At 45.2% G+C, this 72,089-nt stretch overlaps 2 protein-coding genes and 1 long non-coding RNA gene across 4 annotated transcripts; 1 reads left to right on the top strand and 2 right to left on the bottom strand.

Annotated features, from left to right (window-relative positions):
• Window positions 1-53,321: 53,321 nt before the first annotated feature.
• Window positions 53,322-61,665, bottom strand: LOC109735249 (uncharacterized). Its single transcript, XM_020294455.4, has 15 exons — window positions 61,428-61,665; window positions 60,607-60,948; window positions 59,990-60,168; window positions 59,141-59,219; window positions 56,176-59,039; window positions 55,942-56,036; window positions 55,799-55,856; window positions 55,493-55,687; window positions 54,898-54,977; window positions 54,729-54,811; window positions 54,524-54,575; window positions 54,357-54,425; window positions 53,948-54,034; window positions 53,803-53,867; window positions 53,322-53,711 (listed from the first exon to the last, which is right to left on the bottom strand). Exons 5-15 carry the CDS (start codon window positions 56,291-56,293, stop codon window positions 53,567-53,569), a joined length of 1,047 nt encoding a protein of 348 aa, XP_020150044.1. The 5' UTR covers window positions 56,294-59,039; window positions 59,141-59,219; window positions 59,990-60,168; window positions 60,607-60,948; window positions 61,428-61,665; the 3' UTR covers window positions 53,322-53,566.
• Window positions 61,666-62,787: 1,122 nt separating this feature from the next.
• Window positions 62,788-67,368, top strand: LOC109735250 (uncharacterized). 2 transcript variants are annotated; one of them, XR_002226083.4, is made up of 4 exons: window positions 62,788-63,506; window positions 64,361-64,428; window positions 65,875-65,924; window positions 66,038-67,368. It is a non-coding gene; the product is annotated as an uncharacterized lncRNA (long non-coding RNA). The 2 variants fall into 2 exon arrangements; XR_005754999.3 differs by lacking the exon at window positions 65,875-65,924 and having other exon boundaries at window positions 62,792-63,506.
• A 104-nt stretch (window positions 67,369-67,472) lies between these two features.
• On the bottom strand, window positions 67,473-70,358 carry LOC109743068 (uncharacterized). Its single transcript, XM_020302182.4, has 11 exons — window positions 70,061-70,358; window positions 69,847-69,941; window positions 69,701-69,758; window positions 69,395-69,589; window positions 68,939-69,018; window positions 68,768-68,850; window positions 68,523-68,574; window positions 68,338-68,406; window positions 68,061-68,147; window positions 67,918-67,982; window positions 67,473-67,842 (listed from the first exon to the last, which is right to left on the bottom strand). The coding sequence occupies exons 1-11, from the start codon at window positions 70,350-70,352 to the stop codon at window positions 67,695-67,697; spliced, it is 1,224 nt and encodes a 407-aa protein (XP_020157771.1). The 5' UTR covers window positions 70,353-70,358; the 3' UTR covers window positions 67,473-67,694.
• Window positions 70,359-72,089: the final 1,731 nt, after the last annotated feature.

Raw genomic sequence — 72,089 nt, 5'->3', positions numbered from 1 at the left:
AAACCACTTCTCTTTAGGGATATCAACATGAGTAGCAAAAGATTCACAAAAGGAGGCCACTATCTCAGAGTCAAGTCCATATTTAGTGCTAAACTTTTGAAAGGCATCGGTATTCATATAATATTTAACACAATCATACTTAAGCTTAATACCTGACTCTTTACTTTCGTCGAGTGCCCAATCTTTAGAGTTGTGTTTAATTCTTTCTAAGAGGTCCCACCGGAATTCAATAGTCTTCTTCATAAAAGAACCAGCACAAGAAGTATCAAGCATGGATCGATCATTATGAGAAAGCCGAGCATAAAAATTCTGGATAATAATTTCTCTTGAGAGCTCATGATTGGGGCATGAATACAACATTGACTTAAGCCTCCCCCAAGCTAGAGCGATACTTTCTCCTTCACGAGGCCAAAAATTATATATATATATATATATAATTTCGATCACGCTGAACTAGATGCATAGGATAATTTTTTTGGTGAAACTCCAATTTCAATCAATTCCAGTTCCAAGATCCAATATCATCGCATAGCCTATACCATGCCAATGCTTTTCCCTTCAAAGATAAAGGGAAAACCTTCTTATTAACTACATCTCCGGGTAAACCTGCAAGCTTAAACAATCCACAAATTTCTTCCACATATATCAAGTGCATATCAGGATGGTCTGTTCCATCTCCTGCATAAGGATTAGCTAGCAGTTGTTCTATCATACCCGAAGGAATTTCATATTCAATATTTTCAGTAGGTGCAGTAGGTTGAGGGGTGACTAATTGTGGTTTGGTCGAGGTGAAGATACCCCGAACAAACCCCTCAAAGGATTGTTTTCCATAGTACAAGTGACAATAAATTTCAGCACATAGTAATAATTTTTCCTTGCCAATTTCCACTTACCAAGAGCGCTTCACTCCCCGACAACGGCGTCAGAAAATAGCCTTGATGATCCACAAGTATATGGGATCAATTGTAGCCTTTTCAATAAGTAAGAGTGCGAACACAACGAGGAGCAGAAGGAGATGACAAGTGGTTTTCAGCAAGGTAATGTCTGCAAGTGCTGAAATTGTAAGTAACAGAGTAGTTTGATAGCAAGATAATTTGTAACGAGCAAGTAACGATAGTAGTAACAAAAGCGCAGGAAGGTAGCCCAATCCTTTTGAGGCAAAGGACAGGCCAAAGCGGTCTCTTATAATAAGCAAAGCATTCTTGAGGGTACACGGGAATTTCATCTAGTCACTCTCATCATGTTGGTCCGATTCGTGTTCGCTACTTTGATAATTTGATATGTGGGTGGATCGGTGCTTAGGTGTTGTTCTTACTTGAACAAACCCCCTACTTATGATTAACCCCCTCACAAGCATCTGCAGCTACGAGAAAAGTATTAAGAACAAATTCTAACCATAGCATTAAAATTTTGGATCCAATCGGTCCCTTACGAAATAGCGCATAAACTGGGGTTTAAGCTTCTGTCACTCTCGCAACCCATCATCTAATTACTACTCCACAATGCATTCCCTTAGGCCCAAATATGGTGAAGTGTCATGTAGTCGACATTCACATGACACCACTAAGGGAATCACAACATACATACTATCAAAATATCGAACACATTCAAGTTCACATGATTACTTGCAACAAGATTTCTCCCGTGACCTCAAGAACAAAAGTAACTACTCACAAGTGATCAACACACTCAAGATCAGAGGGGCATTAAATAGCATATTGGATCCGAACATATAATCTTCCACCAAATAAACCATATAGTAATCAACTACAAGATGTAATCAACACTAATAGTCACCCACAAGCACCAATCTATAGTTCCGGTACAAAGATTGAACAAAAGAGATGAACTAGGGTTCGAGAGGAGATGGTGTTGTTGAAGATGTTGATGGATATTTCCCTCCCTAAGATGGGAGAGTTGTTGGTGATGATGATGACGATGATTTCCCCCTCCGGAGGGAAGTTCCCCCGGCGGAATCGCTCCGCCGGAGGGCAAAAGTGCTCCTGCCCAAGTTCCGCCTTGAGACGGCGGCGCTCCATCCCGAAAGTCCTCCCCTTATTTTTTCTAGGTCAAAATGACTTATATACCAGAAGAGGGGCACCGGAGGTGGGCTAGGCTGAGCGCAACCCACCAGGGCGCGCCTGGGTGGCCAGGCGCACCCTGGTGTCTTGTGCTCACCAGGTGGCCCCCCTCCGATAGTTATTTGCTCCAGTATTTCTTATTTACTCCATAAAAATTCCTCGTGAAGTTTCAGCTCATTTGGAGTGGTGCAGAATAGGTGGCCTGGCGTAGCTTTTCCAGGTCCAGATTTCCAGCTCCCGGAATTCTCCCTCTTTGTGTGTACCTTGCATATTATCAGAAAAAAGGCATTAAAATTACTCCAAAGAGCATTATTATGCATAAAAACATCATAAATAAAAGTAGGTAAACATGATGCAAAATGGATGTATCAGTCACTTTAAAGGTTATTAGGTGGACCATATTGATCGGCGGAAAAACAAGGGGCTGATGCATTATCACGGCTTGGGTCTCAATGTAAGCCGGTGCCCCCCAATGTGTTCCTTGATGTCTTGCACAATCCTTCGGTTAAATTATCATCTGAGGAAGATCTTGCTATACCTGACCCAGAAGGACAGTTGGGGGCAGCTCTTCATGCTATTCCTGACTGGACGGTGCCATATCTAGGTTATCTTACTCGTGGCGAGTTACCCGAGGACGAAAATTTGGCGCAGCAAATCACACGGCGTTCTAAGTCTATGACTATTGTTATTGGCGAGTTACGTCGATGCAGTGTGACTGGTGTGTTTTAAACCTCTGTCTCTCCTGAAGAGGGTCGTGAGATTTTGCAAGAGATACATGCGGGTGACTGTGGTCATCACGCCGGCTCACGATTGTTGGTGGCTAAGGCGTTTTGTCATGGATTTTTTTGGTTAGCGGCTTATGCTGACAGAGGATATTGTTAGCAAGTGCGATGGGTGTCAGAAATTCGCAAGGCAAGCTCATGTGCCGGCTCAGGAATTGCGGATGATCCCAATCACTTGGCCGTTTGCGGTCTGGGGGCTTGATATGGTTGGACCTTTCAAGAGGTCTAAGGATAAGAAGACCCACCTTTTGGTGACGGTTGACAAATTCACTAAGTGGGTTGAGGCAGAGCCGGTTAGCAATTGTGAGGCGGTTACTGTAGTTCAGTTTGTCAAAAAGCTGATTTTCCGCTTTGGTTATCCTCATAGTATCATCACTGATAATGGGACGAATTTGTCTAAAGGTGTTATGAAAGAATTTTGTCAACGAGAGCACACCAGGCTTGATGTTTCATCAGTTGCACATCCTCATTCCAATGGTTAGGTAGGATGTGCTAACCAGGAGATTTGGAGAGGGATCAAACCTCGGATCATGGTTCCTTTAAAAAGGACTCCGGGTTGTTGGGTGGAAGAGCTTCCTTCGGTTCTTTGGAGCATCAGGACAACCCCCAACAGATCAACGGGTTATACACCCTTTTTCATGGTTTATGGTGCTGAAGCAGTTCTCCCAAGTGATATTCGTCATGACTCGCCCCGCGTGGCGGCTTATATGGAGACTGACAATGAGACAGCACGTCAGAACGCTTTGGATGCTCTTGAGGAAGAGCGTGATCTTGCGGCGGCTCGTTCAGCAATCTATCAGCAAGACCTACATTGCTATCACAGTCGTAGGGTTCGAAGCCGGACCTTTCAGGAGGACAACTTAGTGCTCTATTTGATTCAAGATCAGACAGGGATGCATAAGCTTTCGCCTCCTTGGGAAGGGCCTTTTGTGGTCAGCAAAAACCTCAACAACGGGTCATACTACCTCATCGACATACGTGAGAACAAAGATTCACGCACATCTGAGGAGGAGACCAACAAGCCTTGGAACATTTCTCATCTTTGGCCTTACTACACTTGAGTCATTGGCTCTCATCATTGTATATACCTTCATCGATGTACATCTCTTTTTATGATCAACATAATAAAGCCGGCATCCCCAAATTTTGGGGCCTCTATCATTTCATCTCATATGTTCTGTGCATGAGTCTTTATTGATTGGTCATAAAATCACTTGGGGGCTTCCTACTAAATGAGTATAGCTATCTTACCCTCTTGACCGGCTTCCATGCCATATTATGGGTCACTTGGGGGCTTCCTACTCAATGAGTGTAGCTATCTTACCCTCTTGATCGGCTTCCATGCCATATTGTGGCTCATTTGGGGGCTTCCTACTCAATGAGTATAGCTATCTCACCCTCTTGATCAGCTTCCATGCCAAATTATGGGTTAAACCTGCCTGTTTGCAACTTGCTACTCCGCCAGGTGACCCGCCGTACTCTTGACAGTCAATCTTCCATGACCCTGAACTTGTCAAGGTTAAAACAGTGGTTTTTGTCACGTGAGAGCCGGCTTACAGAGACCTAGGATAAATTAACCTGTCTGTTGTAGTCTCTCCGCTATGTGGCCCGTTCGTACTCTTAACAGTCAATATTTTCAATAAGACCCTGAACTCATTAAGGTTAAAACGACGGATTTATGTCACGTGAGAGCCGGCTTACGGGATGAAAGACTTTCATGCCAAGCTTCTTTGAAGCAAAAGCTTGAGTTTAAAAAAAAACAAGAGTTGGTCTCTTTCGTGCCTTCAAAGTCGCCTTACAAATATGTGAGATATACATGTATATGTTCTTTTTTCTTGTTTTTATAGGAATTTTTTGTCATATGAAGGCTATAAGCCCTTGCATCACAGAAGGTCCGGGTTAGGATTACTCATAACTTGAGTTTATAACAACCATGACCCGCCAAAGGGGATTGTTTACTATTTTAAGACCATGAGGCATTGGGTTATTTTACTCGCCCTGGGTCTTGACTATGAGTCGCCAGTACAGGGATTGATGGATCATTGACAAATTATATATCAAGACCCCAGACATCTTTTGGCAAGGTTGCAAGACCAGTTATGCATATATATGACAAGATCACAGAATTTCAAGCTGCTGAAGCACAGATTGATAAAAACATGCACGGAGGCATCACATGGCAGTAAAATTGTTTTTAACTAAACTATTACAAGGTTACAGCTGAGCCCGCAAGTTTTTTCAGGAGTTGCATCACTCCTTTGAGCCGGCCTCAGTGCCGTCCGGGTTCACTACAAAAAAATGCACTTCCGTGATGATACGTGTTTGTCACAGTAGGTCGCGTTTTTTGTCATGCATGTACATCCATGACGATTTTATGACAGAATCAAGATAGTCATACCTGTGCTTTCGTAGAACTGTTCCATGACATTACCAAAATTATCATCACGGAAGTGTCCACTTCCATGACGATAAATCGCGCGTCACAGAAGTGCTTTCGTCAAGGGTGACCGACACGTGGCATCCACCGTAACGGAACGCCGTTAAGCTATCGGGTCGGGTTTTTGATCCGGTAACCCGTTAACAGCCCCGACCAATGGGAAGTTTCCACGTGTAAAATTCTTATTGGCCGGACAAAACACGTGTCAGCTCGTCAGTGGGTCAGATAGGCGCCTATGATATGTCGACACGTGCCACGGCCCACCACTGGCCAATTTAGCTTACAAAGCCGGCCCGTTTGACTTGGTCAAAAGTTAACCGGCTGGCCCATGAAAAGCCTGTTAACGGTCTCTTCGCAAATAGCCCATTTTACGGCCCGTTAACTCACGGCCCGTTAGGCCCTAAGGGAAATCGGCCCAACAACGTCATGTGGACCGTCGAATATAACACTAGCCCATTTCACTTTCGGCCCATGTATGGCCCACGACGTCTTTCGGCCCATATGAGGCCTTCGTATCTTTGGGCCCTTTATAGGCCCACGGTGACTCTAGCCCATAATGAACAGTAATTTTCTTTATACCCGTTAACTGCCCGTGATTTACATGGGCCGTTTCCAGCCCGTGTTAGCTTTCGGACTATTGACGGCCCATACGTTCTTGGGCTCCTTTTCGGCCCTCGATTACTTCCGGCCCGTTACTGGCCTGTTCCCCCAATGGGCCAAATTCGGCCCATGGCAAGAGTCGGCCCGTTACTGGCCTGTTCCCCTAATGGGCCAAATTCGGCCCATGGCAAGAGTCGGCCCGTTACTGGCCTGTTACCCTAATGGGCCAAATTCGGCCCATGGCAAGAGTCGGCCCGTTTCTGGCCTGTTAACCCGTTGCGCCGTTTCGAGCCCGTCCTATATTCTGGCGCATTAACGACCCGTTATGCCTGTGACAGAATTAAGCCTTTGCTGTCCTACGGCCTGTTAACGGCCTGTTACCGTGCTGGGCCGATACCAATTACGCCCGATTACGGCCCATGAAGACCTATTTATCCGACGGCCCGAGGCCCACCGATACAGGCCCATTTATCGACGGCCCGTAGGAGACCCATGGATCCTGCGGCCCGTATATGGCCCATGGTAGTTGCGGCCACTAGCAAACCAGGGAAAAAGAAGACTAGGAAATAAATAAGGACGAAACTAACGCTAGGCTATTAAGGCGATTGCACAGATTACATCCACTCGGCATCAAAGATCGCCACCAGTGCAAATATAGGGAACACCCTACACTATACAAAAATGGCTTGCTGTTTTCTTTAGCCGGGGGCTGCACGTTAAGAATAAATTTTGTATCGCACCAAAACAAATTACAACTATATAACAAAAGGAAGGTTGGCATAAAACTTAACAGTCTAGCAGATAAATGCACCACCAGAAGTTCAGAAGCTCAATTCATTTGACCTGACTGTTACGTTTTCATGTTGTATTCTCCGATGGAGCACCATAACCCTTGCCTTCATTTCCCCTAGGCTCCTGAACAACATAGCCAATGTCTGATAGTCTGGTTTCAAAACCATGCATATCTTGACGACATTGAGCAATGTTTCTCCTTGTTTCACAAAGGGTCCCTGTTAGGGAATGGACTTGTGTCTGGAGCGCAGATACAACATTGCTTTGAGCTTGCATATCTTGATCGTGAGGCAGTTTGGACGATATTGCCCTAACAACCAACCCAGTATTACGCAGGAACGTGCTTTTGGCACTGTTAGTGGATAGGTACTGACCCACTGCAGCAAGAGCTGACATTGCGGTTATAGTTGCCTCGCCACCTTCAGAAGGTGGCGGTTCCACCATTTTCTCCATAGCTCGCTGAAAAGTTGAGGTTTTACATTAGTAGTACCAGAACAGAAGATATTAAGGAGGCAGCAAAACCAAACAAAATAGCTTTGGTCTATATACAGAACTTATTCTGGTGAACCCATGTAAAATATTAGTTGTATTTTATTGCAAAGTACATAATAAAACCAGGTTCCAAACATATGACCATGTACCATCGCTAATGTATTGTCTATTTCTTCACATTGTATTGAGGGCTAAGGATAAAGAGACGAAGTTTATAATACGGTAAGCATAGTATGACATCATTCATATCACAAAACAACTGAGAACAGACAAACAGGCAATTGTAACGTTGTGTGGGCAAGTCCAGCACAGAACTAGATTACGGGTCAAGATCAAAGGAACATCACTCCTCTCTTTTAAACCTTGTAAGGTGCAATGATACGCTAAGACAATTGTGTATAAAATTGAAAAGAGTAATAGACATTGGCTGCAAACCATGCAGTTCAAGGCACCAGTCAGAGTAAGTAGTAGTTAAAAGGCATGAGGATTAAGGACTTACAACAGCGGCTTTGACTGGTGTAGTCATGCCCTTCTTCTTGCTGGTGTGATAGTCCTTGAAGATTTCCACAGCATTTGGTTCAGGTACTTTTTGGTCCTTGTGGGCTTTCCTCTGCATTTCGAACAAGTCAATATAGATCTGATAATATGGTACAACGAAAAGAGTGAAACAGCAGCTAATTACAAGAGCCTCGCAGTGTGCAATATAGCTACGAGATCCTGTCGTCTGTTGGAATTTCACTTTCGTACGGTTGGCCTTGTTCTTTGAACAGTTCACCTACAAGAAGATAGATTTGTGTGGCACATGCATAAATAGGACTTCAACATGTGATCTGATCACATATATATAATGTACCTGATACTTCGGATCAGACCAGTGTTTAACAAGGCCCCTCCAGTCTTCATCCGATATATTTTCCACTGGAGATGTTTGGGAAAGTTCACTGTTAGCCTTGCCTTCAAAGTGAGTTTTCCTCAAGTTATACCGATACTGTCACAGAGCAGACTTAAAAACATGGGTGCAAGCTTGTCTGGTTGCATCATCTTGGCTATCCAACTTGGACCTCATCTGTTGAAAATTATGGGAGTCTCATTATCAGGAACCTAGAAAGTATGGGATAGAGCAAGACGATATTACTAGTTTCCATACATAACCATACTTACAGATAAATGGTCAAGGAAGGTGTTGAACTGGGTTTCGTCTTTGTCATTCCTGTAATGAATCCATGTTGGGAGGATACGTACATGACACCTAACGGCAACCGCTGCCTCTGATACTAACTTGGCTGACTCTGTAGCATCACGTGGCCTTTTTAAACCTGCCTCAAAACGGATCTCTATTCTTCCTCCTCTAGATTTAGTTAACCTATCGAGCATTATCCCTGATGTTTGTTTCCTCTTGCGCCTAGGTGCTAGTCCAACAACGAACATAGGAAGTGTTAGTGTACATCAAACTGTGAGACTACATATAAAGAAGCATGCAACTGTAACTTGACTCCAACAACTACCTTCTTGCTGTTGAAGCTCACATGGTTCATCTGATATTGCCAACTCGTCTTGTGTCAAGAATGCTTGGGAAGTAGTGTCAGGTGGCAAGGGAGCTTGGGAACATGCTGCTAGCTCAGTTGACGCACGAGTAAGTCGTGCAGATGGTAGTACTGTGGTAGGTGTTGCAAGAAGTAGGGCTGTCTCTGCTTGTTTGGTGGCAGCTATTTGTTTCTGTTTGGCTTTTTTTGCAGCTCGTGTAGCATGGGATACCCTGTTTGTAGATTTTTCCGCTGGACTTTGACCTTCTATTGCACCATCAGTACCAGCAGAATCTGCAGGATTCATCCGCTTCTCATTCTCTGCCATTCTGTGTTTCTTCCTCTTTCTCTGTGCCATGTTAAGTCAAGCCGACAAGAAAAACGAATAACAATTTAGTTCTTCAGAACAAATTGATGCGTGATGCAGACGAACTGCTTTGATGTTAGACAACCACATGATAGGAGGATGTAATATGTATGAAAAATAGGACGGAAGAGATAACCAGAACTATGATGTGTAAACTAAGAAGAAGACATTTCACCAAATTAGAAGCAATGCAATGGAAGGTAGACACCATATGAAAGATGCTACAAATATCACTCTGCCAAGTTAACAGTGTCTCATCATAAATGGCGTTTAAACAAATGTGAAGCGGTACAAGAAATAAATCATATGCAAGATGCAAACAACATCACACTACCATGTTAGAGGTCTCTCGTCATTAGTGCCATTGCATATTCACAGCATTGCATATTCACATCTTATGATGTGTAAACTAAGGAGAAGGCATTTCAACAAATTAGAAGCAATGAAAGCTAGACACCATATGAAAGATGCAACGAATATCACTCTACCAAGTTAAAACTGTCTCGTCATAAGTGCCATTTCAACAAATTAGTAGTACAAGCTAGAAAAGAATGTGAGATGTAACCTATATCACACTCCGAAGTCAAACGTGTCTTATGATAAGTGATTGTTGCAGGTTACACAACAGTAGTAATTTGATGTAAGAACATGGTGTGATAGACAGATATTGTATGTTCTAGAAACAGGAACACGTGTCTTATCCAAGTATAATGTGTAAAGTAAGCAGATGGAATTCAACAAAATTAGAAGCAATACAAGCTAGACATCACACATAACATGCAACCACATATAACAGTGCCAAGTTAGAGGGAGCACCGGTGATGCTGCACTAGGGGAGACGTGCTCATCATAAACAAAACTTTGTTGAGTGTCTATGCATGTGTTGTCTTGGAAATCATCTTGGGGGTGTGGAGGAGTAGAAACTGTAGAGGCCCTCTGTTCGGAAGGAGCACCTTTATCCGCTGCCTTGCTAACTTCCTTCTGCTTTATTGATTTTGAATTGTCAAGTAAAATCTACAAGAAAAAGCAATAAAATTCTCTCTTCAGAACTCATTCATGCATGATACTAACAATCACTACTTTGATGTAAGGCAAACACATGATACTAGGATGGAATATGTACGAAAAACAGGACGGCATGGCATGTTCATGTAGGGGAACGCAGCAGAAAACAAAAATTTTCCGACCTACGCACCAGCCCAGGACCACTATGGAGACTGCATACATGGTTTGATCTTTTTCGTTACCGACTCGTAGCGCAGCGGGAAGTAGAGTCGATGACGATCGGCGGTGCAGATCCCCGCAGCTAGGATTTACAACCTCCCAACCGCGAGGATGTATACCCTCATCTGCTCCTCAGACAGCCCTCCGGGAGGCGGTCGAACAGCCCCCCGGACGGTGTCGCGGACAGCCCTTCGGGAGGACCTTCGAAACTCGAACGGTCACTCGGACAGCCCTTCGGGAGGACCTTCGAAACTCGGACGGTCACACGGACAGCCCTTCGGGAGGCACTCACGAACTAAGACCGAAACTACGATCTCTCTACAGAGTTGCACACATACGGTGTCAGCTATCCGGCAGGGCTTCGCCGTCCAGAACTAGTTCCTGCCGGAACCCAGACAGCCTTTCGGCTCTACGAAACTATTTCGCTGGGAGGGAGAGAAGAAGCCAGATCATTGCAATGGCATGTATGTGAGAAGGGATGATCCTTTAGGCAGCCCCCTCCACCCCTATTTATAGGCCAAGCCCAAGGGTGGCTTCTCCAAGAAGCCAAGGGGGGAAATACCAAAAAGGCCCTCAAGGTGGCTTCTCCAAGAAGCCAAGCAAAAAGCACTTTCACTATTCATGACGACATTTTTCAGCGTCCATTCGAATTGAAAATATTTATGTGGGCTCAGAACATTTCCAGTACCCACTAAAATAATTTTCAACGCGTTCCGAAACAATTTCGGTTTAGTGATTTTCATCTGCGAAAAGCAAACAAGAATGCGTTTTCACTATTCATGAAGACAATTTTTCGCGTCCACTAAATCCGAAAATATTTCTGTGGGTCTTAGAATAATTCCAGTACCCACTAAAATGATTTTGGATTCGTTCTGAAACAATTTCAGATTAGTGAATTTCATCTGCGAAAAACATCTGAAGTGGCTCCGGCAGCTCCGGAACATTTCCGGTTTTTATCTCAGAAAATTCCAAAAAGCTTCCAGAATGATTCTGGCATCCTCCAAGAATTATCAGGCATGTGCCGAAACCAATTTGACTTAATGGTGTATCCCGAAACAACTTTTCGGTATCATCGAAACTTATCCGATGACCTCTCTCTGCGGTACGATTCCGCTGTCCGAAACTTTTCGGTGTCCGAAACTTTTTCGGTGATTTTCTCTCAGACTCCCTGTCTAGTATTCAGCAGATAGATGACCCTTAAGCGTGTGACCCTATAGGTTCGGTGAAGTATAGACATGACCCGGAACCCCTTCCGATCAATGATCAACATCGGAGCCGTGGACACCCATATTGACCCCTATACCCACACGAATAAATATTCGAGTGAACCTCCAGTTGCCGTGTGCTATTCCTGTTGCTTCGCGATATGTTACAAATACCCGAGGTGAGACATGTTGGCATTCCCGTGGATCAACAACTTGTCCACTATGCTAGTTACCTCGTTACCGGTATTGTTCTCTTTTCTCGTTATCGTGTTCCGGCATCCCCGTGATCAAATCACAAAGTGTCTGGCCAGACGATGATGGATACCGTAACACCGAGAGGGCCCAGAGATATCTCTCCATCGTCGGAGGAGCAAATCCCAATCTTGAGCTATCAAGTTACTTGACACACTTTTCCATGAACCCGTAAGCCGCCGTAATAGCCACCCATTTACGGATGACGTTTAACAAACCCCAAAGTTCATGAAGCAAGCATGAAGAAACTCGATACTCTCATGGTCTAAGGAATCATGCAAACGTTAACCATCTCTTTGTTATGTACCAATAAACTTGTGACGAATGAATCTCATAGCATAACATCATGCCGGGTCGATTCAACACAAATGTTCTCTTAACATTATGCCCTCAAGGTTGCTGACATAGACATGCCCATGATCAGGAAAACATAACCATCATGCAACACTTGAGCTAGTCTTAGAGGCTAGACTAGGAATACATTTTACCGTTTATTATTCCACACGTGCATATGAGTCTTCCTCCGAGCCTCGTGGTTATTGCAGACTCGAGAACCATAGCAGTTATAGCATGGAACATAAACATAATTATGAACTCGGAGATAAATAATATCATTTATTATTGCCTCTAGGGCATATCTCCTACAGACTCCCACTTGCACTAGAGTCAATAATCTAGCTTATGCTAATGCACTTCACACCTGTGGAACACCGGTGTAAATATGCTTCGCTTGTGGTATAGCCTGATGTCCAACGGATCTGACGACTTCAGTTCCGTGTGTATCTTTGCATGTCCTCGCGTTTTCACATTTTCACAAAATTCATATTTTGTGTGGACTTGGCTTTGTATGTATGTGAATCACAGGTCGAACCTGGATTCCTCAGACTGAGTTATGGAGCAACTACCTGCAGTAGTGTCCCATTGTCAAAAGCCATCTTGGAACTATACTAAGTTCATGAATGAACTATATGATTCAACATCTTCTTTGTCGCTTCTAAAGCGTCAACATACTTAGCCCTTGTTATAGAATTCGCCACAATAACTAGTTTGAACAAATTCCAACTAACTGTGCCACCACATTGTGTGTTACACAAAACCCTTAACTTAAATCGAAAATCGCACGGTGAAAAGATGAAGACTATCGATGTAACATTTTACAACGAACTCTTCATGATCTCCGCTTGCAAGAAAACATATCATCAGTACTTACTCTAGTACTCAATGACATCTTTCACTGTTGTCCCACGATCAGTACTTTGATCACTTTAGTATCCATACTCGCAACACCTTGGGAGTATCGGACATATCTGGTTGTTTTACATACCATGGAATACATGATTAATCCAAACACAAAAGTGTGTGGAATCTGCATCATGTATTTTACTCATCAGTGTTTTGGGACACCGAGTCTTGCAAAAACTCCTTCCATGTGACTTTGGCAAGAATCACTCCTTGGCGTTTTAAATGCTAAAAGGTTTTAGCATCTTGTCAATATGTATTCATTGCTTAGCCCCATTAGGTAAATCTATCTCCATAGATCATCATGCCTAATATTGAGGCTATTTAGCCTAAGCACTTCATCGAAAAACTATTTTCAAATGAAGTCCTAATTCGTGTCAAGAAATTTATTTCCAATTACCAATGTGCCAAGCACATAAGGTTTTTAGAAATATTATTACGCTCCCACTTACTTTCTTGAATTACAAGCATCTTCGTTACCCATTGATGAAGTCAAAACCCCTTTGACCATTTCATCAAAACACGAAGATTCCAACTCCATTTTGCTCTCTTCTGTCCATTGTTGGAACTCTGAAGTTTGCATACCTACTAGCATCCTCTGGATCGACAAATTACTTTGGACTGTATCATATACAAGTCCTAGCTTTCATTTCCATCAGATGGAAATCCTTTTATCATCCATGTTTCATATCTCATGATTGAAATATGTATTAATTGCTAGTTCAACCCGAACCGACTTTAAGCATCGCTACGATGAAAACAACCTCATCGTAGTCAACTCTTGAACTTGTTATTTCAACAAGTCGAGCTTTATGGATAAAACATTTTTATCCGTATCAGTTTTAAGTTCCATAAATGTTCGTTAGACTCTAAGTCTTCCGAAAGGTGTATCAAGGTTTTAATCTTGAATCACTTATATGGAAACTAACTCGGGTTGTATTGGCATTTAGCCAATTCTGGAGTCAGGGCCCATCAACGCTTCCTTGTGTATCGTAGGTATAATGTTGTCTAACAACAATATCTCGTTTGCGCACCTGAGAGGTTTGCACGAGCCTTGCCTACGTGGTTCAGCTGCAAGTTCGACCGAAGTTCATACATTTTATTGTAGAGACTTCCGTATCAGTCGCAGTAGGAAACTCTGGAATTACTTCCAAGGTCTCTTTCCTTTGATCTGATGAAGATACTGTTTATCTCGTCGAGTTGCACTATTCTCCCACTCACCGTTTAGAAAGAACCATTCTCTTTAAAAGCATACCGTTCTTTGTGGCAAACCTATTTGCCTCGGTATAGTGAGAGAGGAATACCCAATGACTTGGGATAACCTACAAAGTAGCACTTGTCTGATTTGGAATAGGTTTGTAACCTTTTACACAAGCCCCATATTCCAAATGTTAAGAAAAGATATAACATGGTTGGGCGTACCATACCATGGCTTCATTTCAACAGACCCGATGTAGCTCTTTTCAGTGTAAAAGCCGCAGTCTCTAAAGCATCACTTTAAAAAGGATAATGGCAAATTTATTTATGTCATCTTTGACCTTACCATGTCATAAATGGTTAGATTACATCTCCACGGACTTTTCACTTGCAGTGGTGTTCCAGGAGGTGCAAGTTATGAAACCCCTTTCACAACTCATCAGACATTCGCTAAACATGTAACTCAAATATTCCTTTGTGCAATCAAATTGCAGAAACATAATTTTCTTGTTACAATAACTTCTACTTCATTTTTGAAAACCTTTCGAATGATTTCAAAAGATCCAGACTTCCGTCTCATCAAGTAAATATCCATATATCTACTTGAGTCATTTCTGAAGATAAATAAATCCACCACTAACAACACTTATCGGACTACACACATCAAATGTATGATCACTAATAAGTTTGTTGTTCGTTCCTTATTGCCTATGAACGGTATTTTAGTCACTTCACATTTCGGAGGAAAGTTGCAAGTGTCAGATGATTCAAAATCAAAAAGACTTCAAAATCCATCATAATGGAATTTTCCATGCGGGTTTCTCCAATGTGACCAAATGTAGTGCCACACTTGTGTGGTATTCTTTTAGTCTTGCGACATTTAGCATCAGTGTTATGGATGTATCATATTGCCCTCAATATTCATAACATACGTCCCATCTTGGATGGAAGCATGGCCCTTCATGTTATTCATAATACTTAACAACAATTGTTGTTTTTACGAACAACTCTTTTGCAACAAACATTGTGCAATGGGCTAGAGTGTATGAAACTCTAAAATGAATTATGAAAGTAAACCCAGAGGTATTGTATTATTATCAATATTCATAACATACATCTCATTCATAATGAAAGTATGGCCCTTGTGTTATTCATAACATCGAACATAAAAGGTTCTCTTATGAACAACCTTCTTGCAAGATACCTTATGCAATGGGCTAGAGTTTTTAGAACTCTAAATGAATTATGAAAATAAATACAGACGGCAATACACCGATGGAAGGTATAGTAACATTTACTATGTTCCCTGTGTATACCTTAACCTCATTTCTGGCTAGTCTTTTTAGGCCATAGTAGCTCTTACAGTGATTCGCAATTGAATGCAATCGAGCGGGTATCTTTGTGATTAACTCACAATACCCAAGAATTAGTGATTAACATGTTTAACCATAATTCCCAAGAACTATATCTTTGACCAGCCTACTATACATCAAAAACTTGTATGACATTCATACATGAGCTGGATATTCCAGTCATCTTTCTTTCTGCCTTTATACTTCTAACAGTTTAACTTTTAGTATTTCTCCTACTCACAAAAGAAGCACCCAACTTAAGAGTGGCGTTAGCCCCGGACTTCCTAGGCGTGTAAGTCATACTAACACCCTTTGGACACTTCCTTTCTCTTTAAGTTGTTGTTTTATTCACCTTTCATTATATGACAGGCGTTCTTCTGGATCCCTTTCCCAACAGTCAAATGCATAGTAAACACTTTTACTAATACTTGCAAACAAACATTGGTTTGTTTGTATCTGAAAATAATTTTCAGTTCCATGAATATCATATAACTATCCCAACTTTCGAAGTTTGGGTTTCATGGAAGCAAACATATTGCACTTGACTGAAATGGAATTATAGCTTTTGGATCGAAGGACGAGAGTCACATGATCCATAGCATTAGCGGGAGGATACGGAAAGCATGCGATAGGACAAAGTCCTTCTCGGCACTTTTGAGGACAATCCTCATATTACGTTACCAATCGTAAAGTTTTAACCAGATATTTAACAGTTATTCAATTTTAATAGGGAAGGTGGAAACGCGAGCCATTATTCTACAACTATTTTGCAAGAAACACTTAGACAGTGTTCATAATTAATTGCACTGAGAATTAAACATGTTAATTCAACAGTACGCTCCCACTCAAATCAATATCTCTCACAATTAATTTTGAGTGATACAAGATCCAGACTTCAATTCATCGCCATAGAATCATCATCTCATAACGGGAATTTTAATCGGTAGGCCAACTTGCCGATCACATCTCTATGTGACTCTTGCTCATCTTTCGATGCGTGTGTTCCGAGCTCAGGACGATCCTGCCATGAACGTCAAGACAACCAAGTGATCTTGCTGCGAGGTCTGACCTCACCCGCCTCACACTTCTCTAATCGTTCGTACCCATGCATCCATGGCGCACCCCGAAAAGATAGGTGCCGTGACGGTGCTACACTTGGGAGAACACTAGCTACTTGATATTTTAAGTGAGAGATCACCCTAATAAAAGCGACTACCGCGCAATCAAGAAGGGTGCATCATAAGGGATAAACATCTCAGGCAATTCATAATAGCATGATATGGTATAGCCCTTTCTGACGGAGAAGTATTTCATTTCTTCGTCTTTGGCATTCGCGTCGGTGTTCACCTTCGCGTCTTTAGATTCTACTCCGTATGATTTTGTAATATATGAGCACAGGAAATGCTGGTACTCCTCCAGCACACCACCACATGTGGTCATATCAAGATAACAGTCGACTGAAGATAAATAGGCCAGTCGATTTTTTTAATGAACCGTCCGATCTATAAGGAACGGGAAGATGGCCTTCGTCTACCTCCCGCCAGTCACTGTTGACGATCTTTCTCGAACCGCCAGCGACCACCGGCCCAGACCCCTGCCTCCGCCGCCCCGCTCTCCCATCGACCTCACACCACCGCCGTGCTTGGCAGCGCCCCCAGGCCATCCCTTTAATCCCGGCCGACCTCCAGATCGGGCGCCAGTAGCTCTAGGCCGCACACGCCCCTAAGATAAACACCAAGGCGCTGCTTCCCCGGCGTAATAGGCGTACTAGCGCCTGTTACGCCGGGGAATGCTTCCATTAATTGGGAATCAACTGGCCAGAAATTGAAATTCAGGGGGGCGACGGACCTCTAGCTAAGGTGAAATAGTATATGAGGAGAAACCTTGTGCATCGCGAGTTACTAGGAACATCTAGTATCAAGAAGAAGCGGTCAACTAGTGTCTTCTGTGGGATGAATACCGTGCAAGCAGAGACGTAAGATTTGCACGAATAAGGGAAGAGGAGTACCTTTTTCGGTTGCTGGTGTGGTCACCTCCACATGTCACGCCGATCTTCTTCTTTTTATCGGGGAAACCGATGTTCTGGAGGGTGCAGGCTTGGACGAACCCATGGCCAAATTGTTGAGTGTGTTACCGTGGCCGTATGTTGGCGGAGGGGAAGCAGATCCGAGGCGGTGAAGGATGGCGTAGCAGGAACAACTTCGGTGCGGTGGAGGGTGGCGAAGTTGGAGCGGCAGCGGTGAGGCGCATGACGGCGTGGTTGAACTGGCTCGGGTACGGACGGCTCGGCCTCGGCTTCAACTACTAGCCGTGGAGGGCGTTGCGGTTGAGGTTATGGTGGACGACGACGTCGGGGTATCGGCTCCAGCGTGATGGAGGAGGGCGGCGGTTGATGGGTGGGATGGGGTGGCGGACGGAGGACGCCGGGGTTTCGCGGCTGGTGGAGAGGTAGTTTTGGCGCCCACGGAGTACGAATGGGGAATCAGACGGGTGGGGGGAACCATGGTTCGGTCTGGGACGCGCTTGTTTTTGGCTTTTTTGAACACAAGATGGGACGCGCTTGTTTGAAATTTGGGGAAAGTACAAACTTTGCCCCCCTCTTAAATTTCGGACCTACTGCGGGTCGGGGGTAGGATGGTAATCCCAGGTGTCCCAAATAGTGGGCGGGAGTGATTTCGGCCGCGCGCATGTGTGCTTAGGCGGCCATTGTGTATGAATGTTTTTCGGATGCGGTTGCGTGGCGTCTAGATGAAGCTACAAACCTACCCCGGTTTAGACCTTTGGACGTCGGGCCGGTAGGTTTTACGGGTCGGAGTTATTAGAAAAGTAATTTCCTTGTACTACCAAACATTGGTCTCACGCGGTTTCGGGTGAGTAGAGGCTCTTTTGGCGCTTCGTTCGAAATTTTGAAACACAAGCATTCATGTTTAGAGTACTCTTGAACTATGAGGATTGACCTAAATAGACAACGTTATATTTGACCTTGTATGTTTGAAAACCTCATTAAATTATCCGCTTCTTTTTGAAATTTTGACATTTGAAAATCCTATAACTACGATTATTTTGGAATGGAGGAGCTAAATTTGAATCTATTTTGTACACGACTACATATGCTATTATGTACAAAATCAGAGCAAAGATTGGTGCCCCCATAATTTAGGTATGGTTTACAAATGCCATGATATCAAATTCAAATAATTGAATGGACTTCATGTTGAATTCGATTTTTTTAAACCACCTTAAGTTGAATTCAAATGTATGCTAGTTCATAGGTAGCTATTTATAATGTCCATTGTGTAACTTTCGTATGTATAATGTGCTTTACACACACAACATGAACTATACTCACGTTTATATTCGATTGCTAAAGCGATGCATTGTCTGGAGTTCAAAATACTAACTATGTGGATCAATTGTGTCGAATAATAACATAGACATGCTCAAATTCGATAGAATCTAGATGTCTGATGGATCAATGACCGCTCCTTACGCGAATTGAATATCATGATCCCATCCTAATATTTGGATACAATTTATCTCTTTAATCAATATGTAGAGCAGTCTTTTACGTGTAGTTTCACTCTCCATCGGTGGTCTCTCACACATGCTCACACACTCTCTCCCGAGGTGTCTGTCTCGCACACATGCTCTAGATATAACCCTCCCTCCCTCTCGTAACCATTTGCAACTATTTTCACTAACCTTTATCACAAGCACTCTTCCTCTCGCAAACATACACACGCACAATCCTCATCGACCCTTTCTATATACATGGACCTGCCTACGTGTCTCATGTACGCACATTATCTTTACGCCTGTCTCTCACGCATTGTCTCACACCTCACTTCCTAATCGACGATTATGATTCTAGGAGAGCATTCTGTAGGATGCCCCTTAAAGTTAGGTTGGATGAATAGTAATATCAGAGATAAAGGGGTTACCTTAGTCCGAGAACCTAGGGTTACAAATCCTAGCCGGCTTTGTCAGTGGACAAAGAGTCCTTCACAATTCTGCTATCTTTGTCTTGTACGACTAGTCATCCATGGGTCTTCCTACATGTGTCACGGGCTGACCAATGTGGCGCAGGACGGAACCGAACGAAGGGCCTCACCTCGACCCACCGGACCTCACGCGGTGACACACCCTCTGCCCCCACGTCTCATTATCTTCTCACACCCACACATACCAACACAAACACCACACACACATAAAATTTCTCCTGGTGCCTCTATTCCCTTCCCCCTTGCATATACACACTCAAGGGAACGGAATCTCTTGTCGTGACGTCATATTCGTCTCTCTCTCTAGACCACTCTCATTTCTCGTGCTATCTCTCCCACGCCCCCCCCCCCCCGGTCGGCCCCTCTATCCATGCCTCTCTCGAATACGTAATACACACACATACCTCTCTAGGCCCCGCCAAATGCATCAACTACACATTCACACATGTTACATCACATACCCCATTGATCTAAAAAGCCCTCTCTTCACGTTTATTTCGCATACAACATTCCTTTTGAATAAAGTGTGGCCAAAAAATTATTTTAGAGTTTCTACATATATACAACATTACAAAGTTATATGGAGGAGTACGAATGCTAATTTGCATTGCATGGTGCCCACAATGATATTTATTCCGCACTGTGAATTTGTATATTTTTATACTATATACAAAGTTAGTCATAATAAAGAGAAACGAAGAGCATCTCTCTCTCCATCGCATACCCCCCTTGTACGCCCCTTTCACGTATGCACACAAAACTATCTCCAGGTCCTCTAAAAGTAAGCCCCTAGAAAATTCACGCATGTTTCATCTTTCTCTCGCGATATATGCAATGACGATCATTGTATTTGAAGCGAAAGCACGATACGTACATTGGACTTCAGAATCCACTCATTACGGTCACCATTTATGTTTAGTGGTTATTATACAGTCACGGGCTCACCGTACAACTCTGTATTTGCTCATGACATGACTAGTTGACCAATTAAACGCTCCACGTGGCACCTCTAGTGTTGCATCACATTATCTCACTACCATCGTGCCCACCTGTCGACTTGTATATACTCTACATCTACACTCTTATAAAATACATAAAATACACTCTTATAAAAAACAGAGTTGGTGATGATGGTGTGCCTGCCATCCTGCAATATAGGCCGTCCAATTTATATCTGACAGATAGGAAAAAACTATGGCAATTTTGCAAAAAGGTACCCACACACCTCTCCACATTTGCAAATAAGGCCTTCCCTCATTCATCCTTTTCTCTCACAACATAAACAAGTCATACAAATGCATCTTGATGTTACGTGCAACGCACGGGCATCTTGCTAGTAAGATTGAAAACAAATGACAAAAAAATATTTGGACGGTGGTTCGAAGTCATGACCGTGGGCACAGCGGGCAAGGTGGCCTTGTATTGGTATGCTGAGCCGTTTGTTTTAACACACATGAGCTGATGTGGTGATTATACACACACACGCATGCACACGAACTGCATCCACGCAACACTCACACGAACACATGCACCCACGCACGCACGCAACACTCACACATACACACGCAGCCACGCACGCACGCAACACTCACACGCACACACGCACGCATGCATGCACACACCAGTACACCACACGACCAACACACACTCTCACGCTCAAGTGCTCAACCTACACGTGCATGCGCACACATCAGGCCCTGACAGACACATACACAACCAGGTGATTCCCGCGCACGGGTTGGAGCCTTGTCGCGCCTGCGTAAATTTGTGTTTATCTGACCTTTTGCCTATGCGAACTGACAGGTGGGACCCACAAGGAACGTGGTCCATTTAACTAGTCAACATGGCGCCACGCAGACTATTTGGCCGGTCAACAGAGTGCAATCCGATGCTGAACTGTGAGCAAGTGACCGTATAATCACCGCAAAACGTATATAGTGACCGTAATCAGCTTATTCTGAAGTTCGGTGGCCGTATTACACCTTTCTCTCTGTAGGCCCTCCAAAACTACATCTCTACACGTTCTCGCATGTTACATCTAACAACTATGCAATACCGCACTACTACTACACTCTAACACAATAAATCATATGTGTTTTTAGTTTTACTAGATATCATGCTGTTACATATAATTATTCAGTTTGCATACATTAAAATTGCCTTTGAAATGTATGGACAGTATCATCTACCGCGCGGGAAAAATCCCGCCCTTTCCTGTTTAATCGGGTTTGTATCGATGGATCGTGCGAAACAGCAAAACTATAGTACTATACAGTACAAGTGACAGTTCACTGGGCCGTCGTGTCGTCTACTCCTCCGTCGTAAGAGTGGAGCGCTCGCTTTCATAAATCTTCTAGTCCCTTTCGCCGACATGTGGGACATCAAGCTACCGGGTCCACGTGCCATACCGGAATACAGTGCAGAGCAGCCGGGGTGAAGCACCCCAGTCATGGCGCCGACGTAGTAATGAGCAATGAGGCGTCAAATCACAAAGCTGCACCTTTCCCGCAATTAAGTTGGAGGGACGAAGCAACCATCATTTCACTCGTTGCTGAATCCGCTTCTCCCTCATCTTCTTCAACTTAACTACGTGGTGCTTCTGTCGTTGTTCTGCCTCATATGGGACGCAGATCGGCTTGGTAAAGCACTGACACGTGGGACCGCATGTTAGCAAACCGCCAGGACAACGTCCTCCGAAAATAAGAAGCCTAATCCTAGACTTACAAAGGGCTACGTAGCTGCTACGTATACTTTCCATCTAATCTATATATGCCCCCCTGATTTTCAGGTGGGTGGGCCTAATCCTCTCCTTTAATCCAATCAAATAGTCCCACATCACATCAGTTCGTAACTTTACGTAAACCATTACGTGGATGTAGCATTGCTCAAATAAAAAACCTCCCGCGCCATCCGCGCGGCAAAATCACCTCCTTTTTACTAATCTTGATTCTATAATTTTTTAGATCAATATAATTGAGATTTGTATAGATAGCACACAGGAGCAAAACCAAGTGGTACGGTTAAGGGCATCCACAATGTGTAGCCAAATGTGAAAATAGCTTTTGGCATCGTGGGAACCATTGTGGACGGTGTTGCCAAGCCAAAAAGATGGAACCAAAGCTCCCTGATTGATTGATTGAAGGAATAGAAAAATGCAACGTCTCTCCTCTTTCTCCCATGCTTGGACACATGTAGTACAGTATAGAGCACAGAGTCTACTCCCCTGTCCCTTCTATCACAAATCACAAAGCAGTGAGGCGTCAAATCACAAAAGCACGGACGAAGCAACCATCATTTCACTCTTCGCTGACTCCGCTTCTCCATTGTCTTCTTCGAGAAACCATCTCACCGCACTAGTACTCCTAGTAGTACTAGTAAAGGACTTCCTGGATGCAAATAAGACTTCCTGCCGCATTAGTTATCGACCTTTATTTTTTAACATACAATCTGAGTGGATAGCTCCTGTGGTCATCACACGTGAGCGGATATATAGGTGGGCTAGGTGGGCAGGCGACAACAATCTAAGTGCTAAAAGTGTTGATCTGGAAAAAAGAGTTGATCCAATGCTTGGTTTTGTTTGGATTTTCCAACTATGACCATTGGATAGAGTGGATCAATGGCTTACGTTCAAATTTATTCTCATTCTATAGAATGGTATAGGAACGTGGAGAGATTTGGTTGATTTTATATCGCTGAATAATATAAAATATTATGAGTGCACACGCTCCACCCCGAGGTTTGTAGCTCCTTCTCGGCCGTCGGGAATCTATGTTCTTCCACTCTTTCGTTTAAGACATGAGCTTTGTTCATCCTGTTGCCGACACGCGGGATATCTATATGCCTCCATTTTACAAAGTCATACTATATGCCTCCATGACACGCGGGACATCTAGCATGAAGGTGGCGTGTCATGCAAGAAAATGGAGATATGCAGTGCGTAAGTGAGTCGTGCACTTCGATGGCACCTAGTACTACGCAATATTTTTTCTCCTCGATGGCACGTGAATAGTGCACGTACTCAATGACAGAGCACGGGATGGTAGCCATGGACATGGTCGGCCCTTTTTGAAGAGAGTACTAATAAATAACTTTGATGTGTCCCGTCAACTCGCAGAACGACGAGAAGCTTGCTTACTACGCCTTCTCCCTCGCCAACGCGTGCACGGTGGCTCGCAGCACGAGGAGAAACTTTTGCTTACAAGCGGTGGATGTGCAGCAGTTCATTTGGTGTCAGATTGCCAAAAGTATTACTGTAGTACCATAATTATTGTTCGACTTCCGGAAGAGGAGAAGAGCCAAGCGCAAGGTCACCTACTAACCTAGTACAGTACTATTATAGCCAAAGCTGGTCCACCTTTTTAGAGCATGGTTAATTAATATAGGCGGCTCTTGCAGCGGCACATCATTTAGAGCAAGTACTCTCTTCGTAGGAACAAAGGAAGTGAAACAAAAGTTGGAGTGGATGCTAGATTGCCAATTAAAACATGATTACATAGGAAAAAAATCCTATAGCATTCTATCCTATGAATCAAACGACCAATGTAGGAAAATTATGAGGGGGGTCTCTCCAACAGTGTTCATTGGCTCGCACCTAGCATCACGGTGGTCGTACTTGGAGTCATTCATCTGGTACACGTGGCATCTCAGATCTGGACACAAGGTGACGCGAAGGAGGTACACTTGCGCACGGCTGTCGCGGTCGCACCGCACCCTCACATGGTCGCTCCTGCACGCCGCGGTCGCACCGCACCCTCACACAGTCACTCCTGCACGCCGCAAACCCAACCAAGGGAACGCACCCTCACTGACACGTGCTGTCGCATGTGAACAAACCAAATTCAGCCATCCTATCGCTGACACATAATTTTTGTTCATAGAGTATGTTTATCCAACCGCATGTTGGGGAGTATCCGTACGGCCCGTGCGGTGGTCTGTTGGGGAAGAAGAAGAGGTGAGGAAGAAGGGTTAGGAGACGTAGGATATTCATCCAACCGCCTGAAATGGTAGACTGACCCAAGTCAGGCGACTTGCATAACAAATATATGTTTTTACATAGCAAAAGATCCATAAAAACAACAACATAAAGAAAAACTATCACTGCTCGCGGAAAGAGACGGCCTCATCGTCTTTGGCTGCCGGCACGAACCAGCCGTCGCTGCCGACGTGTGTCTCCGCACCGTGGTTGTCCTCGGCCTCCAGCTACTCGTTCAAGCGGAGCGTGCGAGCGCTCTGCACGGACGAGAGCACAGCCCGGTTCAAGTCGAGGACGTCCGGTTCCGCCTGCAGGAGGGCCTCGATGGCAGCGGCATCCGCGCGCTCCGCGTCGAGTCGAGCCTCCGCCGCCCGGTTCAAGTCAAGGACGTCCGGTTCCGCCTGCAGGAGGGCGTCGATGAGAGCGGCATCCGCGCGCTCTGCTTCGAGTCGAGCCTCTGCCGCCCGGTTCAAGTCCAGGACGTCCGGTTCCGCCTGCAGGAGGGCCTCGATGGCAGCGGCATCCACGCGCTCCGCCTCAAGTTGAGCCTCCGCCGCCCGGTTCACATCCACGACATCCGGTTCCGCCTGCAGGAGAGCCTCGATGGCAGTGGCATGCACGCGCTCCGCGTCGAGTTGAGCCTCTGCCTCCCGGTCCTCCTTTAGTATCGCCATGTTGAACCGCTGGTCCGTCTGCACCATGGGGGACTCGGACGCCGGCACGAAGTCGACGTCCATCGTCTCATACCCATCCGGGGCCTTCTACGCCGCGACCTCCGCCATGAACATTGGATCGGCTTCCTCCTCCTCGTAGCTTGGCTCAAGAGAACTCGGGGATTGGCCCGCCACAAAGCGAGCTTGGGAATGGAGGTCTGTGGCGCCGACCGCCGCCGCGATTTCTGCGCGGCGCTCCGGCGTTAGCATCTTGTAGTAAGTGATCTTGCGGCGCACCATGGCTTTCCGGTGAACTAGGGGACGCTTGATGCAGGCTAGGGGATCAAAAGGTGGGGGAATGGGCTGGAGATTTGGTGTGGTTTTAGGGCAGTGGCTGGTGCAGGCCGAGCAGCGAAGGTTCTGGTGTGAATAATGGTTCCGGTGACGACCGATCAATCGGTTTTGACTGTACATCGCTCTTGTCGTGTTCGCGTTGCAGCCCGGCACGCTGGACCCTCCACGTCGATCATCGAATGGAACGCGCTTCGTCTTGCGTTTTCGCTCGCTTGTGGGACCGCAGTTGTGAGCAAACCGACGTCCCTCCCCCTCCCCCGCCCGCATCATTTATTATACCACCACTCCCTCCGTTTTATGAGGAGTAAATAAAAACAGAGGGAGTATACTACGGATGAGGATCCCCTGACGTGGCCGAACCCATTGAGTAACTGACATGCAGGGCCTAGCAAGCATGGGGTCCGCCAGTAAGTGACCGAAAGGGAGGGTAAGGCAGGGATACCTACGTCAGAGGATCCACTTCCACTATACTACTTTGACCAAATGTTAGAGTAATAATATATGACATGCAACTTACACAAATGTTAGAGTAATAGTATATGACATGCAACTTACACAAAGCATACAGGGTCTAATGCGTTTTTCGAGGCTAACTTTGACCAAATGTTAGAGTAAGAATATATGGCATGCAACTTACACAAAGCATACGGTCAAATTCGTATGTGAAAGGAGTTTCCAATGATATAATTTTCACATTATACATCTCATGTACTATTAATCTTGTCAATAGTCAAATTGGAAACCATCTCAAGTACAAATCTAGGAGTACGTACGAATCTAACAATATTGATTGGGCGTTGTTGAATGTTGATACCTTTTTGATCAAAGTAGAGATACTTTGACTACACATAAAACTTATATGTAAACTAGAAAGGATAGAGGAGTATATTGTACGTTCAAAAATGAAACGAACATTGAATACCCTTTATATATGATTTGCGGATGCTATGATCACCGGTTCAAAATTTTGAATCCGCCTTAGGTATCATGTGCCCCCACTCGTTCCCTCTCGATTTCATCTCGGGGTCCGGAGATCTATTGAAAGAGGACTAGGGTGGGTACATGCGAATGATACTCGGCGGAATGTTCAAATGAGGAATGCGGGAGGATGGACTCGACTGGAGGGCGACATGATCGATGGAGAAGAGGGTTGGAGAGGAATGAGAAATAAGCAAACGCCACATGATTATACTTGAACGGCTCAAATAAACAATAAGTTGTCTCGCTTGGCCTACATAGTGAAAGGCCTAATGCGCAACACGGAGCACTGACGCTCGAATATGGCCGGGAAAACAGGGAAACCGACATGTGGGGCACACCTGTTGGGACGACGTAGTGCAGACTAGTCCAATGGAGGAGCTGGCCCACGACCTCCTCGCCACCGACAACCGTTCATGTGGGTCGTTGGGGCCAACAACGGGGTGCAGCTCCAGCGCCGCCTCTGGACACGGCGACCGCGGTGAGCGACACGCTCATATCGTCGCTAGAAAAGAAATGGCAACCATCCAAACAAAGACCAATCTTTGGGTCATGACCAAAATTTTGGTTGAGGTATTGGTTGCCCATGATTTGGCCGACATTGGCAAGAAAAATGAACTAGAGTTGGCTAGAGTTCATTAGCATGCCAAAAAAATGGCAACCATCCAAACAAAGACCAATCTTTGGGTCATGACCAAAATTTTGGTAAGGTGCACTTTGGCCACAATCCAAACACACCCCAACACCCGGCTCGTCGAGGATGCACGGGGCGCCGCAACGCGTCCGCGGAGTGGTGTAGCGCGGCCAACTGCATCCTCTGGACTTGAGACCATGCCGGGTCATCTTGCTTTTTCAATGACATGCGGGGATCGCATGTGAGCAAAGGGCATCTCCAACGTTGCCACGACCGCAGCTCACTACCCTGGCACACCAAAACCCTCGTCCCTCGCGCCGTCGCGCGATGCGTTCCCAGCCGGCGCCAGCTGCCCGCATTCATGTCGTCTGTTCGTATGTCGTCGTTAAGAGGCTCAGTGCCCGAGGAACCAACTCTGGTGACTTAATGACGCACCCGGATGCTTGGCCTCACCGGAATGCGCTACTTAAAGCGGCAACGCCCAGCTAACCTCCACACCATAGCGCATCGTCCTCCTACCTGGCACCACATCCGCCATGACCGCAAGTGCGAACGCTCTGCGGGAGAGCTTGTCTTCGGGGATGAAGCTCGAGGTCGCCGCCCTCGCTCAAGTCGCCTCCCGCGACGCAATAGCGGCATAGCCGGACGCGGACGCGACCGCACAAGCGGTGGCCACGCTCGCGGCCGACGACGGGAGCACTGTCAGCCACGCGTCCTACCTACCGCCGTCCAACGTCCGGCACCGCCGAGATCGGGGACTCCTCCGAGGATGAGTAGGGCATGGGAGGCGGCAGGGCATGGTGTGCCAACTGGACGGTCAGTATCCCGTGTTCTACTCTTCCTCGCCGGAGACCGCACCTTCACTTCACGGGTCTTGAACCCCGCCCCCGTACATAGAGATCGCAGATGGAGGACGTCGGTCGCCGCCGTAGAATAGGTTTAGGGTTGGGTTTCTTTTATTTTTTTGTCCTATAAAAGTTCAAAATGTAATGAAAATCTGTCGGGTTTGCATTAATCTCGGCCGGTGTATATGAACTTTCACAATAATATACATATTGTAGGAGTACTAGCAAGATGCCCGTGCGTTGCACGGAAGATCAAGATCTTGTGGGAGAAAAGGATGAACGAGGGAAAGCCTTATCTGCAAATGTGGAGAGGAGTGCGGGTGAATTGTCATAGTTTCCTTCCTATCCGTTAGATATTGATCGGACGACCTATATTGCAGGATGACAGGCACACCATCATCACCAACTCTGCTTTTTATTGAACCGAGACAAATCTAACATGCGAAGTAAAATAAACACATAGGGTCTATACATACACAATTTATCTTAGGCACTCCAATAGTACGTCCACTACACATTCACGCATTTCACATCTTTCTACATCTAAGGGAACCTACGAAAGGGTTAACGTAAATTGCCTCTCTCTCTCCTCCCCTGATTTTCATGGTGGTGGGCCCCTCCCTCCCCCCAATCTACAATCAACAGCTCACATGTTTCACATTACGTTAATTACGTAACTGGGATTACGTAGGTGTAGCATTACTCGTCCTAAAAAACCCAACTAAGCCAACCTCCCAGCATATCGCGCGGGAAAAGACCCGGCCGCGCCGTTTTAGTCCGGATTACCGGATTACTAGTAGTAGTATCGACGGATCGCGCGAAGCAACAAATTTTTTTTTGAGGGGGCGAAGCACCTAGTTTAAAAGGAAAAAAGGTGGTACACTCACAGCACTCCTGTCGCGGTCGCATTGCACCCCACACACGTTCGGTCCTGCACACGGCTCACGCAAACGGAACGCGCTTCGGCTTGCCTCTTCACTGACACGTGGGACTGCACTTGGAGAAACCGACCATGCGCCAAACTCCCCCCGTCCACCGTGCGACAATCCCCCCCCCCCCCCACACACCCAAAAATTCCCCCCAAATCCGATTCAACCGCCCTTCGGCCAACTAGCCAATAATATTCCCCAAACCCCCCTCCCCCTGTCCCCCTCCACTCCATTCGCTCCGCCAAAGCCGCCCTCCCCGCCGCGCCGCGGTTCGGCGATCCTCTCGCTCCCACAGTACGCTCTCATAGACAGTCGTCCTCTAGCCACGCCGCCACCTCTGGCTACGTTCTTGTGGAGGCGCACGGCGGTCAGCGCCGCCACCGCTAGCGATGTTCGTGTGGAGACGCACGGCAGTCAACTTCTCCCACGGTACGCGCATTCTAGACTGAGGCCCCGTTCATGTCGGTGTAGCGCTGAATGTTAGCTGATAGACGCTGTTAATCTTACTGTTTGCCGAAGTAGTTTACTGTCAATATGCTCTGCTTAAGAAGCTTCCTTGCCCTGTTTTGCACTCAATCTGCTTAGCTGAGATGGCATGCCAAGGCCGATTAGTTGCTAAAATATCCTGCCATATATTTATTGTGACGTAGATTGCCATGGTCTAGTAGCCAATCTGTTAGGTGAAATAGCTCTACACCGTTTTATACTCGATCTTTGTTGCGGCGATGGCCTTCGATAGTTCGATGGCTGTGTGCTCGGCCTCATTGACTGCTGAAACAGCCTGCCATAATTTGGCACTCAAATCTGTTTGCTGAATTAGCTTTACATATATTTCGTTACTTAGATCTGCTCGTCCAAATATCTTGCCATAGCTTTAGACATCGACCTAGGTATTTTTTTTCTACACTTCATAAAAAAGCATATATGTTTTTCCTATAATATCTAGTAGAAGAACTAATTTGTATGTCTAACAGATGGACAGGACTTGGATAACTTCTGCTCGAAGATTCTCCGCTGCATATGTCGAGGGGGTTGAAAACTTCATGAACTTTATCAGAGCTGAGTACGGTGGTCCGAAATCAGATGTGCTCTGCCCGTGTAGCAGTTGTATGAATTCAGTTACAAGACTCCAGTCAACTGTGCAAAATCATCTACACGTGTATGGGATGTCGGTCACATATACTAGGTGGGTTCATCATGGTGAAGCTGTGAACGTCAATGTTATTGACTACGTGGAAGCAGCAAATCACCATCTTGATCTGCCTGATGCTCAGGTGGAAGAGGAGGAGGAGGTGGTGGTGGCGGAGCCAGTGAGTTTGACCAACATTGAAACAATGCTACGAAATGCTCGTGCATTCCGTGAACTTTCACCTGCTGAAGAATAACGGTGGGCCCGCATGTTGGAACAATGCAACGTTGCTGTCACCCCAGGAAATAAGCTGTCAGTATTCTCAGCTATGGTTACCTTTCTTCAGGTGAAGACATCTGAGAGGATGCCCAACAAATCATTCGATGCGATGTTGGCTGCTTTCCGCAAATCTTTCCCAGATGTGTCTGAGCTGCCACACACCTACAGTAAAATGAAGAATTTCCTTTGTGCAGTTGGAATTGGATATGATATGATCCATGTTTGTAAGAATAATTGTGTTCTGTTCTGGAAGGATTATGCCAACTTAAGTGAATGCCCGAAATCAAATCATCAAGATGGAAAGATGGCGATGCTGTGAAGAGGATTCCTCATAATGTTCTGAGACATTTTCCAATTACACCAAGATTGCAGAGGTTGTTTCATGATGCTGAAACAAGAGAGGATGTACTGTGGCATTCTAGGAACCAGGAGTACAGAGATCAGCATGTAATGAGCCATCCATCTCATGGTAGTGAGTGGAAAAGCTTCAATGATAAACACAAAGAGTTTGCTGCTGACCCGAGAAACATTAGACTTGGCTTAGGTTCAGATGGATTTAACCCATTTGGCCACCAGAGCGCCACATATAGCATGTGGCCAGTGCTTGTTGTCCCTTACAACATGCCTCCAAATGTCTGCACCAAAAAATCAAACAACATGATGGCCTTGCTCATCCCAGGTCCAAAAAGTCCTGGAAAGGATTTTGATTTGTTCATGGAGCCTCTTGTGGAGGAACTTCAACAGCTATGGAAGGGTGTTCTCGCTCGAGACCTATATAGCAGCCCACCAGCTGATTTCTTTCTGCGTGCTGTTATAATTTGGTGCATCCGTGATTATCCGGCTTTGGGCACTATGTCAGGGCGAACGACACATGGTTACAATGCATGTGTTCGCTGTGACAGGAATCCGCTGTCATACGCAATACTTAGCAAGATCTGTTACATTGGACACCGTCGTTTCCTTGCCAAGGACAAGCCGCATCCTAGAAAATACCGAAGACATGTGTTCAATGCAAAGCATGAAAACCGTGATGCGCCAAAGAGGCTCACTGCCGATGAGTTGCAAGTGGAATTAGAGAAGGTCAGGCATATTACACCAGGAAACCATCCTGGTAATGGTAGCGGGAAAAGGAAGTGTGGCAGGGTAGAAGAGAGATTATTGTTTACCCGCAGGTCCACTTTGTGGGACTTGGAGTATTGGAAAGATTTGGATCTGCGGCATAATCTTGATGTGATGCACATCGAGAAAAATATATGTGACAGCATTATCGGCACACTTCTTAATATTGAAGGCAAGACGAAAGATACCATAAAATCTAGGATTGATTTGACACACCTGAGTATCAGAAAAGATTTGGAGGTGCAAGATGAAGGTAAACCACGGGATATGGCACCAACTGTGTATGTCTTGGACGAGGTAAAAAGAAAAGAATTCTGCGAGGTCCTGTCACGTGTGAGATTCCCACATGGATTTGCTTCCAACCCTGAAAGGAGAGCCAGTGCAGATGGAAACAAGGTACAAGGGTTGAAAACTCATGACTGCCACGTCCTACTTCAAAGGGTTTTACCTGTTATCCTTAGAGGATTGGGCCGCCCTGACTTATACAGAGCAGTTGCAGAGTAGGGACAATTCTTCAGGGAACTCTGCAGTAGGAATATCAGGATAGATGCTTTGGAGCATCTTAGAGACAAAATACCAACTATCCTATGCGACCTTGAGAAGATATATCCTCCAGCCTTCTTTGATGTGATGGTGCATTTGGCTGTTCATCTACCTGATGAGGCACTACTTAGAGGTCTAGTACAGTATGGTTGGATGTACCCTATTGAAAGGCGGCTAGGCACTTTCAAGGGCTATGTTAGGAACAGAGCTAGACCCGAGGGTTCCATTGCAGAGGCCTACATTGCTACAGAGGCGTTGACATTCTGCTAAAAATACATTGAAACAGCTGATCAGCTTAGCAAAGAGGTGGGTGAAGACAATCCCGGGCTCAATGTTTTCGATTATTCTGTTCGAGTTACAAGGAAGAGTCGACAAGAGGACAAACCTAAAGATTTGGACAAAATGGTTTGGTATGTGTTGAATAACTGTCCTGAGATACTACCTTATATCAAGTAAGTGCAGTACTGCAGCTTATACATCGTAATCTACTAAACTTGCAGCACATTCTTATATATTTAGATGTTTGACGCGATCACTATGTTGTGCAGCATCTACAAAGAGGAGTTACTGCCGCAAAATCCAAGAAACATTGACAAACTGGTTATGGCAGGATTTGCGAAATGGTTCAAGAACCATGTAAGCTTTTGAAGTGCACTGTCAGTTTTTTTAATATATTGAGTACATAAGATGATCAGCTTGTCTATTTTCTAACCATAGGTTAATAAGATGCGGGAGGATGGGCAGGCAGTTGATGATGCCCTTTACTCACTAGCAATGGGTCCTGATACTCGGGTAAGACATTATGAATCTTGCGTTGTTGGAGATGTGCGCTACAACACCCTTGCACGAGACGAAGGCAGGAAGACACAAAACAGTGCCATCATGAGCACGGATATGTATGACAAAGAGACAACTGAAATGGATGCTAACATAACAGACATTGTTCAGTTGCAGTATATCTCCAGTTTCGAGGATCATCGGTGTGTGGTTCTGTTGTGCTGTCGTTGGTATAACCTGTTTTCCAGGATCGCAAAACCCAGAGCTGATGATTACTTCAAATCCATCAATGTCAAGGCGGCGTACCAGACCAACGAGCCTTCTATTTTGGCAAATCAAGCAACACAGATATTTTTCTTGGAAGACACATTTGCACGTAGCGATGATTGGAGAGTATTGCAAAGGTTTGAGCAGAGAAATTCGTTTAATGAAGTTGCACAACAAGATGATGCTTACACTGCTCCTGATGTACAAGATAACACAGATGTTCCTAATATCTTTGAGAACCATCACGTCAATGACGCCGGCGAAAAGATTGCCTGTCGTGCTGTGGACATACAAGAGTTGATCAAGAAGAAGCCAACGTTCGAGGACGTTGAGGACGAAGAAGAAGATGACACCGTGGGGAATTACGATTCAGACTGATACACATGGCGAAGATGTTAACGCTGCTGCTGCGGATGATGATTACATTGCTTTTGTCGTATTTGCCTGTCAGAAGAAGTTTTTTATCTACTATGTGAAATTGTGTTTGCTATGACAACTGAAACCTGATGAACATGTTGTTTAGTATTTTGCTGTGAGAACATCACTTGTTATGTATGCTGATTTGTGTTTGGTGATTGTATGACAACTAAAACATGATGACATTGTTGTTTAGTTGTACTCATATTTGGCTGTGAAACTTGAATTTGATGACATAGTTTGTTGTTGGACTGCAATTTGGTCGACGTCTTCGAATGAGAACAAAGCTGACCCGACAGGGCCTCTGCTATTTATTTATTTATATGAGCAAAAGGGGATACCCCCTGATTTCCGTTAATAGAAATCATTAGATGTTCACAACACTACGCCCAGCCTGCTACACAGGTTTCATTCATTACTAGTTTCAGCAAAGTGCTCATGTCGTAGCCACTGAATACATCACGAGTGCTACATACGCTGCACATAAAGAGGCAATCATCCTACAGAGCACATCGATTTTGCCCATTATCTTCACAAGCTCTTTCATCTCCTCATTGCTGTCAAGGCCGTTCAGCAGGTGTTGCTTGGCCATGATCAGAGGAACTGCATCTTTAACCTTCTGCTCTGCATCTTCCTCTTCTGCCGTTCCTTCAGTTACTTGTCCAACACCCCAACCTGCTGGTATTGGGATTCCTCGGCTAACCAAATAATCAGCGTAGTTGCATTCCCCCACATCAGCAACTTCCCAGATACAAATCACAGAATCTTCCCTTTTCTGCACGAATCAAATTGGAAGATCATCAACCAAACTATTAAAAAATCAGCAACTGAAAGCAGCAGAACAACACTTAAACATATTATTACCCCATGATTCGGGCATTTGTAGAAGACTCGGCCTGGGTTGTGGATTGTGGTTGAGACGCGACGGATGACTCTGCGTGATTTGCAGCAGTGGCACCACACCAACGGCAGCGGGTTGCGATGAGCAATCGGCTGCGGTGCGCGTGCCGGCGGGGGTGTGATGAGACCCACAGGCGATGGTACGGGTGGCGACTTGGCGCATATCTGGTTGTTGCCTACTGAAGAGCAGGTGGACGAGCAGCCAGCGGACATGGTTGTTGCGGCCAGAGCTCCTGATGCTAGGCAGAGTAAGTAGAGAAGAGGAGAAGCGAACGTTGGATATGTCAGTTTCATTACTTGCAGAGTAGCATAGCACCATATATAGTCATAGTCTAGGTTTGGATTCGAACTAGCTACAGGAGCATGTCTTTCTTTTTTCTAACTCGGCAGCGTCTCTTTACTGGTACATTAGCTTGTTCTGTACGCCTTCCCAAGACTTTGATTTTCTTTCCCTTTTTGCGAGGAAGGAAGGTGGACAAAATTGAGAGTTCCTGGGACTCAAACCCAAGACCTCTCGGTTGAAAACCAAGGGTGCTAGTCACTTATGTGGCGAACGTTCCCTATGAGGAGGACGGCAAACGAACGCATTTTCCTCGCAGTTTTCTTCCTATATATAAAAAAGTATGCTACTTGGTGTCCGCTTAGTCAACAAACGATTGTGCCAACCATGACCGTTGGATTGACATTCAACGTCTGTCGCGTTTCTTCATTCTCTTCTTCCTCGAGCCGCCAAAGCCAAACCAGCGCCGACGGGACCGCCTGCTCCCGCCTCCCACGGCTGGCTGTGATCTTCCCCGGCTCCTGTTCATTCCCGTCCGAGGCCTCACCATCGTCCTCCGCCTTGGTTCGCTCGCCGCGGCGCCGCCCTCCGGTGTTGTCAACATGGTCAACAACCGAGAGGAATAAGGAGATGACTGTACATGGTGAGGATGACAGTAGGGACCCAGCAGCGCGCGCAGTAATTTTGTTTTTTCGGGATGGAGAAGGATATCATCTGGGTTGTGCGGGACCCGTGGCCCGTCTAGCCCAGGCTTTTATTTCATATGTTTAGCACATGACCAACCCAGTTTGTTTTTTTCCTTTCTGAAAATGGCTAGCCAACTATTTTGTTTTTTGCAGAATAACCAACGTAGGCCTACTTGCTTTTCTACGCCCTGCTGGGCCGGAAATCTTTCAAGACGAGGAGGGATGCATTTTGCCCAGAAAATGGGCTATAAGTAATAAGAAATGGGCTATAAGTAATAATAAATGGGCTGTAAAATGAAAAAATACAGCAAACAGGCAATTAGTTCCAAAATATTGTTTTCTTTCGGATTTTGATATTTTAAATTTCATTGTTTTTGTGCGGGTAAAATTTCATTGAATTTAAATTAAGGTATATTTAGATTTAAAATTAATTTGAATCTGGCTAGAAATTTCGGGCTGTATGCTGTTTGGGACAGGTTTGGAGGCTGACTTGTGGGTCTACTAGGTTGACGTGTACTTTGGCTTTGTCAACTTAGTCCACAAACGATTCTAGCAGCAGTGACCGTTGGATGTTAATCCAACAGCCGTGTTGCTTCTTCAATATCTGATCTTCTTGCTCCAGCCGCCCAAAATAGCTCCGGTGGGACTGCCTGCTCCCGCCTCCCGTGGTCGGTTGTGCTGCCGCACAGGCCGCACCGCCCCACCCTATTTCATTGCTGGCCAGGCCATTCCTCTACTCACCCACACCTCCTGTTATTTTTCGGCGACGGCAGCCGGACCAGTGAACCCTCGTACTCCCCACCGCGTGGGCAACCATTGCCGAGTCTTCCCCGGCTCCGTGTCGTTCCCTTCCTAGGCCTCGCCGTCGTCCACCGCCATGGTGCTCTCGGCGCGGCCAGGTCAACATGGTCAACGAACGACATCCATCGGCCGTGGACTGTACACACAAAATAATGATTCCTCCACCTGACAGCTGGGACCCACCGGATGGGCCTCTGTATTTCACGAAAAAAACGTTCCCCCCGCTGACATGTCGAACCCACCAGCTATATCTTCGCACGCAAGGAAGTGCCTCCTTATTACGCACAAAAAAATGAATACCCCCCTGCTAGTTGGGACCCACCATAGTGGGAGGATGACTTGTGGGCCAACTAAGTTGACGGGGACGGAGGGCTTTGTCAACTTAGTCAATATGAACGATTCTAGCTCCAGTGACCGTACGATGTCCATCCAACGGCCGTAGTGCTTCTTCAACCTCTGGTCTTCTTGCTCCAGCCGCCCAAAGCAGCGCCGGTCGTGCCGCATGCTCCTGCCTCCCGTGGCCGGCTGTGCTGCCGCGGAGGCCTCACCGCCCCTACTATTCCCACCGTTGGCCAGGCCCTGCGGCGACGGCAGCCTCACACTGCAGCCGAACCAGTGAACCCTCGTACTCCTCTCCGCGCGGGCTTCCACTGCCGCGTCTTCCCCGGCTCCGCGTCGTCCCCTTCCTAGGCCTCGCCATCGTCCACCGCCATGGTGCTCTCGGCGCGGCCTGGTCAACGTGGTCAAGGAACGACTTCCATCGGACGTGGACTGTACGTGGAGAGGCTGACAGCTGGGTCCACGGCCGCAACAAAGAAGTGCCTCCTTATTACGCGGAAATAATGATTCCTCCACCTGACAGCTGGGACCCACCAGACGGGCCACTGTATTTCACGGAAAAAACGTTTCCCCCTGACTGCTGGGACCCACCAGCTTCATCTTCACACGTAAGGAAGTGCGTCCGGGCAAAAAAAAATGATTCGCCCCCCTGACTGCTGGGACCCACCAGCTACACCTTCGCACGCAAGGAAGTGCGTCCAGGCAAAAAAACGATTCGCCCCCCTGACTGCTGGGACCCACCAGCTACATCTTCGCACGCAAGGAAGTGCGTCCGGGCAAAAAAAATGATTCGCCCCCTGACTGCTGGGACCCACCAGCTACATCTTCGCTGGTAAGGAAGTGCCTGACAGTCGGACCCACCTGGTCGAAGCGTACGTAGCGTTGTCATTCTGGTCGCGAACGTGTACGTACATACTGGTCGATGTAGAGGCGCGCACGTGTCGTAGTAGAGGCGTGCACATAGCATGTACACGTACGTACAGCGGCCAGGGTGCAAGAAAGAAAATACGGCCACGTATGTGTACATACGGGCGGGGTCTCGAACGCCTACTCGCGCATACGTACGGCCAGGGCTTGTGTACATGGCTGGGTCGGAACGGAGAAACAACGTCGTCGTAGTGTTCATGGGGAGGCAACGGAATGCGTCGTGTTCATGGGGAGGCAACAAAATGCGTCGTGTTCATGGGGAGGCAACAGAATGCGTCATGTTCATCGGGAGGCAACCGAACGCGTGGGAGCCAACCGGCTGGGTCGGAATGGAATGCGTGGTCGTGTTCATCAGGAGGGCTTGGACGGAACAGGCGATGGAAACAAGGCCTGGCGTACCGCAAAATGGAGGAAACAGACCTCCTACGTTCGGAACGGGGTCCTGTTGATCGGGAGGGGTGTGGCGTACCGCAAAACGGAGGAAACGGACCTCCTACGGTCGAAACGGGGGTCCTGTTGATCGGGAGGGGTGTGGCGTACCGCAAAACGGACGAAACGGACCTCCTACGGTCGAAACGGGGGTCCTGTTGATCGGGAGGGGTGTGGCGTACCGCAAAACGGACGAAACAGACCTCCTACGGTTGAAACGGGGGTCCTGTTGATCGGGAGGGGTGTGGCGTACCGCAAAACGGACGAAACAGACCTCCTACGGTCAAAACGGGGGTCCTGTTGATCGGGAGGGGTGTGGCGTACCGCAAAACGGACGAAACGGACCTCCTACGGTTGAAACGGGGGTCCTGTTCATCGGGAGGGGTGTGGCGTACCGCAAAACGGGACTCCACGGGATACTGTTCATCTCCACCGTCGACCTCCTCCAGCCTCCACGGGCTACCGTCGGCCTCCTCCAGCCTCCACGGGCTCCTGTTCATCCAGCCTCCACCGCGCGCTACTCCACCGGCTACTGTTCAACCACCCCTCCACGGGAACCCCTCCACCGTCTACAGTTCATCCAGCCCTCCACACCACGGGGTCCTGTTCAACCACCCCTCCACGAGCACCCCTCCACCGTCTACTGTTCATCCAGCCCTCCACCACACCACGGGGTCCTGTTCATCCAGAGGCAACGCCACCGCTCACTGTTCATCCAAACCCCCCCGCAACGCTCACTGTTCATCCCAGAGGCAGCATCGATCGGCTTCAGTTAGCAGCAGTAGCGAAGGAATCGCTCGATCGGGTTCAGTTAATAGCCATCGATCGATCGCTCGGGTTCAGTAATGCGTAGCCTGCAGTGCAACCGCTCGGGTCCAGTTAGAGCCCAACGCCTCACTCGGGTTCAGTTAGAGCCAACGCCTCGCACACACGCGCGTACATGTACGAGAGAAACGCGCATCGCTCGGCCCCCGACCTCCCACTGTAACCGGGAACTCCCCGAAATTTTCCTCGCCCTCGCTTCTACCACGGTTTTTTCCGTCATGACGGCCCAAAGAATGTCATGCAACTGCGTCTCCGGCCCGCCCAGGACGAAAAACCCATTTTCTGTCATGATTTTTTATCGTAGAAGTAGGAGCCCACCACATCTATGATGATACCGGGTTTTGTCACAATTATCTTCATAGAAGTGTCATATGTATGACAGAAAAAAAAATTGTTCGGCCCAAAATGTCACGGATGTGTCTTTTTTTACTAGTAGTTGTGACCCGCCGGGTTAATATCTTCATCGCGTTGTGCAGCTGAGGTTTCTGGGTCATCCTGTGCCGGTTCTTTGTCTCTTGCAATCTGAAGATTGTCAGACGTCCAGTCGATGCCAGTTAACACTTCAAAGGTTGCTTCATCGTTAAGGATACAAGAAGGGTGAATGCCAGGAGCAAAAATATGCTTACGCCTTTGAGGAGTCAAGTCCATAATTTCGTGAGAAGGCGGCTTGATACGAGCGTTATTGCTGTTGTAAGCCGGCTGATACTTGGTCAGGTCCAGCTCTTGTGCAAGTGCTACATGCCTTATTTCTTTGGCACATCTGGCAAAGTCCGCTTCTTCGAAGGCGGATCCATCATCATTAAATTATCGACACCCGCCAGCTATCTCTGTCGGGTCAAGCTCTGATTGCCAAGCTTTTGCCCGGCTTAGCGCAGTAATAGCTCCTAGGCGAGCAACTGATAATTTTATCTCCTCAATCTGTGATGGCACTGTTGATAAATGTTCCAGCACAGTCTTGATGAGAGTTGGAGGTTTTTTGCTGCTTCCTATGGCTATAAGTGTTCGCATGCTTCCAACATATAGCCTCTCTGTTAAAGAGTAAACAACTTTAAGCTTCAACAGCACATTTTCGCCAAGGTTAGCACTCCTGGCACCTGTCATACAATCAAGGAGCAAGTCAGCTAAATTAGAAATCAAGTATTTTGAGTTGTGAGGCTAGTTAAAACACCTCAAATGGTTATGAGTTGCTTCAATTGAGTACAAGTTCAGATACTTACCAAAGATGGCAGTTGTCATTTGCGATATGTTAAACGGGCAAGTTCTTCATTGACTGGCTTAAGCTGTTTTCCAGCCTCTTCCACTCTTTTTAGTAGCATGGCCCTTTCAATATCCCACGCGGATATCTTGGCGTCAACATTGGCCTTCGTTTTTTTCATTATCTTCCAAGGCATGTTTCAACTTTGACTCGGCCTTGATGGTTTCAACTTGTTAAAGTTTCACGCTTTTCTTTAAGTCGCCAAGCTGCGACTCCTTCAGATTTAAGGCTTCCTGCAAGAAAGATTTAAGGACATAGTTACAGATCAATATTGAGCAGGTTTACCATGATAAGGATTATTCAAGTCCCAAGCACACTGCAAGCAATACACTTGGCACTTGGGGGCTAATGTAGGTCATTCCAATTTATATTATGACCCGGCTCAGCAATAAGCCGGCCTTTGGGGGCTACATACTTTCTTTTATGGTAAAACCTGAGTTATCTTATCAAGATAACCTGGCCCTTGGGAGCTACGCGCGGTTCTTTACAAAGTGGTTATTTGAAAGACCCACCTCATTTTTATCAACATAAGCCGGCCCTTGGGGGCTACAGGTGATCCTTTTCAAAGTTGTTCTCTCACAAGACCCGGCTCATCTTATCAAGATAACCCGGCCCTTGGGGGCTACGTGAGTATATCTGTGTAAGATGGAGAGAAGTTAGGCTCGTACCTCATATTTTTTTGCTTCATCATGTTTATTAAGCCAACTTCCATGTCACGGCTTGTATAAAGGCAGCTTAGATAGCCCGCGCGCAAATCGCCTGCACTAAAATCCGCATAGCTTTGCAGATCCAATTTGGTCTTGCCCTTCTCTAATGAAGGCGCCTCTTCTTTAGCAATGTGCTTGGATAGCACAGTGGATGCTCTTGGCGACTCATAACCCGTACCAGTGATAGCAATGTCATCAGCGCTCTTCTCAGAAGGGATTTCTTCAACTTGTTTGATCAGAGTGGGATTTGGCGGATCATGACTGTCTGCCGGGTTAGCATCAGTGTCCATGGGCTGAAGAGCTGCAGTGTCAGTCTGTGGAGGCGAGTCATCTTGTTGGTTGATAGGATCTTCAGGATTCTGGATTGGGACCTCAGTGGTATCCAACACCTGCTTCTCCGGCTCAGAAGCCTCGGGGGCCTTGGAAGAGCCGCCCACCTTTTGCTTTTTTACCAGTTTTTGCTTTGGCCCTATGACAAGAATATAAGAATTTTGTGAGTATAGGACAACAAGTTTTTGTCAAACAAATGAAAACACTTACCCTGGGATAACAACGAAGGCCGGAAGTTGCATCCCAGTTGAGTCGCCAGATGACGGAGGCGTTCCCTGATAGTTAGAATCAGAAGGGTTAAGAGGTTTCCCCACGAGACCGGCTCGTGGAAAAGATAGAGTCAGGCTATGAGGCACCTCATTGCGACGTTTCCGAGGAGTCGGCGTGTTGGATAGGCCGGCCACAAGATCTTTAGTACCACCGCTCCGGGTCTAACTCATGGACTCATGCTGCGGTTTCTTCAAAAGAAAGTTGGGGTCCAAGTAAGCATGAGGGTGAGAAAATCTTACTTTCCGGATGACCCGTCGAGTTTTCTTTCTTGGTAAGGGTTCTGAGTCGGAGGAGACATGAATTACCTCTGCTTCATTGGCCTAGCTTGCCTCCGCATCATCCTGAGAGGGATCAGCATCAATAAGTTGCATAAAAAGAAGACCAAGGGAGTCAAGTTCTACCTCCGACTCATCTAATTGGAGTAGCTCTTATGTTGTTTGTTTCTTGCGACGAGTCAGACCGTGAGTCTTCACGGCCTTAGTTTTCTTGGCTTGCGTGGCTATTATTATTTTCCTCTTCCAGAAAGTAGAGCTGGCCTACACATATATCGGCAGAGATTTAAAAGGATATGAAGCACAAAGGATAGAAAAGATGAAGATTTTCTCAAAACACTTACTACACGAGCCGGGTTTAAAATGCAGAAAGGATTTTGACCCGCCTTGTTACAGGCCTCTTGAGGTTCCCCGAGCAGTGATTTAACCATCTCATTAATCTCCTTATCAGTCAGATGCTTCTGATTATAACATTGTGGGTCCTTCATGTCACCCGTATACTGGCACATTAATTCGTTGCGCCGGCTTAGGGGTAAGATCCTCCATGAGACCCAGCAATGAGTCAAATCGACTCCGGTTAAGCCGTTGGCGATTAAGGCCATGATCTTTGAATATGTGGGTGCATACTGAGCATGTTCTGTGGCAGCTAATCAACCAGGAAGCTCGCTGCTGGTACTGAGCCGGTAGGGGCGATAACTCGTCAAGGGGTTTTCCCCAACCGGAGCAGTGTTTTGGCAATATACGATTCCAGCCCTTGGGATGGCTGGGCAGTGCAGCTGAGGGAAAGGTCACATCTCTCCGCCTCTGTATGGAAACACCTCCAAGTTCTAGACTGGGCCCATCTGTCATCTTAGTTTGGCGGTTGATGTAAAAGAAATCCTTAAAGAGATCAACAGTGGGTTCTTCCTGCAGATATGCTTCACAGAATACTTGAAACTGGCATAGATTGGAGACATAGTTGGGACCGATGTCTTGAGGATGAAGTTTGTAACAATGCAGAGCGTCCCGGATTTTTTTGACCGGGGTGGTGAAAAACAACGAAGGAGGTGATCCATGAAAATTACAACTTCACCCTCCCTAGGCTCAGGAACAGTTTCAGGACCAAGAACCCGCCAGTGGATAACTTCTTTAGCTAGTAAGACGCCCATGTCCACATATTCATTGAGCATGAGCTCTGAAACTTGGGAGGCTTCCCAATCACAACAAGTGGGAGTTTTAGACATGCTTGGCGGGTTAAAAGCTGCGGATAAGTATGTGGCGGGTTAAAATTGTAATGGTAAGCCGCCAAGGTAATTACATGATATCTCAGAAATAATAAGTCTGTTATGATTGAAAGACTACATGTTGCAATAAACCGTTGAGAAATTATGAGCCACCCTAATTTTGGTGAGGTAGTTGTCAGGCTGTTAAGCAATGGCGGGTTAAATTATGAAAGTATAAGCCGGCAGCATGCTACCAGGTCATCTGAGCAGAGATTTGCTGAGGATATTGCTAAGTGTGGGCAAACAAGTTTCACAAGTTGCAGCTATATTCACGGATCTACGGGCAGTTCAAAAACAAAAACAATTGCAAAACCTAATGGTGGCAGTGGAAAAGCTAGTGGGTTGTTCATCGATTCTAAAGAAAAAGAGATCCGTTTAAGATTCAAGATGGATGCTAAATTAGCCACCGCAGTGTTTCTGTAGCATTGTTGGATTGGATACAAGTTTTAGTCGAAGATATGAAGAACTACGATGAACGTCGTCGAACTCCTAAGAACTTGGGTGACCTAATGCAGATCTGAAAAGGCAAAAAAATGGTACCTGATGGCAATGGAGATGAGCGGATGCGTGCCACCGAGTTCTGGTAACAACATGGTGATGCAACGGCCTCGACGGGAGCGGCTGGTGCGGTTCGACTGACGCGGCGGAGCTCCGGTTGCGGCAGGCGTCATAAGGAAGGAGAAGAAGAGGAGGCGACGGGGATAAAAAGTGAAAGAGTAGGCCCCCGTGCCTATTTATAAGGAGAAAATGGTGGAACAGTAACAGGCATGTGTGAAAATCGAGGAGATATAATAACTACTGTGACAAAGGGGGCGCCTCGACTCTCGGAATAATTGATTGATGCAAAAAAGATCCAATGTGACGTCATGAGGGTTTTTCTAAAATCATGATGATGACATCATTCTTTGTGGGTTATGAAGATATGTTCATGATAAAACATTCCAAAGAAGACTCGCCAACCAGAAGCATTAAAGATTGACATGAACAAGTTCACATCAATCTGGGGCCTAATGTTGGGAATATGACCCCACGATATGACCCGCCCTAGATGGGCCGGGTTAAGATATTGGCGGCTTAACAGTAAGGCCTTAGACAGGCCCAAGAGACCAAGACATGGAACTAGGGAGGCGACTTACGTGGTGAGCCGGGCGGAGGCCCAAGGCCAGAAGACGGTGTATGACCCAGAAGTGTAATCCGCCCGATGGCGACTTGCCTTGCAAGGCAAGGCGACTTAGAACCCGGGTCGGTCACGAAGTATGACCCGGCCCAGACTCTTGTAAGCCCAGGGCCTCGACCTGTCTATATAAAGGTGAGTCCCTGCGGCGGGTAAACTTAAGTTACAATCAATCGATAGCTAGGTTAAGAAAATCCACTCCCTTGTAATCGATACTCAAAGCAATACAACTCAAAGCAGAACGTAGGTTTTTACCTCGATCGTGAGGAGCCGAACCTGGGTAAACTCGTGTCTCTCGTCCCGCTCAACACCTTCAAGCTAGTCACCGTAGCGATGGCCTCGCACCTAAGTCCTTTCACTAGGGAATCTGTCGTGTTAACCCCATGACAAGATCCCTCTTGAATATCTATCACTTTGGGACTAGTTTCATATATTGCAATTTCTTTTGACAAGCTCAAACAAATCTAAGTGAAGAACATGAGCACAAAATTTTTTGTCCCTCAAAATAATATAAGTGAAGCATGAGAGAATTTCTTTAAAAATTTACTAACTCTCCAATAAATCTAAGTGAATCAGGAGAGCATTTCTTAAAAAATATTAAAGCACACCATGCTCAAAAAGATATAAGTGAAGCACTAGAGCAATTCCATAGCTCGAAAAATTTAAGTGAAGCATAAAGAGCAATACTAACAAATCATAGAATAATTTTGGCTCTCTCAAATAGGTGTGTCCAGAAAGGATACTTGTGACAAACTAAAAATAAAAACAAGAAAAGACTCATATAATACAAGATGCTCCAAGCAAAACTCATGATATGTGACGAGTAAAAATATAGCTCCAAGTAAAATACCGATGGTCGGTAGAAGAAAGAGGGGATGCGACTCGGGGCATCCCCAAGCTTAGTTGCTTGTTTCTCCTTGAATATTATCTTGGGGTGCCATGGGGCATCCCCAAGCTTAGGCTCTTGCTACTCCTTATTCCTTCATCCATCGTGATCTCACCCAAAACTTGAAAACTTCAATCACACAAAACTTAACAAAACCTTCGTGAGATCCGTTAGTATAAGAAAGCAAATAACTACTCTAAGTACTGTTGAAAACCCATTCATATTTTATTATTGCATTATACCTACTGTATTCTAATTTTACCATGGCTTATACCACCCGATACAATCCATAGATTCATCAAAATAAGCACACGATGCAGCGAAAACAGAATCTGTCAAAAACAGAACAATCTGTTGTAATCAGGGAACTTCGTATACTTCTGTAACTCCAAAAATTCTGAAACATTAGGACAACGTGGGCAATTTGTATATCAATCTTATGTAAAAAATTCAGATCAAAAGCACGTTTCTGTGATTTTTTTAAAATTCTGCTACTAGGTGCAAAAGTTTCTATTTTTCAACAAGATCAAATCAACTATGACCCAAATCATCCCAAAGGCTTTACTTGGCACAAAAACTAATTTAAATCACAAAAACACATCTAATCAGAGACATCTTTGTATATTTATTGCAAAACAACAAGAAAACCAAAAACCAAAAAGATAAAGATTGGGTTGCCTCCCAACAAGCGCTATTGTTTTATGCCTCTAGCTAGGCATAAAAGTTCAATGATGCTCACAAGAAAGATAATAATTGAAACAAAGAGAGCATTATGTAGCATGTGACAAACACATTTAAATCTAACATAATTCCTATGCATAGGAATTTTGTAGGTAAACAAATTGTCAAGATAAGACATATCAAGCATATGCAAGGAAGAAGAAAGAAACAATAGCAATCTCAACATAATGAGAGGTAATTTAGTGACATGAAAATTTCTACAACCATATTTTCCTCTCTCTCATAATAATTACATGTGGGTTCATATTCAAATTCAACAATATAGCTATCATATAAAATTTTCCCTCCATGATCCACATGCATAAAAGTTTTACGATCTTCCAAGAGAGTGGGATTAACATCAACTAAAGTCATGACCTCTCCAAACCCACTTTTATCAAATTTTTCATAAGATCGAACACTCTCCAAATATGTGGGATTATTTTTACTTAAAGTTGACGCTCTTCCAAACCCGCTTTCAATATTATTGCAAGCATTATTATCAATAACATATTCATCATGAGGCTTAAATAAAATTTCAAGATCATAAGAAAAATCACCCCAATCATGATCATTGCAATAAGTAGTGGTAGCAAAATTTGCATCCCCAAGCTTGGGGTTTTGCATATTATTAGCACAATTGACATTAATAGAATTTATAGTGAAATCATTGCAATAATGTTGTTCATTCAAGGAGCTATCATGAATCACTTTACAAATTTCTTCTTTCAACATTTCATCACAATTTTCAGATTCAAGATTTTCAAACAAAACTTCACAGAGATAATCAAGTGCACTCAACTCACTAGCAATTGGTTCATCATAATTGGATCTTTTGAAAAGATTAGCAAGTGGATGAGGATCCATATCTATAGATTTTTAGCAAGCGAAGATGCAAGCAAATAGAAGGCACATGGCAACACAAGCACACATATTTTTGGTATTTCCTTGAGACAAAGCGACAAAGCAAACAAGAACACAAGCAAACAAGAGATCTAATGAGAAAAAGGCGAATGAAAACGAATGTGAATAAAACGGCAAATTTTTGTGATGTGGGGGAGATGAAAACGAGAAACAAATGGCAAAAAATGTAACTTGCAAAGAGATGAGATTTGTGATTAGGAACCTGATAGATGTTGATGATGTCTCCCCGGCAACGGCGCTAGAAATTCCTTTTGATGTCGCTTGAAACTGCGTCGGTATTTCCCCAAAGAGGAAGGGACGATGCAGTACAGCTACGGTAGGTATTTCTCTCAGTTATCAAACCAAGGTATCAATCCAGTAGGACAACCAAGAAACACAATGTAAACGGTACCTGCACACAAAGAACAAATACTTGCAACCCGACGCGTAAGAGGGGTTGTCAATCCCTCTCGGGTAACGTTGCCAGAAATTGGCGAATTGACGGGAAAATATTTGTGATAAATTGGTAGATGCAAATAGAATAATGGCAAATAAAATTCAGCGAGATATTTTTGGCTTTTTGATAATGTAGATCTAAAAATAAAAGCTGCAAATAAAAGAAAAGGCAAATAGAAATATAGATCTGAAAATATATGATGGGAAAATAGATCTGGGGGTCGTAGATTTCACTAGCGGCTTCTCTCAAGAAATACACACGGTGGGTAAACAAATTACTGTTGGGCAATTGATAGAAGATCGAATAATTATGACGATATCCAGGCAATGATCATTATATAGGCACACGTCCAAGATTAGTAGACCAACTCCTGCCTGCATCTACTACTATTACTCCACACATCGACGGCTATCCAGCATGCATCTAGTGTATTAAGTTCTTGGAGAAACGGACTAATGCAATAAGAACGATGACATGATGTAGACGAGATCTATTCATGTAGGAATAGCCCCCATCTTGTTATCCTTAATAGCAACGATGTCTTGCTGCCCCTTCTGTCACTGGGAAAGAACACCGCAAGATCGAACCCATCACAAAGCACCTCTTCCCATGGCAAGAAAAATCGATCTAGTTGGCCTAACTAAACCAAAGATTCGAAGAAGAAATACGAGGCTACAACTAATCATGCATATAAGAGATCAAAGAAGACTCAAATAACTTTCATGGATAAAAAGATAGATCTGATCATAAACTCAAAGTTCATCGGATCCCAACAAACACACCGCAGAAAGAGTTACATCAAATAGATCTCCAAGTGACCATTGTATTGAGAATCAAAAAGAGATAAGAAGCCATCCAGCTACTGCCTACGGACCCATAGGTCTATGGTGAACTACTCACGCATAATCGGAGAGGCACCAATGAGGATGATGAACCCCTCCGTGATGGTGTCTAATTGGATCTTGTGGTTTTGAAACATGCGGCGGCTGGAATTGTGTTTCGTCGACTCCCCTAGGGTTTCTGGAATATTTGGGAATTTATAGGGCGAAGAGGCGGTGCAGGGGGGCTCCGAGGTGGGCACAACCCCCCTGGGCGCGTCTGGGCCTCCTGGCGCGCCCTGGTGGGTTGTGCTCCCCTCGGGCCTCCCCTCTGGGTGTCTTCTGGTCCAAAAAAATCTCCAAAAAGTTTCGCTGCGTTTGGACTCCATTTGGTACTGATATTCTGCAGTGAAAAACAAGCAAAAAACAACAACTGGCACTGGGCACTATGTCAATAGGTTAGTCCCAAAAAATGATATAAAGTTGCTATAAAATTATTGTAAAACATCCAAGAATGAGAATATAACAGCATGGAACAATAAAAAATTATAGGTAAGTTGGAGATGTATCAGTGAGTACCCTGAAGAGCACGTGAAATAAAAAGAGAAGATTCTTGATGAGGTGCAGAAGAAGGAAGATGATTGTAAACACTCTTTGGCGATGGAGGTAGGGTTCTCCGTAAGCATTGATGAATTCCGCGAGCTCGATCGACTTGTCAAGACCCGGGCAGGTTATTGGATGGGCAATCAAACAGGGAGTGTCTGAGAACCCGAACCGACGTGCTCGATGGGCGTGGTTCCGTGAGGTGAAGGATGTGTTGATCCATTGGCCTGGACCCAATGATATTCGACTGAGGCCAAATCTAGAGCGTGATGCACAAATTAAGCATATCAAAACATTCAGGAGCTATTTTCCGGTGTAGAACACTTGTCATTTGGATACTTGCCATTTGGACCAATGCTCTAAGTAATTTAAATTTTGTAGATGGAACTTGATGTAATGATGTGATGTTATTTATGCATGTCCTTGGTATTTGAACGTGTTAGTTTGTTGATGTAATGATTTAATGGACATGTATGCTTAAGGTTGGCATGTATGTTTTACGGTTGAAGAATAAGGGAAAGTGCTACCATACCGCCAGGGCCCTCGACAGTAGGGTAGCTAACCCTACCGCTAGAAAAGCACGCATTTTGGTTACAACAATTCTGCTACCCTACCTCTAGGGCCCTCGGCGGTAGGGTAGCTAACCCTACGGCTAAAAAAACACGCATTTTCGTTACAGAAATTCTGCTACCCTACCGCCAGGGCCCTCGACGGTAGGGTAGCTAAACCTATCGCTAAAAAAGTACGTCCTCTCTTCATAGCACGCAGAACTAGAGGCGGCCTGGCCTACCGTCGGGTCCCTTGGCGGTAAGGATCATCACCTTACCGCCGTACCCCATGGCGGTAGGAGTGGGAAATAGAGTTTACTCTGTTTTTATTTTGTGCACAGTCACAACACAACAAATTTAGTGCACAATCATGGAAAAAAATAAGGCTAGGACATAGTTCACGATTTGCAAATTAAGTACATAGTTCATGACAAGTTATCGAATCGAAGACATAGTTCGTGACAAGTTTTCAAATCAAAGACATAGTTCATGACAAGTCTCGAATCGAAGACATAGTTCATGTCATCTTGCAAGGCCATTTTGGGTCACACGAGGCCATTTTCCTTTCTTACAACGCGCCTCATCCTCCTCTTGGGCTTCACGAGCCCTTGCAAGCTTTCTTGCCTTCTCCTCTTCACGAGCAACCTTCTCTTTGTGTGCCCTCTCCTCCTCACGCTTCTTTCGCTCCATCTTCTCCTTCTGACGACGCTCTTCATCCGAGGCTCTCTCAAATGCTTCTTCAAACAACCGCTGCCTCCTAAGACAATCTCAATGTTGATCCTTTTTAACATCTTCTGGCACATCTTGATCTATCCATGTGAAGTACTTGCAAAGTGGAGGCGGCGACTACATAGGAAAAAAATTGGTTATTAGTAATATAGGCTCAAGTTGAAGCAACGTTGAGAATACTCTTTGAACTTGCACAACATACCGGCGAAGTGGGAGGTACCTTGGGTGATGCAAATGCCCCGGATCCACCGGACAAATCTCAAGTAATGGAGGGGGGGTCTAGTGGGTGCTTTGGTGGGGCAGAAAAGGGGGGAGAGGGCTTGAGCTCGGGGGGGGGGGGGGGGGGGAGAAGATGGTTGGGGGTGGATGGGTGGTGGGTGGGCCCCACCACCTTAACCTCCATGCAACCCTACCGCCGAGGTCCCTGGCGGTAGGGTGTATCGACTTACCGCTGGTGCCCCTGACGGTAGGTTCCTTTGCCATGTAAGCAGCCGTTAACGGCTAAACGGCCGTCACCCACCCCTACCGCCAGGTTGGGCGGCGGTAGGATGTGAAAAGCTACCGCCAAGGGTAGTGGCGGTAGCAGAAAGGGTCAAATCCCGAAAAAAATTCAACCAGGGTTAGATCCAGTTAAACTAGTGCAAAATGGTCGAAACATGAAATTTTGCCTCGAGGGGTACGCACTTATCTCGGTGCTCTCGAGAAACTAGTAAGTAATTCGGAACTACATCGAATCTTGTAGTCGTACGTATCATTACAAGAGAGTTGGTAAAAGACAGGCCGGAGCTGCAATCCATGTGGTTGACCCCGGAACAGTGGACTCCGGGGTCCGGGCATATGTGGTACGGCGCCGCGATGGTCGGTGGTCCGACCACGAGGCTATTGTGTGCGTCGTGGTATGGAGACGAAGGACCGGCGTCCATGCATGCGATACGTCGTGGTACCGGGTTCGTAGCCGTAGCCGGCGAGAATGAGTTGATCGTGAGAAGAGGTTGCAAGCAGTTTAGTTTTAAAGGAACGGGGGGATTTATTGACCAGTGTTCATAGGGATACACGCGATAGTCCTACACTTACTAAGACATGCGTAAACTTTTAGAGCATCTCTAATGGCCGCACAAAAATCTGGCGCCCAATAAAAGTTATAGCGCGCCACTTTAGCACTTTTAGTGCGCTGGGACCAATATTGCTTTAGCAGACGCCTAAAGACACGCGTCCAAAAAGCAGACAGTGCAAATTGTGGAGCGCGCGCAATCCGGAGCCCAAAATATGTTACGCGCGATAGCGTTTTTTAGCGCGCGCCCAAAACCTTTTAGCTGTTGGGCGCCAAAAAAAACGAACTTTTAGTGCGCGAAGCTCTTTTTGGGCGCCTGTTGGAGATGCTCTTGTCAGTTACCTTCGGAATAGCACCATAACTGGTAAGCATGTTCCCATAATTCGAATGCTTGACCACCTTGAGGCATTCCAATATGCCAAAGAGAGAGCCTCGCTTATCGCCATTGTTTGAGACACAGTAGGATCTACACTATAAACTACGCCTATATACATCTGTACGTAGTCTATATTGAAATCTAAAAAGACATATTTAGAAGCGGAGGGAGTAGTACCGGTTCAGAACTGCCTTGGTAAATTTCATGATCACTGCGCGCGACAGCTGCCGCTGCAGACTCTTGATCAGCCCTGAAAATTGGAGGAGTCCAGATAGCTAGTGGGTTGCACCAGCCGGCAATGCATCGTGGCGTACTTGTCCAGTGGGCAAGCTAGGATCACCGAAACCGGTAAAGTCGCACCAACTCTGCGCCCTAAACCGGATGCCAGACATGACATAATGAGGATCTGGCATGAGCCGCAACGACGGCGAGACCCCCGGGTGCGCGCGGCGCGGTCGGCCAGAGCCCCGAACGTAGTAGTACGTGCTACGTGTGGCCCCCGGCCGTGGACATGAACTACTGTAGTTTCACAGGGAAAGCATCATGGCCCAGGCCTATCGCTGCTGCCGCCTTCAAGAGCGGACGGACAGACAGGCCTCGCGGCGTGCGGACCGCAGATACGTACGGTTCGCGTTAGCTCGAACCGTGGAGGATCTATCTATCTCCACGGCGTGCAGCGCGTGGCCAATTCCTCGGCGCCCCGAACGTACTGCGGACAAGGTGGTGCCTCGCTGTTGCTTCCGTCCATTGCATTGCAATTGCATGCACGGACTGGCTGTACCATCTTCGATCGATCTGGTGGGAGACGAGAGCGGTGGCGCCAAGCCCCAAGGAGGCGGTACGGTGAAAGCTGTGGGCGCCTGGCTTGGTCTGCGACGCGATCCATGCGGTTAACCGCGGAACAGTGGAGCTGTGGAGGGATCGGGTGCCTCCGGCTCCGGGGTCCGGGCAGATGTTGTACGGTGGGACTCGCTGTTGTTTCAGCGGCAGTCCATTGCATGCATGCGCGGACTGGCTGGACCATCTCCGATCGGGTGGGAGATGGGATCCGTGGCGCCAAGGCCATAGGCGGTACGGTAGGACTGTGGGCGCCTGGCCTGGCCTGGCCTACGATGCGATCCATGCGGTTGACCGCGGAACAGTGGACGACGAGGGGTCGACCGGCTGCGTCCGGACAAACGTGGTACGGTGCCGCGACGATCGGTCGTCAACCTCCAACGACGAGACTGTTTGCATCGTGGTACGGTACGGAGAAGAAGGCCCGACATCGCCATTCCCATCTCATCTAAATGAGTTCTAGGCACTCCCTAAATAAAATTGAGAAAAGCATAATGAAAGCGATCAATAATGAATACTGGCAAATTCTGAATCTATAGGTGGATTTTCGCTGATTTACTAGGCAATTCTCTTCTGCTTAATTAATCGATGATGCAAATCTTTTACCTCCATTTCGAAAAAAATCTACACGTGGAGAGGCGGTGGTTGGGGGAGGGGGTACAGCTGTGCAACACGTGCGTATTGTGGATGAATTATTGGATAACTGTTGGAGATGCTCTTATGTTGCAATTTTTCTTTCCTTGTGTTGGTTTTAAGCAATTTATTAACTTTCTTCAGTACATTAATGAAAGCAATACATTATTTTAAGAATTTATATACACACAAACTCAGCGTAGGCGTAACCAAGTTTACCTGTTGGAGAGAGAAAAAAACCGATTATAGATGACGTGTCGATTCATCTACAATAGAAGTTACAAGGTTAAACAAATCCTGAAGGTGAAAAAAGAGTAATGTTTCTGTTATGTACATCCTAAAACTGGTGAGATTGTTGCTCGATTATTGGTTTCGTTGATCTTGCAACTGGAGATAATGTTTCAAGCTGCACAGCTGATCACATGACTGCGGCTGATGAGTCGGAGAAAACAAAAGAACATTACAGATGAAAACGAGGAAGATTTTAAAGAATGGTGATCCGAGACACCGAGTTTCAGTAAGGTAAGAGAAGTGCTTCTGGTGCGACGTATCTTATGACAGACTTACGATGAAGAGAACAGATTTCTCTGTCATGTTAAGGAACATTCACACCTAAAAGTGATGCATAGTACTAGCATCTTAAGTTAAGTCGTATGGAAACTGATGTCAGATGTGCGAGTGGTAAACTGCTGCAACCTGCCGATTCATTGTAGAGTATAAAAGTTCATGAAATATCAATTAGTGTGATAGAGAAAGACCGGGTTTGCTAATTCTCAGCTGCCTGAGAATTAGTTATATCTAAGTCGATACGAAGGACTGTTGATCCAAGACTGAGATCCATGCAAGATTTCATATATCTCTAAACTATGAGAACAAGATTGCACTAGATGCATAAATTGTTATATCATGGGAAACATTGTATTAGATTTGTATGCATAAATTTGTAAAATCAAATGAGAATTAGTTAATTCTCAGTCGACCAAGACATAGACACTTCTTTTATGAACACGCAAATGGCATAGCATGAAATCTATGTTGCTTCTGCTGAGCAGCTGCCCTTGCTTGCAAGGATGTGGCAGCACAGGCTCAATCAGACCGTATGGCTCCCTTAACAGATGTGAGCTTCTTGCTGCTTCCTTTCTTTTCTGTCCAAAATAGAACCACTTCCTGTTGAGTTATCCTCACCTGGAAGTTGTTCATAGTGAGCTGCTGCTTCTGTACTTGTAGCTGTTGCATCAGCTGAAGAACTCTCACTTCATACATCAGGGAGCAATTAAGCGTGTTAGGTTTCCGCGATGAGTCACATATCTGCCTATGGATCTAGAACAACTTCAACGAACTTACTTCAGTGAGTAGATGATCAATCCAATGGCCACAACTGCGAATGCTAGATAGTACAACCAGTTTATCTGTTGGTTGCATGTAAATCATTTGAGCATATAGTGCAACATATTATGATCTGCTGCAAGGATCAGACAGAAATTGTCACCTGTTGCTGATAGAAAAATACTCGAATGGCGACTGCCCACATGTCAGATGTTAAGAGCGAGAGGTTAAGCAATGTTGCTCCACTCATCTGCAGGAGTCATGGTCATCAGAAAGCGCTAAACTACTACTGGAAATGGGAAATGGAAGGGCCTTTTGGCTGATACTTCCTAATGAGCTAATATTACCCATTTAGATTATGTTTATACGTTGTTTATTCTGATAATTCATAACCACTTGACTGGATAGATTCTCTTTGTTGCCTACTTGTGTAGCTAATTTCTACCTCTGTTCCTAAATGTAAGACGGTCCGTCTTACATTTAGGAACAGAGGGTCCCTAAATGTAAGACGGTCCGTCTTACATTTAGGAACAGAGGGTCTATCTGATTAAACATGTTGGAGGGAACTTAACCTCGAGGACAAAAGGAGTAATGGTGTAGAACATAAATCCTGCAATGCCGTATCCTGCAAACAAACTTATCTGAAAATAAGAATATAAAGCAGGAGTGAGCTTCCTGTCGGACAATTCAAAAAAGAGTATTGCAGATAAAGAGACAAACCAAAACTATAGTTTGCTACCATTGTTGGAGACCAGACAATTGCTTCTACGCTCTTCCTTTCGAATATAAGTCTGATGTTTTGTCAGGTTAAAAGGTAACATGAATATTTGCTCCGGAAAACAATGTAGTAATGTTTAACAATGCAAGAATAAGAGTGACTCTATAGATAGCAATATCAACGGATAACGGCAGTTTTCTCTGCTGATGAACTGTGGAGAGGATACACCTGAATTGTACTGACAAGCACCCCAAATAGTCCAAGCATTGCGACAACTTCTACTCTGTCGTTCTTCTTGACGCAGTGTTCCTACATAATCAAGGGAATGATATCATTATCAGACTTTTGAGACAATATTGTTGATAGTAGCAGGATATATATAAGACATCACCAACCTCCCCGACATTGCTAAATGCATAACAAACTGTCCCGGCAATAACAAGGGCATCCCCTAGAAGTGGTATTTTATTTGGATCTGCAGACAAATGAAGTTCTTTTAATCTGTTGATACTTATTTCTCTGTAGAAATTGGGGAAATGATTTCAGCCTGGAGGTTTCTAAAATTAGGTTTTGACTTGAGCACATCTCTACCTATTCTATCGCCAATTTGCCATCTTATTCATCCAGGATCTTGCCATAAAGAACAACAACCTAGAGAGAATCATGGATTGTGAGGCTGAAAAGTTTAGGCAATAACAAGAAAGGAGGATGATGGGAAGGATGCAGAAAGAGCAGCTGAATTCTAGGGATAGGACGATTGCCTTTGGTGCTTTATTATATTGCACGTTGTTTGCCAAATTGCCATCATGTTTGCTACAATTGTTAGCAAATATCTGATGGCTCATGTATGTTGTAGAGATTTTATTCAACGCACAAATAATTTTTTTTGAAACTAAGTTGTGGGGATGGGTTAGAAATTTAGAATCCACTGTCCAATACCCAGTAATTTTTGGGCACTAAGTTTTAGGGATGGATTAGAGTTGCCCTTACCCTGTGCATCTGGAGTATTTGCATCTGAAAGGAGCACAAGAGCTAGCCCAGCCACACAGGTCCCTGCCCCCAGAAATTGCCAGAACGAGTATCTCGTGCCTAGTGCGTACCAGGTGAGTATGATGGCCCATACAACAGTCCAACAATCCAACAATGTCACGCTGGTGATGGATGAGTACTGGTATGCCTCGGTAACTGCAACACAAGTTTCAGGTTTATAAGATGGTTATATAAGTATGTTTGTCATCAGTAGCAAGGAATGCATTTAGTATCTGACTGAAATGCGTATTGCTTGTTTGTACTCACCCAGATAGTTCCCCTGGACATCGACGAAGGCCAGCACTAAGTACCAATACCAAGGTATCTGCAAGACAGCAGCGGCCAAAACAGTGAGACGTGAAACCACATCAGGTAAGCTCCACGGTTGATTCTCATGCAGCTATGCTCACCCGCAGCTTCTGTCGTCGACGCAAGAGGATCGGCACATAAACTAAGGTCAACAGGAGATGCGTGCAGAATGATTGTGCGAGTGGTGCGTCAACTCCTGCATAAACACATGGAAGTATATGCTTTACCGAGTGATGATTTCTTGTGTAGGAATTAGGGTCATTGAGTACGAAGATTAGCAAGTGCTGTATGAAATGATAATTTGGATCTATGGAGATCGTTGAGAAGGATGATACCGAGATTGGCAATGAAAGAAGAGGCGAAGCTGCAGGCCGCCATGGAGAAGGCCACGAGCTGGCCGAGGAAGAGCACGAGCAGCAGGCGCCATGCGTCGTCCTTGGTCCGGATCTCCATGGGCCTGCCTGACCAAGGTGCACGCTGAAAACGCAAGCCTCAGATTTGTACTAGATGCAGAGGAGAGTCTCCATGGGCCTGTCTGCGCATGGATCAGAGCAGCACGCCAGTATGTGACAGGTCCATTGATTTATGTTTTTTCTTTGTGCTATGAGGTGTCTGGATCTCATCATTTAAGTGAGCAGCTCGTGTCTCATTAATTCCTCTCCTGTCGAGGCATCCCGGCCGGGCCTGTTTTGGTTTTTGATTCACTATTGCAACTGCCTGAAAGGAGTTGACAGTAGACAGTTGGCAGTTGGCAGCTGATACGCCCATGTCAGATTTGCTGCACAGAAAGGGAGAGGATCTGATGGAGTCTGCTGGTAGGCATGCTGGGACAGTTTTGAGCAGACGAAACGAAATATCCGCTGCATATAGACATGCAAGTACGTCAGATGAGTACCAACCATATTTATTCATAAATAAGCTTTATATCAACACAAAAAAACGCAATTTGATGCTTGTGGTGGGATTTTCGGCACCATGGCCGTCACTCAAAACATGACAAAATATTCACTCCCCTGTAGTAGGTTTCATCTGCATTAGCAAAACATCAAAAAGAAAAATGCTTGGAACTAGTAATCTCCACCATGACATTTATTCCAATCTGAATATACAGTATTTGAAGGGGAGCCTTGGCGCAGTGGTAAAGCTGCTGCCTTGTGACCATGAGGTCACGGGTTCAAGTCCTGGAAACAGCCTCTTACAGAAATGTAGGGAAAGGCTGCGTACTATAGACGCACAAGCGGGAGCTACATGCACCGGGCTGCCCCTTTTTTTGAATATACAGTATTTCCACATAAACTTATTTTGCACTAGGCAGCCAGCTCACACATGGAGCTCGTCGGTACCTGCTCAGGGAGTAAAAACAGGCATGATTAGCAGTTTGATTCACAGCAGGGGTTACGGCAGACGGATATTAAAAAAGAAGAAATTTATAGCAAATAATTCAAATTGTAGCTGTTGAAGGAACGTGGCCTTTCACTCTAATTTTCGCCTCACAGGTTGCTTGTGGTAAAATCCTGTTACTTTTCCATATTTTAAGCTTTGCTAGTGCATGCTTTTGGTATAATCCGCAGAAAAAGAGTTTAAAATTTTTGTTCTGGCTAGCATGAAAATAGGATAGATATATCCGACTACGTGGTAACTGTAGTATTTTTAGTCTGCTGTTCTAAGAGTTCACTAGATTATAACCTTGTTTTCCAAACAGAGACATACTTTTCCAGGGCATCTTATAAAATAAGTTAAGCACAGCACAGTTTAGCGACCACAAAACCGTGCCTTTGCGGTACAAGGTTGCTTGCTGTTTAGAATATCCACATACAAGCTTACTGGCGTGCAGCACGCCAGTATAGGAGCTCAAGGCACTTGGTATACGTGTACCTAAATTAACCAACCTAAGAGCTCCTTGAGCCTTAAAGTGAAAAAAGAGCCGACGAGGACATCACAAATGTATTTCAACCAACCATATCATTTTGACGCAGTACAGACTTGAACTCTATAAGTTATGATGATGATGACTTGGAAAGATTTAGCAAACATAAATGCATTTCATATAGCCAGAAGTTGAAGAGGACACTTTTAGACTGTCAAAGAAAAGAAAAGAAAAACTAAATAGCAGGGTATTATGATTGGATCTGGCTGGTATTAGAAAAGAGCACACAACTTTTTAGCTAACACTAAAAGGATATTAGCCTAATGAAATAATGCTAATAGCTTCAGTTCTCATTTGATTAAGATGCATGGGCCCTACCGGGACAATATCCAGACCGAGTTCAATAAATGTCCTGTATAGATAGATGCTCATGGAAAGAAAACAAATTAAGATTTTCACCTCCCTAGCAATTTCAGAGATGTTACCTCCCTCCGTAGCAGCTTCCGTATAGAGTGATCGTGGCTTATTATTCAATGCAGATTGATCCGCAGCTTCCGTATCTCTAACGTGGTAGAAACTAGTTAATTGTTGCGCAAAACAATGTTAGGCCCTGTTCTGTACAGTATGGAACCAGAATCTCCCAGGCCAGCAACACACCCGTAAAGTCTTCTTCTCTTGTTTTTCTGGACCTAAAAATGTTTAGGATGAATGAACCTTACTTAAGAAAGCCTGCAAACAACCACACCCTCCCCTCCTCGTGATCATTGGAACATATCTATCAGTCCCCAAACCACCATAATTGCAAGTTCCAACACAGGAAGGATACACAAGTGAGGCTTGATGAGGGCAAAGGCCTCCATATATATATATTCACCAGAAAGCAAAGTTTCTGCTTCCTGAAAATTTGTACCATACTACTAAAGCCTCTAGCCTGAGTTCTAGGTGTTAGACAAAGCAATAGTGCCAGGCTTTCGAACAAGCCCTGGGTCCTCAAATGCTTCAAGAGCTTTCTCAGAAACCGCATTGCTTATCATACTGTCTTTAGCGTAAAGTAACATGGCACTTATCAGACTATCTTTAGCGTAATGGCATGCGGCCGCATTAACCACATAGCTGCAGCCTCCCTAGCACTAAAGCAGTTAGAAAAAACTCATGTATTTGTGATCAAGGTTCTTTTGTCCAGAGATTTTTTCCTAAGGACCATCACCGCTAGTTCCTAAATCAAAATAGTTGTCTCATGCCTTTGTGGACATGTAGATAGTGTTGCTCTCCTCATCAATAACCATGTTCGATCAACAGCTGAGAAATTAAAGGTACTTGGCAGGACCCAACCTGAAAATCAAACTAGCTGAATAAGCAGGTGACTGAAACACATGAGGCAAAGAGAAGCAGGACATACAGCTTCAACTCAAGCGATGGTGTTGAAAGTGAACCTGAAGAAGCATCTTAGCTGTCTGTTGTGGAGCCAGTGATTATATATACATCTCTTGGACAGGAACAAGAGTTGGTATGCTGCAGGTAAAGATAAGTTCATGAGCTGAGAATCTGTGGTGCTATAGGATTAGAAGTTTATATACGTTAACCATGAGATGCTACTTCTATTTTCACTATTGCTTTGATTGACAGGAAGGCCTGAACTAAAGCATCTTCTTCATTCAGGTGAACTGGTAGTGATAGATAATAACATGGTTAAAATCAAACATTATTATTCAAGGATGATCAACCAAACATATGCAAACAGAACAATTATTACTAAACAAATGCCAATAGCCCCTCAAGGCAAGTTGAGGTGATGGACGGAGCTTCAGGGCAGACAACACAATTGCAGCAACTATATCTGCCATGAATCTTCTATTTAGATCTTTAATGTAATGCTGGGAACAATTACAAAGTACTATGAACAGAATGCCAGAAAACTATTAACTAGAAATCCTTGTTCACATCAATGTTTCATTCTGCTAAGCTTGACTTTTAAGTTGTCATTTGATTCTAAGAGATATTTATGCTACCCGGAAAAATAATAAGAGCTGTCTCCACAATAATTTCCAAGAGTAAAACACTTAGGTACAAAAAAACTGCTTATAGCATCCAGGAAAAATTATACAGGTGTATTTACAATGCATGAACCAACGTCAGTATGACACAGAGAATGCTAGAATGCATGATGATTTGTTACCTCAACAGAATTTGTACCAAAGACTTTTACGTGAGAACCAACATATAACATTGCAAGTCATCCTGATAGCTCAACTTATATAGGATACGTTGCAGGTGCAAAATACCTGAAATTCTTCAAAATGGCTGGAATAGATGACTCTGGGGCAATCAATGGTGGTGAGTATTTCAAGATTCAAAGCCCTAGTCTGACACGCGTCTGAAGCGCATATGAAGAAATCTTCACAATATGGAGCAAACAATAATGGGGCAGTCTTGGCAAAAACTAGTATATTGTGTCAAGCATCTGCAAGAACAAAAAAGGGACAGCTCAATAAGGAACTAACGTCAGAAAAATACACATCTGTTGGAAGATTATTAGATTCTTATGTCCACAAGAAATGCCTTAATATTTGATTCCCAGACATAATAGAACAAAACCAATGCTCAGCTTTTTAGCTTCATCTAACACAAAGCTGTGAGTGCAAAAATGTGTGTGATTGTGTTATGGAGTTGAAGCAATCGTGGAAAAATAACATAAAGAATGACAGCTGACCAGTCTACAGTAGCACATGAGCATTAGGAAATTGTTATTCAGACCCACTATGATATGATATTTATGTTCATAAGCTGATTCCTAAAATAACATACATGATAATAGAATGATTAGTTAAACATACGGCACCATAGTTATTCCTAGGTGGAATCTGGGTTTTGAAACAAGGGAAAAGCACGTAGAAAGTACCGCATATGCATCAGGGGATGAGTGTGGAGTAAATAAATTCGGCCCAACGATTCTCTTCACTTCCTCAGCTGGAGCCACTATCCAATGAACACTTGCTGCCTAAGTATCCCTCCACTATTGTCTATTTTGGTCCCTCAGAAGAGATAATGTGCATTTCAAAAGAATAGTGGCATCATCGTTGGTGCTGGCCGTGACAGATGGAAAGCTGAATTTCACATTGTCTCTATCAAAACATCCTGGGTATTCTTTAATGTAATGCCACAACAACATGATGTTTGGCATAGTACCACGACTTCCATTGACAATAGTTTCAGCTTGGATGTGAACCCTATCACCCTCGATCTCCAAAGACAAATTTAAAGCAAAATGTCAGGACCAGAGTCGAATTAAGACGAAAATTGAGAGAATTGAGCTAGGGTTTCACTTGCAGGAAGGGGAAAGGTAGTTTAGCACGCCACCGGCGGCTAGGGTTTACACCCAATAATCTTTTACATGCCCCAAATGAGAGAGAGAGAGCTGGCTTATATAGCCATTACAGTTGCTAGAAAGTGAAAAAGAAGAAAAAGCAGAGCACATTCATTTCAAGCATCATTCAGTTCATGGTCCAATATAGGTAACAAAAGGGCAGAGTATTAACGAAGCAAATTCATTTCAAGCATCATTCAGTTCATGGTCCAGTATAGTATACTCAGGTGATCTTCTCTGTTTGCCCGGTTACTGGTACTTCCTACGCAGGAACAAATTCACAGGCAGGGAGGAATCACTCCGAATTTCTACGGCGTGGGATGAGGCGAGAGGAGGGGGATTTTCCAGAACCGAACCTGCGGGAAGAGGTGGGTGACCTTGTCGGCGTCGAAGCGGGAGCCGAGGAACGCGGGATGGCTGCGCCGTCGTACGAGCAGGTGCGCGTCCGCCCCGGCCACGCACTCCGCTCTCCTGCGGACCCAACACACCCTCCCGTCTCTAGGGTAGGCACGCGTGCCCCGGCTCTCTCCGGTGGAGGCGGCGGGTATCTCGGCGGCCGCCGTGTTTCGACCGTTGCGTTGGAGAAGAGAGAGAGATGGGGCGAGACGGACTCCTTTCCGCTTCCGGTCCGAGCTATCTACGAGGTGGGCCGATAATTCGAGCGGGCCTTCTAGGCCGTGTATATACCTGCACAGCCGAGCGCCCGAGCCCACCACAGTGTTTCGATCTGCGCCATTCTCCCCACCGCACGCCGGCGAGAAATTGGATCTTTTGCCGGGAGTGCTCGGGACCGTCTTTTGCCCCGTTTTACTTTTCCATTGGATCATTTGCCCCATTAAAAATCTACCGGATGGGGCCCGAGGCCACTGTGACGAGACAATCAAAGGACAAATCATTCAACCCCTTATAAAATGGGGTAAATCATCCAATCCCCCGCGCAGCTGCCTCCGCCGCCGCATCCCTTCCTTCCGCGAGGACGACGCGGCCTTCTCCACCGCAGTGTAGCGCAGTCTCGTCACGTCACCCCCGCGCTTACTAGCTCGAGGTCAGTGAGCACCGGAGGAGGCGACCGGCGGCCACCGTGGGAGAAGGAGGAGCGTGGTGGCGGCGCCTCGGCTCGTCTCTGTCACCCCCCACGCCGGCGACGCGTGCGGAGACGGAGGGAGGACGCGGGACTCGCGGTGGAGCCGAGCGGGAGCAGACGCCGCCCGGCTGCTGCGATGTAAGAGCACATGTACTGTACTGACGCTGATTTTTAGTCCCACTGCACATCGAGAGTTTTGTGCGATTTGCAGGGATTTATAAGCGTTTGCCTGAGCGATGGTATCACACGGAGCAGTAGAAGGAGATAGTAGAGTATGCGGTCTATTTTTTTTGAAAAATCACCGGGGGGAGCTCCCCACCTGAATATATTTCTCAATTTTGTAATCCAGCGTTTCCCTGATTATGATTACAAAGGTGAATTACATAAGTACCTGTAATCGTGATAAGAGGTAGGAACGCCATGAGGAGGCGGCCTGTTTGTGTGCCAGTTTCTTCATCCGGTGCGTCCAGAGCATGAGGTGGTCGGTGATTCGCTCAAGGGTGAGAGTATGCGGTCTAGTATATAGATACGGTAGTGGGTGTAGATAGGGCTGCAGGGGTGCAGGCAAAGGGGGGGAGGTATGCCCGACAGGGGGGTGGGTGTAAGGGGGCCGGGGTATGCCCAGCGGGGCGGCTCGGGGGGGGGGGCAGCCTGGCTGGGCGGTGGGGCGTAGGGGGGAGGGGGACCTGGCCGGATGGTTGGGCAGCAGGGCTTTTCCCCGGGCCGAGGAACCACAGACTAAATTCTCCCCGGGCGATCCACCAGCGCATTTGGAGGCCCAAGAGACAGGGGCAGCCCCGCCCTTTACGCGGGTGAGGCTTCCACGCCTGGTGAGGTCAGGGAGAAAACCCTCGTCGCTTGGTCTCGCGAACGAGAGGTGGCGGCGACCAGATCGAGAACTCCTCCGCCGTCCAGCGCTCCGCCCTTCTTCGTCCAACGCTCCACTGTCCCCCGGCCCTCCTCCGGCAACCGGAAGCGGCGCACCCCCCATCTCCCTCCACCTCTACACTCCGCGCCTCTGGCGGGGGCGACGGCGACCGAGGTATGTCTCAATGCATGCGAGAGCTTTAAGTATAACCATCCAAGCACAACGGTATGTCTCAGTGCTTTGTTATCTTGATAAGTGATCTCTCTTGTTTAATAAATATAATTTATCTTCTGTTTTTTGGACGTAGGTTTGTAATGAAAAAGTAGAGGATTTTTTTTCTTTGCTAATGGAATGGTCTGTCCTATGCGACAAGTACGTCCATAAAAATAATGGTGATGCCTAGAAAAAGCAAGCATGTCGTAGAGAAACTTAGTGCGATCTGCTATGGTGGCGCTCACAGAAAAAAAATGCATATACTTTAAGGTACTCCTCATTCTCATCTTGTTCATTTGTAGTGTTGGTATATTTGTTGTTTCCGTACGTGTCATCCTAATATAATTTTTTAATAAGTGCAATGGAAGGACCATCGGGTCGAGGATTCCTAGGAGCCCATGGAGAAACTCTGGATAGTATCTAATCTGAAGTTATTCTTTGAAAAATGTATTTCAAGTGCAATGAGTCCTTCAATGTTCAGCGTTTTCCCACTTAAAATTAAAGAATTTGTTCAAGAAGGCCATAGGCGAAAAATCTTACCACTGCCAGGAGTACATTGAAGCCCTTAAGGGGGGTAGGGGGGGGGGGGGGGGGTCAAATTCTCTTCTAATAAAAATTGCCCTTAAGGGGGGGTAGGGGGGGGGGGTGTTCAAATTCTCTTCTAATAAAGCAACTTAATAAAATTAGAAGAGGTTCAAATTCTTCTAAGCAACTTAATAAAGAGGTTTAAAAAAATTGGTAGGTCTTTTTTTCTGTTTTCTTAGAAAAACTACAGAATTTTGCTGTTTGGTGAAACAATAAAAAGTGGAATTTTTGTTTTCTTTTTGTTTTGGTAGTCTACACAATCCAGTGAATGAGACTGAAGAACCATGTTTACATATTTTTGCTGTACCATGTCTTGTGTATCAATAAATACTTTCGTAGATATTATGTGTTGAACTATAGTCCTGTGCAATCTTCATCAGGTTAACCACGGGTCTATGTTGGAGGGAAAGTTTTAAAAAGGAGTGCCTGCTAGATTTTCGTGACATGCCATTTGATATCCATTGTTCGAAAAGGAAGTTTTGTTGAACGTTGATGATGACCGGAAACTGAAGTATGTTACCTTCTTCTTGCTGCTGCAGAGACAAATGAAATGTGGCAGGGAGGGTGTCTAAAGGAAATGGCCATGCTTTAACTATGGAAAGAGAAGGTAATTACTTTCTGTTCTCGGGGGCAGCTTCGAACTGTAGATTATTTCTTCAGTGATGTTCTGCAAAAAGAAAAACATCTATCCCGAGCTGGCTTCATATCTCTTCTGAAAACTGGTGTTGAATCATCTTCAAAATTTGGGGAACATGGAGACCTTGTGATTCTGTTTTTCGGATTGTTTTGATTCATTTCAATTATCATCATGTTTCCAGAAATTACCAGTTTCACACTGCCATACCGCTGCAATTGAACCTCTTTGTGGTTGCCAGTTTCCTTTGGGATCTTTTGCTAGAATTTCCTACTTCCGAGTGCAAGCCGATGCTGCCGCGTTTAACATCATATGCAGACACCGTTGTCTTTTGCAAAATGTGTTGAAAATTGAGGAGGTATACCTTGACAATTATGCCCATAGATTTTCATCAACTATACAATATACGAGCAATCAGTGTTTATCGATACGAAAAGTAAAATGGACTTCCGGATCCCTGAACTTCTAGATGTATCGACATGGTGTTCTGCTTCTAGTTTGGACTGTTGCTATCTGTTGGGAACTTGGGATCCTATGCAGCTTCAGTTGTGCTAGTGTCATGCTCGCTTGGTAAAATCCCTGAACCATTCAACCATATAAGACCCAGAAAAAAAATGTCTGTTCGTTTTGTATTCTTATTCCTTGAGATGTATCACTTCACACATGTACTATTGTTTACTGAAAATCTCCCCTGAGATACGTCCAGAATGCATATTCTGAACTTTTTAGGATTTTTGAATAATTATCCATGTTAGTGTCAACCTGCTGCTGAGATTAAAATTGATTCAGTGCCCACATGAAACTGTGTCTCAAGTGTATAGGTCGATCAGTCACCGCCACATATGATTTTTGTGAGCTGAGGATTCACTTGGATGTATCTTGACAAAACAAAATATAATGTCTTGTCTAAGTCTAACTGAAAGTAGCAGAAAAAATGTCGATCAGTCAGAGGATACAGCTACGCTGTCAAAACATTTTTTTCAGGGGGTGATAAAATTAGGCCAAAGATTATTTACTTCAAATATGGCACTAGAAATCCTAATCTGCACTTCAAATATGGCAAAGGTATATCCTACTGCAATTTTTATAAATGGCTGTTAGGAGATGGTTCCTCCATTAGTTTTTGGCATGATGCGTGGCTTCAGAAATGCTCCCTTAAAACTACTTTCTGGGAATTATTTGATATTTGCAATCAGCCGAACATTCAGTTGCACAAGTCTCGGATGGGATGTCCTTGAAACTTACCTTCCGTGGATGTGTTTTGTCCTAGACTAATATAGTACGCCTTTTGGAAAAGCTTTTGACTTTGGTCAGAAATGCTCATTTTACTTCTGAACCAGATAAGCCCAAGACTTGTTTATTTTGTGCACCGAGGAAATCAATTTCAACACGTTATTTAACTGTGCCGTTGCTACACAGGCTTGGAATTTCATTTTGGAGGGTTTTTTATATTGATTGTTCTTGTTCAGGTAAGGATATTGTTCATTGGTGGGCTTCTTATAAACTTTTTCACGCTGTTGGAAACACTAGGTGCTGAGACTCTGGAGTATTTTTACCTTACGTGATGAAACTATGTTTCCAGGGATGCAGATGGAAAAGCACGAAGCCTCGCTTCAGGACAAAGCGGCGTGGGGAGCTGCGACGCATCGCTTGGGGCTGATCCTTCCGGTTGAGGCCTCGAATGCTGAACGGCGTGGTTCCCAAAGATTGAAGCAAACATGGATGAAATTCACTGTGGCGTCCTGTAGGTTGTTTGGTCGTTTAAGCTTTCCTCGTGCTTCCGCTGAGCTGTAGGACTGGGTAACCATGTTGGCTTTACCCTGAGAACCTGAATGTTTATGAACCTTTGTTCCATTGCATCATTGGCTGCAATGGAACAAGGAGTTCTGCTCCTATCTTCCTAAAAAGGGGATACAGCTAAGTGGAAACCGATGGGTTTGCTTACCCAGGGTGTCCAACTGTCGGATCAGCCGGACAAGATCTCGTGGCTTTGGACAGCTGATGGCTCTTACACGGCGGCATCTGCGTACAAGATTCAGTTCATGGGAAGTACATCCTCAAACCTGGAGGAGCTCATCTGGAAAACTCCAGTACCGGCAAAGCAGAAGCTCTCGGCTTGGATGTGTATTTCAAGATCGCTGTCTGACAGCGGATAAGCTCGCCAAGAGGGGCTGGCAGCATAAATGGTCTGCGGCGATTACCCTGGTTTGTTGGTTCATTTGGACTGTGCGGATCTTTGATGGGGTGGCCTGCAGCGCTGCTCGGGTAATGTGCGAGAGTGAGGAAGAACTGTCGGAATGGGGAAGCGCCCGGATCAGCGGTGCGCTATTACTGTCGCATATTCATCCATGATGCACACAATATGGTCTGATTGCCTGAGAAGATGCCGTTGAAAGGAGCTACTCAGAGTTAGGTGGAAACCTCCGTGAGCTCCTACTCAATGCTACTAGTGTTTCCTTGATTAGCCTTTAGCCTAGGTTTTTCCCCATGTTGAGCTATGTCATGTATCTCTGTAACATTTCTTCTCCCCTAATATAATGAAAGCAGAGCTGCTGCTCTTCGTAAAAAAAGAAGGGAGTTTGCTTGACTGAATTCAGTGGATCATGATGTTTCAAGTTGCATATCCTTTCCTTAGAAAATGGAATGATAAATGCGATGGAGATGACCAGTTTGTGTGATGGAAAAGGACCCTTTATGAATCTGCAGATGGCATAGCATCTTTGACACATGAAATTGGTGTTGCATTTTCTTAATTCCAAGTATGTGGAAGCCGAAGGCCAATCAGAACTTCACCGTTGTTCAGATTATTTTCAGTCTGTGGGCAGTTTCCTATTTTCAAAAATCTTGTTCCATGCTGTAATGATTCCCAATAGGCACCAGTGATGAATTTCTGTGGAGACTACTGATTCATGAAGGAGGTAAGTAAATCTTGGAACTTTCACCTGTTGTTCCCCTCTCCATATTTTGTCTGTATTACCTTACTACAAAGTACTAGTACTTACACAAACCACTGTAAGTGATGATGAATTTCTTTTTCATTCCTTTGTTACCAAGTATGTACTGGACTACATGTTACAAAAAATATTCTGATAACCATCCTAACACAAAATACTCTTTCGGTTGAAAAATAATGGTTCTGCTTCTGCATATACATGATTTTATTCTCTGCACATTTTCTGCTGCTGTATTTGATTTTGGTCATATCCGAAACCATGGAGCTGACTTTGTACGTTGACCCCCTAACAGATACCATGAGCTCCTTCCAGTTGCTTCTTTTCTTGGCTGTCCAAATTAGAACCACTTGTTGAGCCATCCTCGCTTGGAAGTTGTTGATAGTGAGGTGCAACTTCTGTACCTGTAGCTCTTCCATCGGTTGAAGAACTCTCACTTCAAACATTACAAGGAAAGTGTTAGGTTCTAACATGTCTGCACATGGATCTATAACGACTCCAACAAACTTACTTCAGTGAGTAGACGATTAATCCAATGGCCACAACTGAGAATGCAACATAGTACAGCCAGTTTATCTGTTGCAACTAAATCTTGTGAGCATATATATGCAATGTATTATGATCTCGTGCAAAGGATCGGTCAGAAATCTTAACCTGTTGTTGGTAGAACAGTAGTCGAATGGCGACTGCCCACATGTCAGATGTTAAGAGTGAGAGATTAAACAATGTTGATCCACTCATCTGCAAAAGAGCTGTGGCAATCAGGAAGGGAAAACTATTAATGGACTGTACAATAAGTAAAGAAATGGCCTTCTGGCTTTAGATCTTATACTTAGTTTATTCAAATACTTCATAACTTCTTGATCAACCTTTTATTTGTTGCATACTTGTGTAGCTTATTTTCTGCTTAACATGTTGGAGGGAACTTAACCTTAAGGACAAAAGGAGTAATGGTGTAGAACACTAGTAATGCAACGGCAAATCCTGCGAACAAACTTATCTGAAAATAAAAATGAAAAAAAAAAACAATACAAAGCAGTTGTGAGTTTGCTGTCAAGACAATTGAATAATGTGTATTGCAGATAAATGAGTCAAACCATAACTATACTTTGGTACCATTGTTGGAGACCAGGCAACTGCTTCTAGGCTCTTCCTTTCGAATATGAATCTGATGTTTTGTCAGGTTAAGTGGTCACATGAACAGAAGAGTATTGTCAAAACATTCCTGTTCCAATAAAAAGCGTAGTGATATTTTAACTACGCGATAACGAGAGCAAATCTATAGATGGCAATATCAATGGATTATGACATTTTTTTCTCTGTTGGTCTGCTTGCTTAATAATGAATTGTGGAGAGGATACATCTGAATTGCACTGACAACCAGCCCAAATAGTCCAAGCATCGCGATAAGCTCTACCTGGTCGTTCTTCTTGACACAGTATTCCTACATATTCAAGGGGCATGATAACTTATGAGAATTTTGAGAAAATATTGCTGGATAGTAGGAAGATACATATAATGGCATCACAAACCTCTCCAACATTGCTAAATGCAAAACAAACTGTCCCGGCAATAACAAGGGCATCCCCTAGAAGTGGCATTTTACCCCCATCTGCAGAAAATGAAGGGTTTGTAAGCAGCTAGCACTTATCCACGCTGTAGAAATTGGGAGACGATTCCAGCTTGTATGGGTCTTAAAGTTTGGTTTTTATTTGAGCACATCATATACCTGTTCTTATTGCCAGTTTGCTATGTTATTCAGCTGTAAAAAAATTGAACAAGATTCAGCAGTGAATATGATCTCCTGGACTACTGTGCTACTCCCTCCGATAGATCCGTTTGAGCGACAAGTAATATGGATCGGGGGGAGTATTATGATTTCTTGTAAAGAAAGAGGATCAAGAACTTCATCCTGTGCCTATCCTAGGTCTGTCGCAGAGAATTTTCGTAACTGACACTCTAATTTAACTTGTTGTTAGGACTCATACCTTGCTGTTCTGGGGATTTTGCATCTGAAAGGAGCACAAGACCTAGGCCTGCCACGCAGGTCCCTGCCCCCAGAAATTGCCAGAAGGAGTACCTTGTGCCCAGTGCGTACCAGGTGAGTATGATGACCCATACAACGGTCCAGCAGTCCAACAAGGTTACGCTTGTGATGGACGAGTACTGATACGCCTTAACAACTGAAACACAGGTTTCAGAATTAGAACTAGTTTATTTATACGCTACGCTCACTGGGATCAAGGAATGCATTTAGCATCTGACTGAAATGTGTGTTGCCTGCTTGTGCTCACCCAGATAGTTCCCCTGGACATCGACGAAGGCCAGCGCCAAGTACCAGTACCAAGGTATCTGCAAGACAGGAGTGGCGTAAAGAGTGAGGAGGTGTGCGAAACTGAAACCACACAAGGTAAGTTTCATGATTGAGTTTCATGCTCACCCGTGACTTCTGCCGTCGGTGCAAGTGGATCGGCACATAAATCAGAGTCAACAGGAGGTAGGCGAAGAAGGACTGTGTGAGTGGTGTATTAACTCCTGCATAATACGTACATGCGACGGGTAATTCGCAATTGAGTAGTATAAAGATTCGCAAGTGCTGGGGGAAATGATAATTTGGATTGTTAGGCTACTGAGGCAGTGAGAAGGATGGGTACCGAGATTGGCGAGGAAGGAGGAGGCGAAGCTGGCGGCGGCCATGGAGAAGGCCACGAGCTGGCCGAGGAAGAGCACCAGCGCCAGGCCCCATGCGTCCTTGGCCTTAGTCTCCATGGGTCTCTGTCTGTCTGACCACCAAGCCTCGGTCAGATTCGCGGAGATGCAGGGGAGAGATTTATACGGTTTGAGCCGGCCGGAGCAGAGGAGGAGACTGGACGGGTAGCTAGGCCTCGTGCAAGGCTCGCTGGGCTCGTGCAGTAAAATATGGTTAGCTGAGTGTGGCATGCCCATTTTTCAATCAACAAAAAAAGGAAAGCTGAGAGCAGCTTGTGATAGCTACATTGATTATGTTTTCTTCTTCCCGCTGTCACGCGTCTGGATCTGACCATTGATTGGGTGCGGATCTGCCTCTTGCAAATAGTACTACTCCATTATTAATTTATTAGTATTGTCTATAATTGTGGGTCCTGCACCTGTTTTATTTTTTGATTCGCTCTTGCATCTGTCAGAGAAGGCCCAGCGGGCCCAATCATGGCAGCCCATGTCCCATTTCACCTCTGCTCCGTGCAGTTGGTGATGGCTACGCCCGCGGAAATGGACATGGTGACTTCTGTGGCAGGCAGAACGGAAAGGGAGAGGACCGGATGCAGATGCAGTCTGTTGTTGCGATGTGTGGTGTGGATTTATAGCCGTGCTGCCGGCGTGGCACGGTTATAGACCGGGTACGGAACATCGGTTGCGTACGGGCACTTGCGTGAAATGGGTATCTCGGCTCTCATCATGTTCAGAAACAAAATTCCTACGGACGCTGAACACGACACGTTTTGTTTTGTGCACCGCTTGCCAGTTTGATGCTTGGGACCGGTGGGCTCATCACATGGTACCATGCCATGATGGATGAGAGAGATTTTCCTTTCTCAAGTCATGATGTCCTTGGAACTCTGATTTATGAAATGGATAGACGAAAATTGCCAGATTAATTGACAAAAACCTAGGCGAAAAATGTTACAACACGTCCATAAAGAAGGGCACCCCGGTCAATCTTGCTACCACCAAGACCCGCGCATACCACCGAGAAGAAATTAGTCGAGGTCGCCTCAATGTCATCGCCATCGTTTCTCCCCGAGCAAGTGACTCCAACTCCATTGCAGACAACAAACCAAGATATCGCAAAACGAGCGACACATGGATGGGAGATATTGAGGCGTCGTGGCAAAAAGGGTTCTCCGAATTATTGTTTTAGCAACGCCTGAATCATTGTCCTCGGTTCATTATGCCATTGAAAATCAGGCCAGTTGGTTGTAGCCCATTGGTCCATATGCACATGTGCCACATAGAAACAAGACGTATGCATTGTGGCATAGGATAGCCAATTGGACCATGTGCCACATGAATGAACAATGAAATAAGCCCTAAATGTTAAACCTGGTCTCCCAAACTCCTAGCTCCAAGGCTTTCTCCACTTGTTAAAGGTATGGCAAACAAAATGGATAGGTTGCTAGTTAGGGGTACCCCTGGCAAACTGTAAATGTTATGTAAGCCAATGAAAGCACGAGGGGACAAGCAACACATGCCCTATCATTGCAGATGGACAAAAAATACCATAACTTAATCTCCAATCCTTGCAGGAGAGGCTGATGTCATATGTGATTACGCTCGCAAGAATGTGAGGCATAGCTGATTTTCCTTAGAAAAAACTCCGATTTCTTTCTTTCCTGAGATTCCAAACAATAAATTGCTCAAGTGGGATTTTCTTCTGAGTGTATTTTCCCCTTGTATTCATGGTTCTTCACATTACTTTCCAGCACCAATTTTCTGACTGATAAAGCTTGGCTAGTAGCTTGTCAAAATCCTAGGGTTGTAGCCTTGAAATTTGCCGAACACTTCTTAGGAAAACGACAAAATAAATAAATAAATAAATAAATGAGACAAGTCAAGACAATCACACGCTCTCAACATTTCTACTATCCAGTTTCTATTCTCACTACGTACTAGAATCTGGTTTTGTGCATAGTTTCATAACTTTGT

The sequence above is a fragment of the Aegilops tauschii genome, chromosome 1 (genome assembly GCF_002575655.3).
Source record: "Aegilops tauschii subsp. strangulata cultivar AL8/78 chromosome 1, Aet v6.0, whole genome shotgun sequence".
Classification (NCBI taxonomy): Eukaryota; Viridiplantae; Streptophyta; class Magnoliopsida; order Poales; family Poaceae; genus Aegilops; species Aegilops tauschii.
This window is presented reverse-complemented; position numbering and strand designations above follow the sequence as displayed.

Excerpts from the sequence above, each read along its gene's own strand:
- LOC109735249 (XM_020294455.4), bottom strand. The coding sequence starts at position 56,293 with ATGGAGATCCGGACCAAGGACGACGCATGGCGCCTGCTGCTCGTGCTC. Across the intron at positions 55,688-55,798 it reads TGTCCAGGGGAACTATCTGG|TTACCGAGGCATACCAGTAC; the intron begins GTGAGTACAAAC and ends CTTGTGTTGCAG. Across the intron at positions 53,868-53,947 it reads TATTTTTCTATCAGCAACAG|ATAAACTGGTTGTACTATCT; the intron begins GTGACAATTTCT and ends TGCAACCAACAG.
- LOC109743068 (XM_020302182.4), bottom strand. The coding sequence starts at position 70,352 with ATGGGCATGCCACACTCAGCTAACCATATTTTACTGCACGAGCCCAGC. Across the intron at positions 68,407-68,522 it reads TTGCCTGGTCTCCAACAATG|ATAAGTTTGTTCGCAGGATT; the intron begins GTACCAAAGTAT and ends TTTTATTTTCAG. Across the intron at positions 67,843-67,917 it reads TTAATCGTCTACTCACTGAA|TGAGAGTTCTTCAACCGATG; the intron begins GTAAGTTTGTTG and ends TAATGTTTGAAG.